This window comes from Desmodus rotundus, chromosome 1, assembly GCF_022682495.2.
Source record: "Desmodus rotundus isolate HL8 chromosome 1, HLdesRot8A.1, whole genome shotgun sequence".
Lineage (NCBI taxonomy): Eukaryota > Metazoa > Chordata > Mammalia > Chiroptera > Phyllostomidae > Desmodus > Desmodus rotundus.
Window position 1 is genome coordinate 129,199,365 of NC_071387.1, and position 72,089 is coordinate 129,271,453.

The window sequence follows — 72,089 nt, forward strand, 5'->3', positions numbered from 1 at the left end:
AGAAGTTCGTGTCATTCGGCTTGAGAGCCTCTGTGAGATTTCTTGGAGTCACTAATACAGGGAAGAAGCAGACATTGGCACTTCAAGCCTTGTTTGGCTTGAGCAGTCACAAAGGACTTTTTGTACTTTGTCTTCTAATAGGCTTTGCGCTGACAATCTTCTACCATTACTCTGCCAAATCCTGGCTCACGCCATATGTCATGCCCAGCAATTATGTTAGGTAATAAACTCCGTGTTCCTGTGATGTATCCTTGCCCCATTTCCAGTCAGTGGCAGTGCCCACAGAGAGTCCCTAGGCTCTCCTACTCGCAGAAAGACCCTCTGTTCAGAAAGAAGATAACTCACTTAATTCCAGCAACTGGCTACTGCAGCGATATAAACACATCTCTTTGGGCTTCCCATATAAGCAGGGCCCGCATTTACCACCTCCTATTCTTTTTCCAGGATAGAAAAGGTTAATTTCTAAAATAGAAAAAAAAAATGGTGACTTTATATGAATGGATAGCTATAGTAGAATATATGTATATATACATACATATTCAAAAATATATGAAAACAGAAATGTTAGCCCTCTCCCTTTAGGTGGTAGGACTATAAAATAAAGAAATGAAACCAGTGAAATTGGCGGGAAAGCTGGAAGGCAGAGACCGTTTATACACGAAGCTGCTGGTCCCAGGTGGCTAGGTGTCCATGGTGCCACAGGCCCCGCACCCTCCGCAGGTGTGGTGAGCTGCTGCCCCGCCCTCTGCGCTGAGCGCAGCCCACCAGGCAGCCCCCCCTGTGGCACGTGCCTGTCTGGCTGCAGGCTGCAGTGGGAAGTGCCTTGTGGGTTTTGTGTTCCCCTGAGTTTACTCAGGTGTAAGTATAAAACTGATGGCAGTTGGAAAAGGTCAGCATTACGTATTCATTTTATTTTAAATAATTGATGATGTTTCCTGTCTCTGCTTACATTAATTGCTCTCGGGTGTTAGAAAATGGCACCGGGAGTTGCCTTTTTAATGTGTTTCTTTGGAAAGACAGTGTGCCTGCTCTTTGGAATACTAAAAGCAGCATGTACTGTGCGGGACTTTCTAACTGGAGGTTAATAAAGGGGAACTGAACATGTTCACTGATGCTGTCTACCATGGGGGGTGGGGAAAGGATGTTTCTAAATCTACAGCTCAGGATGTGAGCAATGACTTTATCCAATCTCAGAGTAAGACTCATGCCTACCCAGATTCTTCTGCTTCGATGTGGCAGTAGAAACCAATTTGATATTTTCTGAGGTAGTGACACTAATAATGGAGCATGAAATACAAAGTCATTTTTCACCATCAGTCCATGGAGAGATATTTTCTCTCAAGTACAACCCAGGAGCATCTTTTCAAAGAATGCAAAGCCTTCCAAAGGAATGAAATGTTATCGTTCTAAAAAATCTGATCATACATATGGAGAAGCCAGTTTCTCAAAACAATGTTGATTCTGCTGCTTTTAAAAATATGAATTGCTTCACTTATAGCCATATATAAAAAGGTCTGTTCTTTTTGTTTCAAACACTATTTTTAAGTTGGGCAAACAACACAGCTGATTCTAAGGCACTGCTCCATTTGTACATTCTGCATTGCTGCTTCTAGGAAGTATATTTATAATGTATGATTATTTAGAGGAGACCAAGAAACTTATTTTTAAAATACTTCCCTGTGATGCAATCCAAATTGAATCAACTGACAGTCAAGCTGAATCTTAGAAGCAGAACAATTGGCTTTGGAGAGTGGGCTGGTGGCTTTGGGAAATATCTTCCGGGGGTAGCAGGCTGTACTTGGGGTGTCTCACCCAATCTTTCTACGTACAACTGGCCGGGTCTGTCCTTAGCCGTCTCAGGTCCCACTGTAAAGGGATCTTGCCTCTTTTCAGATTGTGGTTTACACAAAAGGAAGACCAAGAGAGTCCTCAATAACGTTCCAATTTAGGGTCTATACTTTTTACACTTTCAGTAAAACAGTAATAGCAACTAAAAGAGATTTATTCTCAGTCTAAATTTTGATTGATTAGGAAGAAGATTTTCTAACCACTGTAAGCCATAACCTGATCATTAACCTGATTGTTAACCTAATCACTCCATTAACTTTGCCAAGTAAATATACAGTACTTCATACCATATTGGCCTACACATATGCAAAAAATATGTGTGCGACATTCAAAAATGCAGTTAGGTGTGTGGCTGTGCGTGCGCACACACAGCAAGTCCATACAACAGCTGCTCGGCATTATTTACAATGTTGGCATCACTGCTGACCTAAAGAGCTGGAAAAAATAACAGGCCATATTTTCAGCTTAATAAAACCCTGCAGTAGGGAGCCCTTTATGAACAATTACAAGCATTGCTGGAAATACATTTGCTGATTTAACAAACTGGATAGGACAAATGTTTAACATGCTGTCGTAACGATGTTCAGATGCTTTTCTTAGTATTCGTGGATCTGACATAATGTGTTCTCGCCCAATCGTTCCACAAAGAAGCGGCAGAAATAAATAAATAAATGAATAAATAAATAAATAAATGTGATGTGATGTGATGTGCTCTCACAATAGCAGAGCTGCTGACTGCCCCTGACAGATGGAAAAAAAAAAAGTCAATATGATGTCTGAGACAGCCCAAGCTCAGCACTGCAGAATAAATTACATGATTCGCTGAATGCCTGGGCTTCGCTCAGACATACAAAAAAATTGGAAAGATAAAGGCTTGCATTGGCTTCAGATGATATTTACTGCTTGATGGATTTACTAGCAGCCCCAGTACAGTCATACTGTATTGAATTATTGGCCTCTATTTAGCTGTGTGTCCGTCGGAGCTTGAGTGTCCATTTAAGCGTAAGTGAGCTGGAGGCCCGCCAAGCCTCTCAGAGGCGCTGGGTACAGAGGAAGACACGAGCTAATGGCCACCAGCTTCAAAACGTGGAGCGTGAGGACACTGGGGGAGGCAACAAAGCCCAGCTACAAAGTACTTTCCTATCAATATTAATGCCAAAATAAATATTAATGGAGGCTGGCCAGCACACCATTTTTGAAAGTGCCTTGTTTTCTTTGTATTTTAACACAAATGGCTGGAAATGACTGTGTGATTTTTCTGTCTCTCTTTCTTTCTTGCTCTGAATTGAAGAAGGAAGTGGGAAAAGACCATTAGCTTTACTACTACCCATTGTCACAGCAGCAGGGTTTCTATAAGGCAAAGGAGGCTAATAAAATGCTGGCTTTTAGAGGTATACGACTGCCAATAAAATGTATGATTAGAATAGTAATGTTCAGTTCAACAGCTATTGTTATGTATTCTTTATTGCTTTGTGCTATGGTGGTTCAGTTGAGAAGCAGCATTTCATGTACCAGGAGCCCATGAGGAAAGCTGCATTATCTTAGCTTCAAAAAAAGGTGGTGGTATGTGGGACAAAGGGTATATGGGAAAGCTCTGTACTTTCTGCTCAGTTTTGCAGTGAACCTACAACTACTCTTAAAAAAAGTTTGTTAATTAAATGAACACACGCACACAACAGAGGGTGCAGGTACGTTGCATGAGGGGTGGGGTGGGGTGGGACAAAGAGAGCTAAGTGCATAGCGCATTGGATTGAGCTACCCAGAGTCTAAAATGCAAGGGGACTGAAATTTTGCACAGTTTGTGTACAGTGGGGAAGAGACGGTAACTGCGTGACATGGAGCAATTAAAGACAACGTCCAGGTCTGGTGATTATTCCCAGGTTAATGGCTACTGGTGGGAGACCTCCGAGAAAGGTTACTGAGCAGGGCTCGGGGGTAAAATCCATGGCGAGAACCCTCAGACATCTATGCGTGCCAGATGACTCAGTGTGCAAGGTCAGCTTCAAGAGGATTTTTTCTAAAAGTCCCACATGGTTTGGTGGAGAGTCAAGAACACACCTTAAGAACAAACTGGCTAGAAGGCCAGGCCCAGCTCCACCAAGGACTAACTTTCAGACTGAACACGTTATTAAGCATTCCTTGCCTCACTGTACCCACCTTCAAGTAATGAGAATAACAATACTTTCCTTATAAGGTTGTTGTTAGGAATATTGCAATAATGTATAGAAGCACTTTGCCCATAGGCATCCATACCTGATGTTTGTTATTATTATTATCAATGTAACAACAAACACTAATGACTTCATAGCAGTGTAGCTATAGGGCCCAACCAGCTAGTGTCATGAAATGAGCAGACCAGGACAGAGAAAGTACTTTATTACTCCTAATGGCTACCTGAGATGATACTGCTAGTAGCTGGAATAATCTGCAGACTATATTCAAGTCAGAGCTGCAAACACAGGTGAGACAAGGGTCTCCCGTCTAGAAAGCACTATGTTGCAGAGCCAAGGGCAAGAGTGACTTTGAATTGGGCAGTCACTTTCATTTGCCTGGGGAAGGGAGCCTAACAGACCCTTAGTTTCTCGATCAGGGAGACGCGATTTGTTGGTTTGCACTCACCAAGCAGGAGTCTTTCTGCAGCGGAAACACATGGTGTTGCCATGAGAGGAACCCAACTGTGCTCCCTGGTGACAAAGTAACTTCATGTGATAGCATACATGCATATGTTACCTCTGGAACTGATAAGGAAAACTGCTTTTAAATTTTTTATTAATATGTATATTTGGCCAGTCTATAATTTTTGTTACTAATACTAAGGCATATGGATTCTTAAAAAATGATACATTGAACCACTTTAATGAACACTTTTAAAAAGTGAAGTATGATGTATAAGTCCCACATTCTGACATCTAAAACAACAGCAAGTGCTTTTATTTTATATTCTTGTATCACTATCATTCGTATACATTTAGAACCTTCAACCTTTTATCAGTAGTTGTATGAAAGTTGACTAAGGATTAATCCTCAGTATGTAGGATGTATGCCAAAGGAAATATATTATCATTTACTAATAATCACTTATAGACAGTACAGATCAGTTGAAATCTATCAGTAATTAAAGTTAACACTAGATGTGTTAGCAGGACCTAAGTTAATGGATGTACTCATTATTCTTTTCTGGACAGACCCTGACACTTATTTGGTTTCCGGTTGGGACAAAGATAGATCATAGACTATTAGAGGAAGCAAGTCATCCAGTCCAAACCCCTCATTACACACAGACCTAGGTTCACAAGATCCATGAAACTCACGGAAGTGATGGACAATTGTTGATGAGAAATACTGAGAATATAGTAAAATTAAACTCTTACCGTGTGAATATTTAAAATCTGCACATAAAGAGGAGCTAATGTGTAGAACACAGAAAGTACTAAAAAATAGCTAACCTTAAGACTGAAGTGATTAATAGGAAAGCTCCCTTGGGATCAATCAATACCAGACCACTTTTCTTCAGTGTATTTATTAACAGCCTAGAAGATGGATGAGGTGAGAAGTAGTTGAATTTGTCGATGACAAAATTGAAAGAGGATAGTGAACCACTGTAGAAAAAAAAAAAAACTAAGGAAAACTAAACTAAAATGAACAAGCAAGAAAAGAAGAAGTTGGGATTCATTGGAGACTCTCAGAAAAAAAGAAAAGGAAAAGAGAACCTATGCATTATTCAGGAAGAATCTTTTCTGAATATTCAAGAACAGACTAAATTTGATTAAGGACTCAGGTAATTGCTGTGAGTAACTTTGTTAATAAATACGCCCAAATGGAACTAGTAGACATTCATTCTGGAAAAGCTGAACATAAATCACTCTCAGCCATGTTGCTTCTAGTCTTTGAGAACTCTTCCTTAACTTGCCCACCGTGTCACAATTCCCTGCAACTACAGTACTATTTCACTCCTTTAGCTTCGCTAATTTGTGCCTTAATGTGACACCCGGAACCAAACACAGCTAAAAACCTCCAAAGGGTTACCCCCAGCTATGTCCTTCACATGTAAGACACTTTGAAGAAAATTGGGACCAGGAGAGCCACCCCCTTTGTTCCAAATAATCAAGATAGTTCAGAAAGCACGAAACGTTTGGTGCACCAAATGTACAGCCGCCTTGCATTTTGAAATTTTTCTTAGAGACTTTAAGTTGTGAGTGAATGTGGAGTCTCCTGAAATTCTCATAGTCTCAGCAGTAGAATTTGCTAGCAGGGGTAGAGTTAATTAATACTTCCTTTTTTTTTTTTTTTTTTAACCCTGGCGACTATTGGCTCTGGAAGCTGTCTTTCCCTCTTTGTCCCACTGCTGTTACTGATAACCATGACCCCAGGAACGGCTCCTGACCCAGGACTGTGGGCTCTGACAGCTCCCTTATATTTGAAGAGAATGTGAAAACATCGGAAGAAAGACATAGCATTAAGGGTCGTTCAGGAGTGGGTGAGAATCTCCCCTAGTAACTCATCCTGATTTGTAACGAACTTCTGTGCCTTGTGGGAGACTCATTTGATGTTGTTCCACCTCAATTGCTTCTTCAGGTTCGGTGGGTCAGTGTTCCCTAGTGATGTGTTGATGCCCTGGATAGCCTGCTGAGGTGGGGTTTCCACATTTTTCTGGAGAACACCCATCATTTCTTTGGATGGGAATCCAAAAGATGGAAGTCCATCAGGAAGGAGTCAGAGGATAACAATTTTAATACCCTCAGCTAGTAATATCCTATTACAAATATATGCACATATATATATGCTGTACACATATACACACATACACACACATATATTTCTATAGGAGGTAAGAAGGAAGCTTCTATATATGCAGAGAGATCACATAAACTTGATTCCTCATAAAATATTTATTAAATTTAATTCTACTAAATACCGTCATAGAAAGTAACCAGAGTTAGAGTCCAATTTTTCACAACAATTGAGCTTTGGGGAAAAATAAGGAACCGTGAATGACAATTTGTATTCTCAGCCAAGCTGCAGCACTAAAAACCACGGGCATAAGCCCTGCCGCGCGTGATGTTCAGTTCCGGCACTCCAGTTTTTACCCTTTCACCAAACTGTGTGATATTTCTCAAGAACACCCACAAGCTGGTATGGAGAACAAAATAGACCATAATCATAAAAATGTACACACATACTAGAGAATTCTCAGACTTCATCACATCATGGTACCCACAGCAGTGATATGCATATGTATGTCTGTTATTAAAAAAAGAAATAAAGTGGCCCTGGCTGGTGTGTCACAGTTTGGCAGTCATATGGCAAACCAAAAGGTTGTGGTTCGATTCCTGGTCAGGGCACATGCCTGGGTTGTGGGTTCAGTCCCTGGTGGGGGTGTGTGTAGGAAGCAACCAACTGATGTATCTCTCTAACACCAATGTTTCTCTCCCTCTCTTTCTCCCTCTCTTCCCCTCTCTCTGTCATCAATAAAAGAAAAAAAAAGAAGTGTATGTTTCCTGATATTATAGTTCTAATTGGATGCCTTGTGATAACATTAGATAATGATCATTGTTGAAAATTATCTAGAGTAGCTTCACCACCTCAGAGCTTCTTTAACCTACTGAGTCATCAAATGTAACTGACCTTGGAATTTCCACCTCTGTTACATAGGAATAATTACTTTATGAGGTTATTATGAGAACAAAACGAGGATACACACACATACAAACACTTTATAAATTATAATATCCTATATATACATATAAATACTACTTCTACATCCTTGTTAGAATTCTATGTGCAACAGTGAAAATCCAGTATAATTGCATCCTTCTGAGACAAGTTTATCTGAAGAACTAAAAGGGATTTTGCTAGGCAAGAAAACCCTGAGTGGGAGATCTTACAAGAATCTCAAGAGTAACACTATAATTGTGAGGCTCTGACGTGAGAGGGAGATCTATGATCGTGTGCATGGCACGTATACATCTTAAATGGAATTGTAAAGGGAAAAATCTTCCCCAGTAGAATCATTCATACTTAAGGAACTAATGAGATCATCCGCCAAAGATAATGAATCCATTAGTTGAAAAAGAAATCAAATTGTAAATCTATATCCTATATTTACACTCATATATAAATATTGAATGAAATATGAACAAAAAATACCTCATCTTATCACCCATGTGTCCAACTGAGCCATTTCCAAAGTAAATCAAAAATCTCATTGAAATTGTTTCTAGTTTTCATGATCTCACTGGGAAGAAAAAGGATTTTCTTCAATAGCCTGTTGTAACCCTGTCATTACGCTGTAGTGAGGTAATTTGCTAAAACAGCTGCCTCTAATGAGTAAACCTTTCCATCTGGCACATCCAATACACACACAAACAACCTCATTAGTTACAAAAAAGTGAAGAAGAAGAACTCTATTTCATGAAGAAGAATTCTATTTTAAGAAGTGTCTCTTAGAACTTAGAAAAGCTAAAATGCACTTTGAGGGGTTACCATCTCTGTTTCTCCTGGTGGAGTCATTCTGTCTGTTCACAGGCTAAATGCATACAAATTTGGCCCAAAGTTCTGTCGTGTCGATAACGTGTTGTCTCTGGAAGGGTTACAAAATAACTCATTACATGTTTATAGTGGAAACATCCAACCAAAAAAAAAAAAACCAACTAAACAAATGGAATGCTGTTATAATATGTTAACTCTGGAAACTGGAAAGAATAGATAAACATGTTTTTAATATCCATGGTTTTTTTTTTACTTCCTTTTTATTCTGAGAAATCATTAGTCTCTTAGTGTTGGGTCATGGTCCATTCAGAAATCCTTACACATCACACTGGACTTTTACTAACAGATGCTCAAAGAAAGCCTTGTTATTTGAATAATTTTTGGAAAACTGCAGAATGTTACAATCTTCTTAACTGCTAATTATTTTGATTCAGTTCTTGGAAAATATTAACTCTTTTCCCTTTACTATGTATGTGTTACTATTTTTCAGCAATTATTTAGACTTTATTTGAGTGTCCAACTTGCCTGTTTTACTTCATTTTAACTACAGACATTTTGGCTGGTGAATCAATGAAGCATAGGATACTCAATTTTCTATTTCATAAGTGGACTCGTTTAGTTTTGGAAATCCAGTCATTGCTGTTTCTCAATCTCCTGCTACTGTATACTTCCTACGTTAAAATTAAATCTAGAGATGAGGAATTGTGTAAAAAAAGTCATAGAGTCTAGGATAGATTTTACAGCTCTGACCTTATTGAAACATTTTCTAAACACAGGCGAACTAAATGCTCATTAAAATGGAAGCCAGAGTGGCCGATATGTCTGGGATTTTCAGACAAGTGCTGGCACTGGTGGATAGATCATAACGAGATAAATGAGATAGGCACAGCCTTGGCATGCCTGAGCCTCCTGCCAGAAGGTTATCAGCTCTTTTGGGTAGATAATAACAGAAGCTTTAATTTTCTCCCTGGCTCCTGAGTATAATGTAAAATTAATGTGCATCATGTCAAGGTTATGGCAAGGCATTGTTGTCTGGAATAGAAAACGGTTTGCTCCCCGCCCTCCCGACACTTCCACATACTGTGATAATGTATTATTGAAAGCAAATTTCTTTGTCATTGTCAATAATGGCAAGCTGGTAGAGGATTTTTTTTAGCACTAATTATGCAGGAGGAAGTTAACAAACCTCTAAAACTCAGTCTGAAAGCAAAGAAAGTTGTTGATTCATAAAACAAAAATAGCTCCACCTTATCTAACATTAATGGAATAAAAGGAAATTCAAACAAAAAACATTTGTTCAGCAGCTATCCTGTGCATAGCATTGTTCCCAGTACTGAGAAGTTAGGAACAGTAAAGAAATGGCACCTACCTTCCCAGCATCTGAGTTTCAGGTCAGTGATTCTGGGACTCTTATCTGAACCTGCAGGCTTATGACCAGCCCAGAAATCTGTATTTTTATCACAAACCTCACAGAGGATTCTAAAATAAGTAGTTAATAGACAATTATAGTTATACCTTAAAAAGATGAAGAAAGCTTAACACCAATAACATATCACATATTCTAACATCATCCAGCTCTTCTGGTAGGTCTGACTTTATATACAAACCCACGGGTGGAGAGAAACCCTAGTATTTGTATGGCAAGGTGGTATGTTCTTTGAGGATGAAATATGTGGGTAACATTTTCCTGATGGAAGGGATCTAAAAAGGTATTCTTGCCCTATGCAGGGCAAAAAAAAAAAAAAGGAACCAAAAGGAAATAAATGTTTGTTGAATAAATTTTAAAAGAACAGAATTAAATAAAAGAAAGTGGGTTGTAAAGATAACATGATGGCAAAACAGTTGATATAAGAACCAGTGTCCAAAGTAAAGTTTTGTTAGCAGAGATGATGACGAAAGAACAACATGTCCTGTTACTTGATTTTAAATGTTGCAAGATGAATGTAAATTCCTTTTTCCCTTATATATTAAGTGCAAATCCAAATAGTCCTCCAAAGCTAAATTGATTTTAACTGTGTCCACATTTTCTCTACTTCTCTCTTCAGTAACTAATAATGTGTAATATTACATGTGGATTAGGCATAATACTAGAGCTTTGTGCAGAAGATAGGCCTCTGGGAAATATGACATGTAAGAGCCTCCTTGATGTTTATCTAGATTTCTGAGAAAATCAGAATCAAAGGAGACATAAAATTGAGCTTAAGTAACTAGCACAACGTATTACTAAGGGAATCGGGGTAATTTTAAGAGCAGTCTCAGCATGCTACATTTATATGTGCTAGGTGCTCAGGCTACAGATATTTTAGGGAATCCCTCTGAGCGTCATTCCACCTTGCTTCCATATGGTAGCAAGAGTGTATTAGTCTCCTCTGGCAGCCATAAAAAAAATAGCACAGCCTAGGTAACTTAAAAACAAGCATTTATGTTCCCAGAGCACTGATGCTAGAAATCTATCATCAAGATGCTGGCAAATTAGATTTCTGATGAGAACCCTCTTCCTGACTTGTCGATAACTACATTCTTTCTGTGTCCTCACATGGCCTTTCCTATGTGCCTGCTGAAACAGAGGGGGAAGGAGAGAGAAGGAGAGAAAGGGAGAGAAGGGGAAAGAAGGAGGGATGGAGGGAGAGAGAGAGATTTCTGATGTCTCTTCCCCTGCCTGCAAGGACACCAATTTTTATCATAATAAGGTCAACTTCAGTTATCTCCATAAAGGCCCTATCTACAAATGCAATCACATTTTGGTTGGGGATTCAACATTATGAACTTTGTGGGGGACACAATTCAGTCCATAATAGGGTTAGAAAACCATTGATGCAGGACCACATGTAGACCATGGGCCACGTGTACATGAACTAGAACAAGGCACTCCTTCATCTCAGCAGATACAGTCCTAATGTCATGCATTAGGGTGGGCAACCACAGAATTTGTGGTGTGGGGCATGGACTCAATTCCAGCCCTCAATTACCCTCTTACAAATGAGTTCTCTTCAATTTTTGGTTGAACAACTTATACAACCAAAAATTGAATTGGAGGACTCTAGAAGAGCCTGGGACACCTTGGGACATCAATAATAACAAACAAGCCTTCAGCAATGATAATCAGAAGCCAAGTTTCAAATATTGATACAATGAAAACCAACCTAAAAATATCTAATGTCCATATTTGACAAATACTAGGTAATCTGGCATGCTAAACATGGAGCTCAGATGACACCAGACTCAGGTCCAGATAGAACAGGCCCCCCAAAAGCCTGATGTATGTCTGAAGAAAATGTAGGAGTTCCCATAAGGTAGCCAAGAGCCCAGTTGGGATCTCAGCCAAGAACACACATATCTTTTTTGGATCACTGTAGCACAAAGAGTACCTCCTAGTGAAGATTAATCTAGTCCCCAAGAAGTCCTTTGCCTTGAAAAATACTGAGGGTCAGGCTTGCCTTCGTGGATTGCCCTGGATGGAGACTCTCTGAGGTGGGGGCAGTAATGGACAATGAATAAGACCCCAGATGCTGAAGGCCAAAATGTCTGGATTTGAATCTCAGATCTACCCCTTGCTGTCTGCATGACCTTGAGTAGGTTACTTAACTCCCTACGCTTCATTTGTAAGAATTGTCATAAGTATCTAGTTCAAAGATCAATTGTAAGGATCAAATAAGTTAATGTGTGTGTGTATATATATATAAAATCTCCCATCCCAAACTGTCAAATAAAACAGCTAAAAACCTAAAGAACTGACAAATTCATTTGACAACAAAATGACCTGAAGTGAAATTAGACTAATATATAATCCTTATTTATCCCATTGAGTATTGATATTCATATTTTGCCTCATAAATATGATTACAGAGGGATATTTGATTACACAGGGGTGCCTTAGACTCAGCTTAGTGTATAAATTTATACTTTGTATACTGAACTTTCTAAAATAGGAAAACACAAAATTAACTCCAAGTGCCATAGAAAAGGGACTGTGAACTTAGAACACTAACTAGCACTTAGGAAGTCTAAGTGTTTGTTTTTAAAAATCTGTCCTGTGCCTAGGTATTCCACATATATAGAAAGGGATAGAAATGATACTAGCCACCTCATAGACTTGAACTTCACACTATAGAATTATAGGATAATAGAGCTCAAAGCAGGCTGAGGTGATTTATTCCAGTCACACATTTCACAGGTGTCAAAAACATATATTGAGCTTCTAGCCATAAAGGAGTAATAGGGACTAGATTTACCCTCCCATGTGAAATATGTAAAAGAGCAATTTTTACTGTGACATTAGTCAATCAAAACAAGTGAACCCACAGAAGTGGGTAACATAAAATTAGCTCTATAATTGTTATTGCTCATTGCCTTGCTATGGTGCAAGGAGGAGAAAGCCAGGCAGAGCCCAGCAGAATCCTTGAGTTGTGGATATGGAGCTGAGAGACCAGGGAAAACAAAGCAGCTAGAGTTTGCAAGTCAGAGTACCAGACTGAGGAGAGGAGCATAGAGACAGAGCCTTGGAGATCAACAGAGGGCCCCAGGAGTATTATGCTGCACACCATCTATAATGGATGTGAAGAAGCTGACCAAGGCGGGAGAAAGGAACACCCAAAAGAATAAGAGGAAACAGTACCCAACACTTACACAAGACTGGGAATGGTGCCTGTTCCCATGAGTTAGAATGGAAAAAAATCAAGATTTATGGGGCATTGGGTAGAGTGACACAAAGGGGTCTTTCTTCAATAGTAGGGAATAATTAATCCTAGATTGAACATTGCTCTGGCCCTGCCTAAAATATCTTAAAAGCAAGATCTAAAAGGCTGAAGTTGTTTCCAAGTAACTTAAATGAGTACCAGAACAAAGTTCAAGAATATCTATAAAAATACAAAATGTCCAGCAATCAAAAAAAAAGAAAATCACAAAGTCTGAGATTCAATAAAAAGTATTAAGAAATACTTTTATTAAGTATTATGAAAAGTAGAAAAATATGACTCATAATAATTTTTAAAAAGGAATCAATCAAAACTGACCCAGATTTTTCCCCATACTTTTCCCTTCTGCTAAGTACACCTAAAAAAAAAAAAAGACAACCCCCGCCCCTGCACATTATATATAAAACAAACATAAGAAAACTCTGGAAAGCAGAAAAAAGAAGGAAGACCAGCTAGAGAACTCAAGACCCAAAGAACAATATGGAGATGAGTTCCCTGGGTTTTCTTTTTGCCTCACATAGCTCAGACTTGGTGCTGAAAAACTACACATGCCAAAAGCAGCAACATCTGCAGACAAAAAAAAAGTCTTCAGAAAAAGTCTCTTCTTTCTAGCCAAAGGACCATGAAAAGGAAAAGCACAGCAAGACAGAAAATTTAAGACAACAAACTCTCTACTCCAACCAAGAAAACTGCAGTTTCACCCCATCCATGCTAGTAAATGGCCAGTGAGAGCCTAGGCTTTCACCCTTGTGAGGTCCTAATGGAGCACCATAACACTACTGCTGAGTGTGAGAAATAGAGACAGCCGAGAAAGAAGCCAGGCCCTTCATCCCCATGAACTAGTAACATGTCTCCCCTTCCCTATAGTGTCACCAAAGACCAGGCGGGAAGCTAAAATTCCAATGCCCACCCTAATTAAGCAGCATTGCCCTTTCTCCTACCTGAGTGGTGTCACAGAAAGATACATAAAACCAAAAGTTTAAACATGATCCAAAGTCCAATAACATAATACCAAAAATATCTAGATTTCAATGGAAAATCACTTATTATACCAAGAACCAGGGAAATCTCAAACTGAATTTAAAAAGATAATCAATAAATGCCAACACAGAAATTACAGCAATCTTAAAATTATCTAACAAAAATTTTAAAGCAGCCCTAATAAAAATGCTTTTTCTAAGAAGAATTAAGAACACACCTGAAACAAATGAAGAAAAAAGGCTCACTAAGAATAAAGTTTCAACAGAAGTAGAAGATGTAAAGAATAATTGAATAGAAATTTTAGAAGTCAACAGCAGAATGGACATGGGCATATGAGATAATCAGTGACCTGCAAGATAGAACAGTTGAAATTACCCCGTCTGAATAACAGAAAGAAAATAGGCTGAAAAATAAAAATAAAGAGATCATCAACAACTTATAGGACTATAACAAAAAATATAGCACTCATGTCATTGAGTCCCAGAAAGAGAAGAGTACGTGGGCAAGACTGAAAAAGTGCTCCGAAGAAAGTAAATAATAATGGCTTGAAATAGCTAAACACAGGAACAGATATTCAAGGAAAAGAGTGAACTCCAAACAGAATAAAACTAGTCCTAGAAAATACCTATCATAATTAAACTTCAAAAAACTAAAGAGAAAAGTTCTTGAAAGCAGTCAGAGGAAAATGACATCTCATCTTATAGGGTGAAACCACTCAAGTGACAGCAGATTCCTCATCAGAAACAATGGACTAGAAGGAAGTGGCACAATATTGTCAAGTACTGAAAGAAAATACTTATCAATCTAGAATTCTATACCCAGGACAAATATACTAAAGGAAACAAGGTAAAATCAAGGCATTTTTAGGAGAAAAAAAACTAAGATAATTTGTCACCAGCAGACTGCTCTGACAGTCCTTCATGAGAAATTCACCAAACCAAAAAATAAAATAAATAAAATAAAGAAGGAAACTTGGAACATCAAGAAGGAAGAAAAATCATAAGCAAAACTATAGGTAAATACAAAAAGACTTGCTTCTATTCTTGATTTTGCCAAAATATGCTTCATGATTGAAGCAAAAATTTTAATACTGTCCAATGTGGTCCTAAATGTACAAAGAGGAAATATTTAACACCATTATATTATAAATGGAAAAAGATAGAGGGGCATAGAGGGAGGTAAGATTTCTATACTTTACCCTAAATGATAAAATGACACCACCAGTAAACTGCAACAAAATATAGATATAATAATAGATCTATATAACAATCACCAAAAAAGCCAGGCAAAGAAATGGACTCAAAAACAAAGAAATCAAGGGAAAATCCTAAGAAAGCTACATAAAGTCAAGGAAAAAAAGCAGAATAATAAAACAAAGAATTAATGAAACACAAAATATGGAATGGCAGACTTAAGCCCTAACATGTCAAAAATTACATTAAATGATCTAAATATACCAATTAAAAGAGATACATTGGCAGAGTGGATTTTTTTTTTTAATCACCTAACTATATACTATCTATGGGAAACTCACTACAAATATAACAACATAGGTTGGAAATAAAAGGATATAAAAATATATCATTCAAATATTAATAAAAAGAAAGAATGGTTATATTAATATCAAGTAAAGTTCACTTCAGAGCAAAGAAAATCATCAGCAATGAAGAGGAACAGTATATGATGATAAAAGGGTCAATCTACCAAGAAGACCCAGCAATTTTAAATGTGTATGCACCAAACAACAGGACTGAAAAATATATACAGCAAAATATATAAAACTAATATGAAATATAAACAAATCCACAAAAAATACTTCAACGTACTCTCTCAACAATTACTAAAGTAGCTTCACAGAAAAGCAGCAAGGAAGTAGAAGAATTCAATATCAACCAACAGAATTTAATCAACATTTATAGAACACTACACTGAATAAGAACAGGATTACACATGCTTTTCAAGTGTCCAGGGAATATATAAGGTCTGTCCAGAAGGTATCCAGGCATGTAGTATGAAAAATAGAGACATTTATTGAAGAAGATACAAGATACAAGAAACATTGTACATAGGACAATGATGCCTCAGTCCCCTTCAAAGTAGGCACCTTGGAACCTCACACAGTACTGAATAGCCAACAGCTGCCCTGTCATATTTCCAAAATCTCATCCACGGTCTGAAATTTGTTCCTTTTCTAAGATAATTTTAGTTTTGGGAAAAGCAAAAAGTTGCCAAATCTGGGCTATAGCAGGGCGGACTCAACTGGGTGATTTGATTTCTACTAAAAATTTCTGTACAAGACATGATGCATGAGCACGCACATTGTCATGATGAAGATGCCAATCACTAGTTGCCCAAAACTATGGCCTTCTGAATTATCCATACAGTTTCCGCAAGGAACATTCAAGCTTAACGCAAAATTTGATGCAGATTCATTGCTCTACTTGCTCAGTGATTGTGAATGTAACAGCCACACAGTACACATGCTCAGTCAACTTGTCTACTACCCTCACTGACTAGTACAGTGACGTCATCATTGTTCACACATGCACATTCCAGTCTACTCTTCTTGGCTTCCAGGTTACATCGATGCCACACAAACTTTTCTCATTATATTAACAATGGCTGGACTTTTTCCAGACAGACCTCATATAACAAGATAAACCATAGCCTGGCCCATAAATGTAGAAGAATGGAATCATGCAGCATGTACTCTACAACCGCAATGGACTAAAACTAAAAATCAGTAATAGAAAAACGATAGAAAAATCTTCAAACACTTGGAAACTAAACACCACAGTACTAAATAATCTATGGGTCAAACAGAAAGACTCAAGGATAATTTTAAAAATCTGAATACTTGTAAATTATACCATTTTCTTATTTAAATTTCTAGCTGATAGTTGTTTAAACAAAAATAAAAGTTGTATTGTTGGGTTTATAATATGTAAAAGTAACCCATATGACAAGAATTGCTGAGTAAAAGAAGTCAAATAAAAAAAGAGAATATATTTATCATTGTATTCATATAAAACTTTAGAAAATATAAACTACTGTGTACACACAGAAAGAAGATTAGTGATGGCTTAAGGACAAACAGAGAAGTAGAGGACAAGGAAGAGAGGAAAAGATTACGAAAGGGCACATTGAAATGCTGCATATGTTCATTACTTTAATAGCGGTTGTAATGTCAGAGGTGTATACACATGTCAAAAGGTAAAATTATATATCCTAAATTTGTGCAGTTTATTGTATGTCAATTAGAGCGCAATAAAAAATTTTAAGAATGTAAAAATAAAACACAGAAACCACCTGAGGTCACATCATTTTATAATTTGCTATGTATTTGCTCACTCAGTTGTAACTTTGAAATGTGAGCGATTACATGTTTTGTGCACTTGAGAATAGTTCAGTATTTGCTTGCAGAGATTTTTGTTTTTATACTTCTCTGTAATTAGATTGTAGTCTGTGTGGCACCCCTAAGTATGTCCAAAGGCTGTATACAGACGTGATAATGGGCACAGCCAAGACAGAGCAAAACAAACTGAGTGTCGCCAGGGATCAACATCAGCTGCACATTCTTTAGCTGTTATTTTTAGGTGAATGAAATTAATGTGAATACTGAAGTGTCTCTGCCTTTGAATGTGGATCCCCAATGTGGATGTGAATCTTTAATCCAGTGCCAAATACTGAAGTGGGAACTGGCCTCCCAAAGTTGTTTTTACTTGTAAGACTTCAAATAGATATATTTCCATGGTTGTTAAATATCAGCTTCCGGGCATTCTTCCATAATTTTAAGACAGCTGTGGAAAATGATTCTTAGAGTGTGGTCTACAGCCTATCGGACATCTTCGTACAGCTTTGTATGGTCCATAAAGTCTTTGAAAGGACAAATCACAGGACACTGTGGGCACTTAAGTGTTTTTCTCAAATGCAGATTTAGATACAAATACAGGTCACAAAAGAGAACATTGCTGTTCTCCTACAGCACTAGTGAATGAAACACTCAAACTGAATATAAAGGGGCTGATTAATTATGAGCAGACACTTGCATTTTTTCTTCAAAGTGTTCTGCAAACCAACTGTACCAGAACTATTTGGAATAGTTGTTAAAAATAAAAATGCAGATTCCTACTTGATACCCAAATCCACCATACTATATGCATTAGGATGAGGCTAGAAATCTACATGTTTGACAAACAGCCTAATGACTCTTATGCATATGAAGATTTGAGTGCTCTGGTTTTCCCCATCTGGATCTAGCTCTACCTGAGAAGCAAAATCCATGTCATGACATTAAGAAACTACTATGACATTGTTTGACTCTGGACCGCTTTGTGAGCAACTTCTCTTGTTCTTCTGTTTGTCTTTTCCTGTGTTGAACTGAGCAATGAGCAGAATTGTAAGGTCACATTCAAAGATGACCAAGAAAACCAAGGGACATTTGGGAAGTGTTATGAAGGATGAATGAGAAAGCATCCAGGTGTGTGTTTTGCTAATTCTAAGGAACAAAAATACTATTTTTAGATAGCAATAACAAAATTCACTTCTAGTAAAAAAATAATTTTTATTAAAGCATTACAGTAGAAAAAATGCAATGACTGTAATCCTGAACCCTCCTTATTTTGCTATTGAAATGATTGTTTTTATAATGTAATGTTCATTTATGTGAGAAATTTAATAGCATAATTCTAACAAAACAGATTGTACAGAAAAGTCCCCAAAGAGCCTTTATGGACCTGAAACTGTGAGGATTAATGGCCCAGGGAGGTGGCAACGACCAAAATCAAAGAATACAGCTGCATCTGGCCAACTCTCTAGAAACTATTTCAGTTTTTTATACCCAGAGTTTCTCACTCATCAGAAATTAAATTACACTAGTACCATAATAAACTAATGGGTACTTACAGTTTTAGGTTAGCTCTAGGTTAAATAGAATTGTTGGGCTCCTTGAACTAAGTAAGAGATGATGTAGAGGTCACAACTAGACAAAGGCCATGCTGAAAAACAGCTGAATTAAAATACACTATAAATGCAGGATATCTTCAGCACAAAGAAAAAGTGGATAGGGTCAAAATGAGTCCTTCTTTCAGTGCCAAGTGGATTCCAGCTCCAATACATTTCACCCTCTGACTCACTAGTATACCACAGCCAAATGAGGGAGAAGAGTTGGGAGTTTAAAGGAAATAATCCTGGATTTGGAAACTGGAACTGTATCCACTTCAGGTCTCGAGATGTGAAGAACTCAAGCTTGAGACTCCAATCTGAGCCACTCCCATGGTGCTAACAACTAAACTAAAAGTCACCCCTGCAGTATTGAGTCATGTCGACAAGTAATGGCAAGCCAGCCCTTGGTAGGAGAATAAAGCCGAGACTGTGAGTTAGTAATGGCAGGCTGTTTCTATGATACTAAGTGCTGCACCTTCATTTTTTTAATATCAGAAGAAGAGGCTTAGAGACATTAGTAAGCCAAGTAAAACAAAATCTATTTACTGTGATTTTAAAAAGTCATAGAAAGAAGCCAAATAGTAGATGATGTAAATAACAAGGTCACACAAGTAAAATTTGCTGGTATATGGGCCCCCCTCTATTAGTTCAGACTATTATTAATCTGTACACCGTGTGCCCCCTCATCTCTAGAAGATTTTTGCAGTTCATATGCAAAGATAACACATTCACGAGAAGTCCTCACCACCACCTCTTCCCAGATCAAGATCTTTGTCTACTTCAAATGTTGCTACTTCCCTGAAGGCACCCTGTCTTCCCTCAATCAGAATTACTCTCTCCTTCTTCTTTGTTCCTAATTGACTTTGCACCTCCGTTTGGCACATATACACTTCCTTATTAGGTTTTACCTGTCTGTTCCCTTGATTAAACTCCTAAAAATAAGGTTCATGTCCAATTATCTTTGTATCTTCATAGCACAAAGCACATATCTTACAGAAAATTGGCATTTTACAATGTTTAGTCAACTGCATTTAAAGGAGTGATAAAAATGCATAAAATTTTCAGGATAAATATAGTTAGCCAGATAAAATAACATGTAGTTTGATTTCTTAAAGTTATAAGATATCCCCAAAGTAGAGTTAGAGACACCCCAATTTCAGCATGGATCTACTTAGGTTAAAAATTCAACCAAAGCCAACTATACAGTGCTGTCAGTATATTTAAAGGTATTTGAAATGCATGATTCCAGAGCATTATCTTCTTCTACCTAAGGGTTCAGAATATATTACTTAATATATGTATACAGTGGCTATAATATCTGCTTAAAATCACTATCTTTTTTTTTTTTTGCATTTCTTCCATTTTGAAACGTAACTAAGAATTGTTTGATGGAGTACTTTGAATTTAGATAAACAGTCTTAATTGATGCTTAATCTCCAAACAATCAGAAATCTATTCAAAGGCCTACTGTTCTACCATATCTTAGAGGTTGAAATGCATAATTAAACATCTGTCCCTATATAGATATATTAAGTAAATAAAATAGAAATAGATCAACATTTTTGGAAACTTGATAAAAATCTATTTATATAGGGAAACACTTAATGATGCCATTATTATAATCAACTTTACAAGTGTAAAATCTTTTGACCCCTTCCCTCAATGTTAGCTAAATACATAGACTTATAATCAGATAAATCCATATAAATACAGTGCAGTAACCTTTCATTCTACAGAAATCCATGTCTTAAATGTATGCCCGATTGTATAAAGTATACCTGCTCTGTGTACGAGGGGGAAACAAAAAAACCCAGAATTTATTTATTAAAAAATTGTATATTTACTCTCACGTATTTAAACTTCAGTCAGCTTCAAAGTACTCTCAATTTGATGCAATACACCTATTAAGGCTTTTTTCCACTGCTCAAAACACTTTTTGAACTCTTGGATTTTGATGCCTTTTAGTGCTTCTGCTGTTTTTTGTTTCACCTCTTCCACATCTTTTTGAGGACTTTTTTCATCCAGGGAAACAAAAAGAGTCACCCGAGGGAAAGATCGGGTGATTAGGGACGTGTGGCACAGGGGTCATGCAGTATTTGCTCGAAAACTGCTGAATACTCAGCACAGTGTGGGCCACTGTGCTTGTAAATCACCCATCATGAAATGGGCAAACACACTGAAAGGGTCTTCAAAAAAAAATTCACTGAAGTCAAACAAAGCCCCTTAAAACCACACCAGCTAGTGTATTGATACTGATGGGTACCCAGACCACTCACCTAGTGGTGGGAGCATGTGTTACAAGGGGCCCACCCTCCCGAAGATAATTCATTTTTGGGGAGTCCCTACTCATATAATCTACCTCTGCAGAATTTCTATTTATTATTTTTATCAAATGTAAAGATCAACCAGACAACTCAGAAATCAATGGTGAGCAGTTGGAAATTTAAGAATGACTCACTGTATCTTCAGCTATAATATCAAAACCTGAAAATTGCTAGGATCTAGGGAGTAATTTTATTGGTCATTAAAATGTTCTTAAGCTGTAAAATAACATAGAAAGTCTCTGAAAAGCAGAGCTATTAGTGGTCAGCTTAATTTTAAACAATTTAAATATATTAATTTTTCCTAGTAAATATTTAACTATGTATACTAATGATAGTAAAGTAATTCTGCAGACTGGAGTTACCTGAAGATAACCAAAGCCTCAGGAGGATGGAGGAGTTTTGACTGCGGCTACTTCTTATAACCTGCTGGGCAGTGCAATTTATTTTTCATAACACAAAAGACCTATTTTCTTTCTAGCCAAACCACATGGTAAATTCAACAATTTTAGTTCAGTTCAACAAATATTTAAAAGGTACCTTCTCTAAGAAAAGTCAGCATAACACAATAATTAACAGTGTGGCATAGGAGCTAACCACCTGGGCAAATCTTTGCTTTATCACATAATACCTGGGTAAATGCTAAATTTATTTCACAGCTCTGTGCCTCAGTTTTATCATCTGTAAAATGGAGGTGATAATAATAGTATCCATCTCATAGGCCAAAATTAATTTAAACGAAATAATGTGCATGAAGTTCTTTAATAATTCCTGAATTAGGGAGTGCTTAAGAAATTGTATTAATCAGGTTTTCCAGAGAAACAGAAACAATAGGATATATAGATATAGAACATTTCTCTATATATGGACATATATGTATGTAGATAGATATCTATAGATATATGGAGATTTATTATGAGGATTCTGCTTAATGATTATGGAGGCCGAAAAATCCTATGATATGCCATATGGAAGCTGGAGACTCGGGGAAGCCACTGGTATAATTCAGTACAAGTCCAAAGGCATTTAGAATGAGGGGAGCAGTGGTATAAATCCCAGTCCAAGGGCAGGAGAAGGTGAGATGAGATGAGATGAGATGTCTAGCTCAAGCAGGCATGCAGGGAAAAGGGGGTAAATTCCTCCCTCCACTCCCTTTTGTTCTATTCAGGACCTCAAAAGATTAAATGATACCCACCCAAGGGGCAAGATGGTGGCAGAGTAGGAGGATTTGGCACACACCTTCACCCAGAACCAAATTGGAATTGGAACTGAAGAGAAGACTGGACACTTGAAACAAACTGAGGACTACCTGAAAAAGAGACTTTTGACTGAGGACAGGAAAGAAATAACAACACCATGATCAGTAGGAATGGTGAAGCAGTTGAAAGGGATGACCATTTTACAAGGGCAGCGGGCCCAGGTGGTGGATCAACTGCTGGAGCTTCCCCCTGAGGGTAGAGAGGCTGGGACCACAGGCTGGGCTCTGAAGCACAGAGAGCCAGTGCCAGGATCATCAGACCATGTACCACACAGTGGTGAAAAACCACAAGGTCTGTCTCTGTTGGGAAGACTTGAGGCCTGCTAGAGACAAAGCCACAATTTTTTTCTTTCTTAATTCTTAAAGGGTCCAAAAAACAGATTTTGTGTTCGCAACCCCTTATCCTGGGCACCAGTGAAGGGAGGGTGGTGCAGACTGGAGTTGCGTGAGGAGAGTTTGGAGCAGAAAGCACTGGGGAAAGATGTGGGGGAGCGGTTGTGTGGTTTTCTGTGCCAGGATATACCTGGAGTCCGCAGCACCTATCTTTCTTAAGAAGAGCAAGCTCTTCCCAGGGGAAAAGCAATTGCCTTACCCTGTAGGATACCACTCCCTAGAACTTCTGGAATTCTGTCTACCATATCCTGCATTTTTTCCTTCCTTCTTTCTTTTTAAATATTTAGTTCTGTTCTTTGTCTTGTTTTGTCTTTCTTTTCCTTTCTATTTCTTTTCCCCATCCTGACTTTTAACCCCTGCTGAGGAGACAGCAACAGACACAGACCAGGGGGTGTCATAGACAGGCTGTAGTGTGCCACCATGCCATACACTTTCCCAGGACACAGATTGGTGCTTCCCTCATACAGGAGACCCACAGAAACATTCCCTCCAGTCCCAAATCTGAGCTCTAGAGACTCCACCCATAGCCTACTAGGGGCCCTGCCCTGCTGAGTACAGGGAAAAAAACTCAGACTCACTCAAACTAGTGGCTCAAGGGCAGGGGAACACACCCACCCTCTTCCCTGAATCTTCCCTGAACACCATGGGAGATTCAGCAGTCCCATGCCCCCCAATTCCACCAGTAGCCTCTCAGAAACAGCTGGGTCTGCAACTAGTCTAAAACTGACAGCAGACCAGCAGGCAAAGATAGGCAGAGGTGGATCCTGTGGTGACTTGGGTCATTTGCTGACATACCCCTGAACCCAGTGCAGATAAAACCCAACTTTGCAGAGCAGCAGGGTCCAACCTGGGCACAACCAAACCCAGAGGAAACAGCCACAGACTATGGATCACTTGTAACTTCCAACAGACTGCCAAGGGATAGACATGGAGAGCACCTGACATTGGCTCAAACTAGCCTCAGACAACATCAAAGCCTTATCCAAAGGGAGAACCCAGCAGGCAAACACTAAACCCTACTGAGACAAATTCCACTCTGTTCTCTTTCATTATTTCCTTTATTTTTTCTTTTTCATAACATTTTTATTTTTATTGTATTTTTCTTTTTCTTCTATTTTTATTGCTCTATTTTTTCTTTTATATCTCTTATTTTACTCCCACCTTGGATTGCCCCATTGTTCCCTTCATCTTTCCTTTTCTTATTTTAGTTATTCTTTTTCTTTCTTTGTAGCTTTTTCCTGTTTTCCATTTTCAATTCATTATTTGTATTAGTTCTCTTCCCTTTTCTCCTCCCATAATCATTTTTTCATCCTTTGGCCTGCCCTTATTCTTTTTCCTTTATTTTCCCTTTTTCTTAATATTCCATTTCTCTTCACTTTTATTATTCTCTGATCTTTTATCATTACATTGCTGTTGTTGTTGGGAGGAGGTTTTGCTTGTTTTGGTTTCATTTTTTTGTGTTGTTCTGCTTTGTTCTGACAGCACCTGTAAAACAGTGCACAAGATATTGTGGGGGTTGAGACTCTAAGTCAGCCAACCAGAAGGGAGACCCAACCAACAAAGATGCCAACAACAATCAGGGTCCAAATACAACAGGAGAGCCAATATAAACCACACAGAGGGCATATGTAGAGCATCCAGATCAGAAGAGCAAGGAGTCTACACCACTGGGTCCCATAGGATACCTACCACATACGTGCACCCTCAAATCAGGGAGTCAAAGAAGGTCTATCTAATACATAGAAACAAACAAACAAAAAAAGGACACAGCTAAAGTGGGGAGAGAAAGAAACAAGCTCCAAATGAAAGAAAGGGAGTGATCCCCAGAAAAAGAGTTAAGTGAAATTGAGGCAAACAAATTATCAGACATAAGAATGCTCAAGAAACTTAATGAGAACTACACCAGCATGAAAAAGGGCATGGAGACTATGAAGAAGAAACAGTTGAATATGAAGAATGCATTATCAGAAATGAAGAATACAGTAGAAGGAATTAAAAGCAGGCTAGATGAAGCAGAGGGACAAATCAGCAATTTGGAAGACAAGGTAGAAAAAAAACACCCAGTCAGAGCAACAAAATTCAAAAAAGACTTAGAAGGAATGAGGATAGTCTAAGAGAGCTTTGGAGCAACATGAAACACAACAACATTCACATCATAGGGATACCAGAAGGACAGGAAAGGAAACAAGGGATAGAAAGCCTGTTTGAAGAAACAATGGCAGAAAACTTCCCTAATCTGGTGAAGGAGAGAGTTACAGAGGTTCAGGAAGCACAGAGTCCTAATCAAGATGAACACAAAGAGGCTGACACCAAGACACATCACCATTAAAATGGCAAAGTTTAAAGACAAAGAAAGAATGTTAAAGGCAGCAAGAGAGAAACAATTACTTACCTGTAAGGGAGCTCTGATAAGGCTGTCAGCTGATTTCTCAACAGAAATACTACAGAACAGAAGGGACTGGCATGATATATTCCAAGTAATGAAAAGCAAGGCCCTGCAACCAAAACTACTCTATCCAGCAAGGATCCCATTTAAAATGGAAAGTGAAATAAAGAGCTTACCAGACAAAAATTTTTAAATGCTAAAGGAATACATTTTCACCAAACCAGCATTGCAAGAGAAGTTAAAGGAACTGCTTTAAGAAAAAGAAGAAATAGAGAGAGAGGAATACAGATACAAAAGGGAAAAAATGGCAATGAATAAGTACTTATCAATAATAACCTTAAATGCAAATGTATTAAATGCTCCAATCAAAAGACAGGGTAGCTGAATGGGTAAGAAAAACTGATCCACATATATTCTGTCTACAAGAGATCCACCCCAGAACAAAAGATTTACACAGACTGAATGTGAAGGGCTAGAAAAAAATATTCCATGCAAATGGCGGCGAAAGGAAAGCTCAGGTAGCATTACCTCTATGAGACAAAATAGACTTCAAAACAAAGATTATAACAAGAGACACAAAAGGTCACTACATAATACTAAGGAATCAATCCAACAAGAAGATATAACCCCTATAAACATATATGTGCTAAATAGCAGAGCATCTAAATATATAAACAAATCTTGGAGGACTTTAAAAAAGAGATTGATAGCAATACAGCCATTATAGGTGATTTCAACACCCCATTGTCCACAATGGACAGATCCTCCAGACAAAAAATCAACAGATATGTCAGATTTAAACACCACAGTAGATCAAATGGATTTAATGGATATATACAGAACATTTCATCCCAAAGAAGCAGAATATTCATTCTTCTCAAAAGCACACAAAACATTCTCAAAGATAGAGTGCACAGTAGGACACAAAATAGGCTTTAACAAATTCAAGAAAATTTAACTCCATCAGTCATGTTCTTGGATCACAATTGCTTGTAATTAGAAGTCATCCTCAAGAAAAAAACTCAAAACATTCAAATACATAGAGGTTAAATAACGTGGTATTAAATAAGGCATCAGTAAATAATGAGATCAAGGAAGAAATAAAAAAAATACCTGGAAACAAATAAAATGAACACACAGCAACCCCAAACCCGTAGGACACTGGAAATGCAGTCCTGAGAGGGAACACAGGCCTACCAAAAGAAGATAGAAACATTTCAAATAAACAACCTAACCTTACCCCTAAAAGAACTAGAAAAACAACAACAAACCAAGCCCAGAGTGAGATCAAGGAAGGAAATAATCAAGATTGGAGCAGAAATAAATGACATAGAGACTAAAAAAAGAATTCAAAAGATCAGTGAGTCCAGTAGCTGGTTCTTTGAAAAGATAAACAAAATCAACACACCTTTAACCAGACTCATCGAGAAGAAAAAAGGTAGGCCCAAATAAGTACAATCAGAAATGAAAGCAAAGAAGCAACGGGAGATACCACAGAAATACAAAGGACTGTAAGAAATTATAATACTACAAATGACTATATGCCAAGAAATTGGAAAATCTGGGTGAAATAGATAAATTTCAAGAAACATACAATCTTCCAAAACTGAATCAGAAAACTTGAATACACCTATAACAACTAGTGAAATCAAAACAATAATCAAAAAACTCCCAGCACACAAAAGCCCTGGACCAGATGGCTTCACAGGTGAATTCTACCAATCACTCAAAGAAGAATTAACACCTATGTTTCTCAAACTATTCCAAAAAGTTCAAGAAGAGGGAAGACTTCCAAACTATTTTATGAGGCCAGTATTATCCTAATTCCAAAAATAGGTAAATACACAACAAAGAGAGAAAATTATAAGCCAGTGTGTCTGATGAACGTAGATGCTAGAATCTTCAACAAAATACTAGCAAGCCAGACACAGCAATACATTTAAAAAAGATCAAATACCATGATGAAGTGGAATTTATTCCAGGGATTTAAGGATAGTATAATATCCACAAATCAATAAATGTGGTATATCATATAAACAAAATGAAAGACAATCACATGGTCATATCAATAGATGCACAGAAAGCATTTGATAAAATCCACCACCGATTTATGATAAAAACTCTCAGCAAAGTGAGAATAGATGGAGCATACCTGAACATAATGAAGGCCATATATGACAAACCCACAGCCAACATCATATTCAATGGGGAGAAACGAAAAGTGTTTCCCTTAATAAGATCAGGACCAAGACAGGAGTGTCCACTTTCACAATTCTTATTCAACATAGTACTGGAAGTCCTAGCCATAGCGATCAGCCAAGAAGAAGAAATAAAAGGCATCCAAACTGGAAAAGAAGAAGTAAAACTCATTATTTTCAGACAACAGGTTATTGTACATAGAAACTCTATAAGCTGCATCAAAAAACTACTTGACCTAATAAATGAATTCTGCAAAGTAGCGGGATGCAAAGTCAATATTCAAAAATCAATGGTATATTTACATACCAATAATGAACTATTAGAAAGAGAAACTAGGAAAACAATCTCATTTACTATTGCAACAAAAAAGTAAAGTACCTAGGAATAAATTTAGCCAAGAAGGTAAAAGACCAGTACTTTGAAAACTACAGGACACTGAAGAAAGAGGCTGAGAAAGATACAAATAAGTGGAAGCATAAACCGTGTTCATGGGTTGGAAAAATTAACATCATTAAAATATCCATACTATACAAAGCAATCTATAGATTCAATATAATTCCTATTAAGATACCAATGGCATATTTCACAAACCAAGAACAAATATTCCAAAAATATATATGGAAGAAAAACTGACCCAGAATAGCCTCAGGAATCTTGAGAACGAAGGACAAAGTAGGAGGGATCACAATACCTGATATTAAACTACACTACAAGGCCACTGTAATCAAGACAGTCTGGTACTGGCATAAGAGCAGACACATAGATCAATGGAACAGAATAGAGAGCCCAGAAATAAACCTGTATCTTTATGGTCAATTAGTATTTGACAAAGGGGACATGAATATACAATGAAGTAAAGACTTCAATAAATGGTGTTGGGAATCTGAACTGGTACATGCAAAAAAATGAAAGTAGCCCACCATCTTGTACCATGAACCAGAATAAACTCAAAATGAATAAAAGACTTAAATATAAGTTGGGATACCATAAAAGTCTTAGAGGAACACATAGGCAGTAAAATTTAAGATACCTTGCATAGCAATTTTTTTTGCCAATATATCTCCTAGGGTGAGGGAAATAAAGGATAAAATTAACAAATGGGACTATATCAAATTAAAAGCTTCTACACAGCTAAAGAAACCATCATGAAAATGACAGTATGGGAGAACATACTTGCCAACAATACATCAGATAAGGGTTTGATCTCCAAAATATATAAAGAACTTGTACAACTGAACACCAAATAATCCAATTAAAAATGGGCAAATGACCTGAATAGACATTTCTCCAAGAAGGACATACAGATGGTCCACAGACAGATGAAAAAATGCTCAACATCACTAGCCATCAGAGAGATGCAAATTAAAACCACAATGAGATATCACCTTACACCTGCCAAAATGGCTATCATTAATAAATCAACAAACAACTTCTGGCAAGGATGTAGGGAAAAAGGAACCCTAGTGCACTGTTGGTGGGAATGCAGACTGGTGCAGCCACTATGGAAAACAGTATGGAATTTCCTCAAAAATCTAAAATGGCACTACCTTTTGACCCAGTGATTGGGAATATACCCAAAGAATCCCCAAACACCACTTTGAAAGAACTTATGCATCCCATGGTTCATAGTGGCACTACTTACAATAGCCAAGTGCTGGAAACAGCCTAAGTGCCCGTGGTATATGAGTGGATTAAAAAGCTCAGTACATCTACACAATGGAATAGTATGCAGCAGAAAGAAAGAAGGAACTTCTTCCTTTTGGGACAGCATGGGTGAAACTAGAGAATATGATGCTAAGTGAAAAAAGCCAGTCAGTGAAAGACCCATATCTTATGACCTCACTTATAAGAGGAATCTAATGAAGAAAATAAACTAAGGAGCAAAACAGAACCAGAGGCATAGAATCATGCAACAGGCTGACAGCTATAATAGGGGAGGGAAGGAGGTGGAGACTGATTGAAAGAAGGTGAAGGGATTAGTCAAAAAACATATATGTGAAGGACCCATGACCATGGACAATATGAAGAAACTGATTATGGAAGTGGGGGGCAGGCTGGGTGGAGGGGAGTGAGGGGGGGAAGTGAGACTCTATAACAGCATAAGCAATAAAATAGAAATAAAGAAATAAAGAAATAAATAATAAATAAATCCCACCCACACTGGGGAGGACCATCTTCCTCACTGAGTCCACTAATTCAAATGCTAATCTCCTCCAAAAACACCTTCCCAGACACACCCAGAAATAATATTTAATCTGAGTACCCTGTGGTTAATTGACACCTAAAATTAACCACCACATAAATGTAAGTTGTGGTATGCAAGGGACTGTGATTGATGCTGGAATAAGCATAATTACAATACAATTCCCTCTCATAAAACAAGGGAATTCTGCAAAACTCAGACAAGTTCTCATCATTGTGATCTTCTCCATATCTCCAACTCTGCATTCTGGGTTGGGCACTAAGAGGAAGAAATAGGGAGAGTTTGGTCTTGTGGAAAGAGCTAATTTGAATGAAAGCCCGAGGAGAAATAACTTCCTTCTCTTGGTGTCCACCAGCCGTCCAGAGAAAGACGTTCCCTGGGAATTGCCTTTTCTGGTCTGTTGTAATTGGTTTCCAATTGTCATTGGTCTCTCTCACCAGCAAGTGGATAGGAAACCAATTCATTTCTTGTCCCTTTATACTTGAGATAAAATTAAAATTTAGAAATTCAAATTTAAAAGATCAATACACATTTCCCGGTTAGCATATCTTCTTATTTCAAAAAGGCATTTTGTAAGCATTGAGTGGCTTAGTTGAGTGGACCCTATCATTTTTTGCAGGGCTACTGTGGATTCGAATATGGCTCTGGGGGCTATAGCATGTGTAGGTAGAGGGGGAGCACCCAACATCATTTGGTAATTTTTGGAACTTCTGCTTCTTCCCTCTATCACTCAACAACCTTTCTTCTCTCAGTGAGAGAAATCCAAATGTAGTTGGCTTTAGCAAACAAAGGAAACTTATCAGCTCACATTAAAGCAAAAACCAAAAACACCCTGAGGTAAACTGAATCAGGGATAGCTGTACCAGAGCTCAGTAAATACCTTCAGAGCCCTATCTTTGCACATATAGGCATGATGTCCCCTATCAGTCCAGGTATCAGTCCTGCTGGCTGTGTAACCCCTGCGGGAAGATGCCATGTGCACCTCTCTACCTGAGCCATCTCCCTCTTTTTGGAACACATGCCTGGCCCTGAACCAATCCCTGTGCCCAGGGGTCAGGATAACGTCATCTGCCCACCCTGAGAGCAGCACTAGAAGTGTACTAGATAAGAGCAGAAGTCTGGATTTGGATCTCAGTTCCACCACTTACAAGCTGTGACATTAGGCCAATTGTTTAGCCAAGCGGTGCCTCAGTTTCTTCATCTGGAGAATAGAGGCAATAAACTGTACCTATCTCATCATGTTGTTGCACAAGTAATTGAGTTAAAGCCTGTAAAGCATTTAGAGCAGGGCCTGACACCTAGCAACCACTCAGCAAGCATCAGCGGTGCTACTAACTGGGAGGAAGATGAGGAGAAAGAGGAGAAGGAGGAAGAATCACCTACTGAAGCACCCACTAGAATCACATGGAGTAGAGGGAAGGTAGTCTTAAAATGAATCAGTTCAAGGCCAAAAAATCCCCAAACTATCAGGCACTTATTTCTAGCCCCTTCATCAAGCTGTTATTCTCTGCTTTGCTCCCAATAAATCAACACATGGTTTGGGTGCTGGAAAGATAGTATCTAGACTGTAGTAAGTAAATCTCTGTGACTGTCCTGTCTTTATGGCAGAAATATAAACATGTTGTTTCTATGCTTTTAAAAATGAAGCACTTTAAAAAGATAAAGATATGATTTCAGGCTCCCGCAAGTAATATTCAATTTGTAATTCTTGCCGATATGTATATGACTAAAGCAGTGAAGCTTTGCATGACTGTGTTATAGGGTAAAAAAAAACCCACATCAGACATGTCTTCATTAAAAATAATATTACTCCCTAAAAACTTCTTTCTTATAGAAAATGGACTGCACCTTCACTGGGCAGCCAGGGAGGGGGAAAGTAGGTGGAAGGGGCAAGAGAGCAAGAAAGAGGGGAGGAAACCAAAATAACCCCAGTCCTGTGCAAAGCTCTGGAAATGTGGCACTAACAAAGACTTCCTGTTCCACAGAGAATGAAGTGCTGGCAGAGGCGGCATGCAGGGCTGTGGGTGTACTCAGCTGTGCAGAGCTGATTATAGAAGATGAAAGGGCTTGGCAATTTATTTCATCTCACACTGAAGCACTGCTGACAACTGAAAGTGAGGACAGAAGGATTCATTTGTTCAACTTCTGTTTTAAAAAGCAGACTTCAAATGATACCACAGAGAAAAAGGAGGAAATGCTCTGGTGTAATAAAATGTCTATTTAAAAAAAAAATACACTGGCTGCAGCATTTGTATTCTGTAGATGGGTTTGGAAGGTGAAGGGGTTGGGTTTTTTGTGGTCGTTATAAATTCCAGGGAATGAAATGTATGTATGTACTCAAGATCAATTACTAGTCAGATAGGCCAAGTTCAACTAACCTGACCAAAGCTCCCATGTCCATTCATCCCTGAGTCCCCATATCAGGCAGAATTTAAAAAAAAAAATCTCTCCCTGCAGTGTTTAAATATTTCTTAGGATATTGAAAATAGAAAAAGATTTTATGCATGATTTTTATGTTAAAAGTGAATAAATATATTCTACACGATGGAAAATGTATTTTAAATTTTAAAATCCTGGTTGTTTGAAGTTTTAATTCACAAACCCATATTTTCTTCAATTTAACTATATCATTGTGTTTGCTTTAAATTTTGCTCAAAAATGTTCTACATCTCAACTGTAATTGAACAACAATTAAATAATTTAAAAATAAAAAAATGTTCTACATCCTTTTAAATAAAATGTGATATTAGTTTTCATCAATGTATTTAGTGTTTGAGAATGAGAAATAGTTTTCAGTTCAAAGACTCATATAAATAATTATGAAATCTGATCTACCTAGCAAAGTAGTCTTATCCCAAAAGATTTATAAAGATGGGTAATATCTCCTACTGGTAGCACATTAGTTATTTATGATTAATACACAAATACAGATCCAAATGTTAATGGCAAACATGAAGAAATATATTCTGCTTATAGTTATTAATATTAAAGTATCAGTAACATGTGCACATCATTCTTAAGCAATTTCTTTCTTAAGCAATTCCATTAAGTGACCAATTCTTTTCTTTGTAATTTATATCAAAGAGATCTGGGGGGAAAATTCCATACATAGATTTCTGGTCAAATGGTGGCATAGGCAGACATGGCTCACCTCTTTGCAAAACCACATCAAAATTACAACTAAAATATAGAACACCATTACTCAGAACTGCTAAGAAATTGAGTTGAATGGAAATCTGACAATTACGTAATTAAAGAAACCACATCCATCCAGACTGGTAGAAGGGGCACAGGTGTGGAATGGGCTGGTCCCACACTCACATGTGATGGATAAAATTTCAGGAGGGATATCTCTGGAGCGAGGAGTCCCAGCCCCACACCAGGCCACCCCAACCCAGGGTTCCTGTGCAAGGAAGTAAGTCCCCACAACTTCTGGCTGCAAAAACCAGCAGGGATTGAGTCAATGGAAGAAACTTCTACAGCCCCAAGCAGTTCCTCTTAAAGAACCCATGCACAGACTCACCTACTCAGGCTCACTCCCTCTGAACTCCAGCACCAGGGTAGCAGCTTGCAAGGCACCAGTAGTATACAGAAAGAAACTTAAGTCTCTGGCATCAAGGCAAGCACAGGCCATTGTCCCTTTTCTAAACACTCAAGTAAAGCTGGTGACCTATCTGAGACTCCATTAACCTGGCTAACACTGTTTGACCTACCTTGGATGTCATCAGAAACTCTGCCCCAAACAACTTGCGGGCCCACCCAAGCTGCTTTCCATATGAATGGCTAATCTTGGCTCAAGTTTCATAACTTCCTAAATCTTATCAAACAAGCAATGGCTGGCTTCAGTGAGCCCCAGACCCAGTAGTAGCAGCAGCTAGCCTAGACTTACAACTTGGCTTCCCCTGGGAATCTCCAAATCCAGCATGAGTAGCAGCCATCAAAACACAGGAGGGGGCTGACCTTGGCCTGCACCACCTGGGGAACCCCGGGGCAAGTGCACCCAGTGGGCATCCACAGACTATGTCAGAGCACCACCAACCTGCCCCTGCACAGCTGATCCTCCACAGAGGGTGGAGGGTGGTGGTCAGTGGTCATAGCCAGTACTTGCAGATGGCTACCCTTGGTAAGTCTCTCCCACTGAGCTGCCAACAGCAACCAAGGCTCAACTATGAGAGGAGGGTATACTAAGTGCACATAGAAGGTGCCCCTTGAGTACCCAACTTGGGTGATAGGGGAGTCTGTGCCACTGGACCCTACAGGACACTTACTGCATTAGGCCATACTACTAAGACAGGGAGTCAAAGCAGCTCTGCCTAATACATAGAAACAAACACAGGGAAGCTGCCAAAACAAGGAGACAAACAAACATGGCCTAAATGAAAGAACGAATCAAAACTCTAGAAAAAGAGCTAAATATAAGGGAGATAAGCAATCTATCAGATGCAGACTTCAAACCACTGAACTTAGTGAGGACCTTAGCAGCATAAAAAAGATCCAGTCGGAAATGAAGGAAACACTAATTGAAATAAAGAACAATTTATAGGGAAACAACAATAGAGTGGATGAAGCCAAGAATCAAATCAATGATTTGGAACATAAGGAAGCAAAAAACAACCAATCAGAACAATAAGAAGAAAAATGAATCCCCCAAATGAGGATAGTATAAGCAGCCTCTGGGACAACTTCAAGAGGTCCAGCATTCATATTATAGGGGTATCAGAAGAAGAAGGGAAGGAGTAAGAAATTGGAAATCTATTTGAAAAAATAGTGAAAGAAAATTTCCCTAAGTTGGTGAAGGAAATAGACATGCAAGTCCAGGAAGCAAAGAGTCCCAAACAAGATAGATGCAAAGAGGCCCACTCCAACACACATCATGATTGAAATGCCAAATGTTAAAGATAAAGAGGGAATCTTAAAAACAGCAAGAGAAAAGAAGTTAGTTATCTACAAGGGAGTTCCCACAAGACTGTGGGATGATTTCTCAAAAGAATCTCTGCAGGCTAGAAGGGACTGGCAAGAAATATTCAAAATCATGAAAAACAGGGACCTACAGGCAAGAATGCTCTGCCCAGCAAAGGTATCATTTAGAATTGAAGGGCAGATAAAGAACTTCCCAGACAAGAACAAACTAAAGGTTTCCATCATCACCAAACCATTATTATATGAAATGTTAAAGGGACTTATTTAAGAAGAAGAAAAAGATCAAAACTATGAACAATAAAATGGCAAAAATACATATTTATCAACAACTGAATCTAAAAAATAAACTAAAGCAAACAAGAACAGAGACAGAATCATGGATATGGAGAACATTTTGATGGTTGCCAGATGGGAGCGGGGTGGGGGAGAATGGGTGAAGAGGTGAGGGGATAAAGAAGTACAAATAGGTAGTTACAGAATAGCCATGGGGATGTAAAGTACAGTACAGGAAATGGAGCAGCCAAAGATCTTGTACACATGACTCATGGACATGAACAATGGTGTGGGGATTGCCTGAGGGAGTGGGGGATGCTGGGACGAGGGGGGCAAAGGAGGTAAAGTCAGGACAACTGTAATAGTATAATCAATAAGATATAATTTTCAAAAAAGGAAATTTAGTTATTTTCACTGTGTTTTCAATTTAGGGTTTTGTTGTGCGGGGGTGGGGGGGGTTGCAAGAGATCAGCAGAGCAATAAAAATGGAAAAGATTATAGCTAAAATAAACTCATCAGTTACCTTTGCCTCTCAAAACCATTAAATTCAAGAGTTAATTTTTCAACAAATATTTCTGGAGCACCTGCTATGCCAGGCACTATTTTAGGGACTAGTAATAATGGCATTTATCACGCCTCTGAAATTGTGCAATGCACAGCCCTGCTTCCAATCCAATAAAGGGAGATGGGAAATGTACAAAAAAACGTACAAATTATATAAGAGTTATAGTTTCAATAAATATAATAACACAGGTAGCAATACAAAGACTGGGGGCAGGGAAAGGGAATTGCATAGGGGAATTTCAGGGACTGTCTCGCCCAATCCAAAAGGACGTACTGCCGTCTGCAACAATGTGGATGAACCTGGACGATATTTTGCTAAGTGACACAAGCCAGGCACAGAAAGACAAATACTGCATGATCTCACTTACATGTGGAATCTAAAAAGCCAAACTCATAAAAGCAGAGCGTAGAATGGTGGCAAGGTTGAGAGGTGGGGAAATGAGATGTCAGTAGAAGTACAAACTTCTAGTTATACAGGATGAATAAGGCCTGGGGACCTAATGCACAGCATGGTAAGTGTAGTTAGCATACGGTATTGTAGAGCTGAGATTTGCTACAAGAGCAGATCTTACGTGTTGTTATGACACACAGAGAAAAATTGGGAACCGTACAAGGTAATGGATACATTAATTAGTTTAATTGTTGTGTTTATTTCACAATGTATACATATAACAAAACATGTTGTACCCTTTAAATGTTAATATCATTTGTAATTTTTACTCCAATAAAGCTGCAGAAAAATAAAAAGAAGTAACAATTAAGCTGGATTGAGTGATAATAAAGATCCAAACTTGTGAAGATCTGAGGAAGAATGTTCTTAATACCCAAGTGGCAGAATGACTTCGGCACTCTGCAGGGCCAGAGGGAAGGCCTGATCAACAAACTGGAGTGGTGAGCAAGTGGGGGAGACAGAACACGGTCAGGGTGTATACAGAAAGGGGCCACTCTTCAAAGGGCCTGATGGGCCCAGGAGTTTGAAATTGTCCTGGAGACAAAGATCTTTCCATTAAGGAAATTGATGTTAGAGTTTTCAGTAGCAGGAGACTAGCTTACTCAGATTGAGGTCCCTGGTCCCGTCCTAGGTGATTCAGAGCATCAGATGATGAAATTTCAAAATAAAAAGAGCAAGTATAAAGATAAATTATAATTAAATGATGACTATTGCATCGATGTTCTAAATGTAAAGTCACAGTGTTCAAAACCCTGTAGGGGAAACACTCAGGATGGGATACTATAGATTTGTTTATCTGGTTGGGTAATTATTTTTCAAAGACACTTAAACACTACATTGCACATTTTTGCTCTGCCAAAATTAATGGTATTTAAACCAAATAGAAGACTGAACATAGTTAGGAAAGGGTTTTTTATAGGGGGTGATGCAGGCACCTGAAGGCTCTGATAAATCCAATACCCTTTCCTTAGGTTACACCTAGCTTAATATTGATGCAGTATTAAGTACCGAATATATTCAATATTATTCCAATACTGGGTGTAACGTTATTACATACAGCCGAATATTGAATTTTGTATATCATGCAATCACTTTTTGATATAAGCTAATATTTATTACTGAAAAGACCACAGATATCCAAAAGTAGGTAAAGCACATAAAATCTTACATTTACTCTTACAGAAAGTAGTTAACAAATGGTGAATGAATAAATGAACACCTGCACTGTAATCATTTGTCATCCAATAAAAATATGTTATTTAATTCAAATTATTTGAGTTGCAAGTTAGTTTGAATACTATCTCTTGATTTTTATGACAAAATTTAAGTCTACATGATATCACAATTGTGTGATATTTTATTATACTTTATTGATCCAGAAGAAATTATAAAAATGAGGCTTTAACATTAGCAACTCCATGCTAATATATTTTGGGCATTATTATAGTTACACTTAGTTTGGGGCATAGGTTTTACTTCCCTAAAAACAACTTGGGGGAAGTAATGATTGACTTAGTTAGAGTGTTTTGATAAAGCCTGTCATAAAATACACTTTTCTTAAATCTGCCTTAACAAAAGAGTTAAATCAGAGGGAAATGCTTTAAAAATATGTCTAAAGATGGGACTTCTGAATAATCAGAAACACTATAAGGAAATCACTGACTCAAGCACATGAGACTATCAACAAACTAGGATGGCAGGCGGGCAGATGCCTGACTGTGTTTCATACCTGCCTTTTTTCTCTTCGTAACGTATAAATTACATACACTGAGATGCATATTATCTTAACAATCTATTCCAGTGGGTTTTGACGTATGTGTGCACCCTGCTACCAGCACCATGCCACAGAAAATTCTCTGAAGGCCATTTCCAATACATCTCCTCACCTTTCCATTTAAAGCAATCATTTTTTCTCTTATCATAGCTTACTTTTACCAGGCTTAATAATTCATTAAATAAAATTACATTATTTGGCAATAAAAAGGAATGAACTCTTGATAGACATACAACGTGAATAACCCTCCAAATAATTACTCCAAGTGAAAGAAAAATCAAACAACAAAGAAGTACATACTGCATTATTCCATTTATAAAAAATTCTAGAAAATGTAAACTAACCTTTAGTGACAGAACTTAGATCAGTGGTTGATGGGGAGCCAGGGAGAGGATTAGGAAGAGAAATTACAAATGGGCATAAAATTTTGCAGGTATATTCATATGTCAAAACATCGAATTGTACACTTTAAATTGCCCCACAATGTAAAGGTCAATACAGCTCCTTGTATTTTTGTCTCTCTGAGCTATACGGTTTGGCTTATTTCCACGGAGTTATCTGCAAGTTCACTTATTGTTTCTAATGTCCAATCCGTTGCTGTGACCTCCAGTGAATTTTTTCATCCTGCTTCTCAAATTTCCATTTGACCCTAATTTAGTTTACATTTCTCTACTGTGAACTCCTCTCTGGTCATACATTACATCCATCTTTACTGTAAATATTTGAAAATATTTATATTATCTTAAATTCTTTTTAGGCAAAAGTCTCTAGTTAAATTTTATTTCAGTCCCAAATACAAAACAACTGTGAATGCATGTTTATTTAGTCTGAGTAGATAACTACTTCATTTAATGTTTTATGTAGTTTTGATGTACTACTCAAAGCACAAACACTATTCTTTAAACCAAACCCTTTTTCTTCCCATTTACCCAATAATTTGGACATATGAGATGTGCACTGGACCTAAAATTAAAAGTTCTGTGAAAACCATCATGATTAGAAGAAGAAACTCACTGATCTACTAAATATGTCAATGTGGTTTCAATCACGTATTCAATTATTTGTGAATGGCCCACTAAAATAAGATAGCAAGAAGCGTCACTCTACCTTCAGAATCTGTTTTTTACAAGTTGCATGTACCTAGTATCTTCTGTTATAAAGAAACAAATAAAATAATGTCTTAGTCCAGATTTGTTTTGAAGTGATGCTGTACTTTAAACTTTTGTGGAGGTACAAGTCACATAAAATACTGTGCATACATCTGAAGTGTGCAGCTGCCTGATTTTGACAGTTGTACACCTCCATCTAACAGCCACCCAAATTAGCATCGAGAACACTTTCATTACCCCTGAGATTTCCCTCCTTCCTCTTTTTCAGTTCGTTTGCTTAACAGGGGATAGATTTGCCTGTTCTTGGGACTTACGTGAAATGAAGTGATACATAAGTATTCTTTTGCATCTACATTCATTCACATCATTAATAGTTTTGAGATTTATCCATGCTGTTTTATCAGTCAAAAGTGTATTTTTTTTATTGTTAACTAGTATTCCATTGTTTAAATATACTATGATTGCTTTATCCATTTTTGTGTGAATGAATCTTTGGATTGTTTTCACATTTTGGCTATTCAAATTTTGGCTATTGTAAATGAAGTCTGCCATGAACATTCTAGTATACATGTTTCTATGGACATGCGTTTCCACTTCTCCTGGCTGAATACTTAGAAGTGGAATTGCTACGGCATAGGATAGACTTATGTTTCACTTTATCACCAGCTGACTTATGCTTAGTGTTTCATGGTATATCTTTTTGCACGCTTTTAATATAACTTGTTATTTTAGATATTACAGAATGTAGATGGGTCTTGATTTTTATCTCATCTTATAATTCATTTCTTTCTAATGGAGTATTTAGAGCATTTACATTTAATGTAATTATAGTTTTGTTCAGATTAGTTTAATTCTACTATCTTTTTTTATTTGCTTATTTATCTTTTTCAACTTGTTTTCTATTTGTCCCATCTGTTAGTTGTACCATTGTTCATTTATTCCTATTGTCTTGTGGGTTTAGAGAGTAATTTTTATCATTCAATTTAATCTAATTTATTGGCATTTCAGCAACCCATGTGTGTGTACCTGTTTGCCTGCTTGTGTGTGTTTTAGTGGTTACCCTAAAGACGGAAATACGCACACTTAACTCACCACAGTCTCAATTCGAATACTATAATACTACTTAAGGAACAATTCAAGAACTATATAATGGTATAATTGCATTTACTCCCCACTCAATTTTTGTATCCTCACCATATACAAGTATTTCAATTCAACATATTCCATTATTGTTTTTGCTTTCAGTAGTCAATAGTCTTTTAAAAAACTTTAGCAATTTCATGGTCATGGGAAGATTAAAATTGGAGTTCAAGGGCATCAACACAGCCAAGACCTCAGAGGTCAAGATTCTAGAAAGAAGGGTTCAAAGAATTGAGCCCAAAAGTCTGAGCTTCTTTTCCTCTTGAGGCATTTGCCAATTTGTAAGTAGTGTGGATCAAGAAGTATAGAAGTAGGGCAGAAAGTAGCTGCTGGAGTTTGAAAATCTATGCAGAAGTTTTGTCAGTTTCATCGTTCTGGGAGATTTTTAAAAATGGGATTAAAGGGCCATTAAAAGGATGGAATTCTGATTTAAAAAAAAAAAAAAAAAACCCTGAAGTATTCACTGGACACAGAATAGAAGGGCTACAGTCTAAGAGTGAGGTTAAGCTAGAAAGGGGTCAGGCTTACAAAGACTGAAACCCAGCTGTGAATCAGCTCAGTCTGTGTGGGTTAGAGTAATCCATGCCTATTCTAATTGTGTGCCAGAAGCTAAAGAAATCCTGTCTTGAGAAAGACAGCATTTTCTAGGACCCCTCTAAATTTTATACATAATTCCCATAAGTCAGGCAGTGAAAAAAAATAGCAGCTAAACAAAGTAAAAGATAAAGGGGGAAAAAACAAATAAGCTGATGACATGTGATGTGCGTATTGATTTTCAGACAGACTTTAAAATAGCTGTGATTAATAAAGATAATAGATGACAAGATGAAGTTAACCAGGAAACTGGAATTTATACCAAATGAATAAAAAGGCAATTCTAAAACTAAAGAAAAATAATAATACATTAAATAAAAATGCAACAGGGGCCGCCTCACAGCGGCCAGAATAGGTAAAATTTTAAAAACTACTCACAACAGGTGGTGGTGATGGTAGCTCCTGCTGGGTGCTGAGAGCCGAAGGCGGCTCTGAGGGGCTCGGCGGTAGCAGTGGCAGAGGCTCTGCACTCGCGGCTCTTGGCCTGGCGGCCTAGGCCTCGGTGCCGCGTCTGGCTCCAGTGCTGCAACCGCGGAGCCAGCCTCAGCACGCTCCACGCGGAGGCACCACGAGCGTGGAGGCACCACAGCCCGGAGGCACGAGGGCTCAGCTTAGAGATGCTCACCTTCCTGGACAAGGAGGAGGCTGACCTGCTTGGCGCTGCCGACAAGCAGGGTTCCGAGTTCTCATTCACTGACTTCACCCTCCCCAGCCAGACGCTGACCACCCCCGGTGGTCTGGAGCTGGCAGCACCGGAAGCCCTTTCCACGTGGGCAGAGTGATCCCACAGCTTCAAGTGCAGGTGGGCTGAGTCAGGGAATCCTGCGGAACCCTCCATTGATGATAGCAGGGCCAAGACCAGCTGATTGTTAGCCGAGCTGAACTGTGAAGATGATGAACATACACCTATTACATGAAGGACTTCCCTGCAGGTGCCTGAAGTCACTGAGGAATGCACAAGCCAGCTGGCATGGAGCACTGCATCACCAGCAGGAAGTGGTTCTGCTACCAGTGGGGGTATACTTCGGTCACCCACGTTCTAAATCACCTCATGAGAGCAAAATACATTAGGACGGGCTCCTGGAGGAGACAGCTCTGAAGCATTCCAATGGTGGTTGCCACAAGAGTTTTCCTCCTTAGCTTCATTCCTTTCTAGGCCACTTGGTCGTGGTGCTGCTGTGCAGGCAGCCCTGCTCCAATCAGAGCAGGCTCAAGGCCATCAGCTGGGACAGCTGGTAGTGGCAGCCCCTGATCCAGGATCAGTGCATCCCGTCTGGCTATTCAAGACCCCTTCCAAGTAGGAGTAGTCATGGGCTTGTCAGGTCACCACCCAGCAGATCAACAAGCTGAAGGGGACCCAGAGGAAAATCCTTCCACCTCCTTGGAGGACATGGAGGAGTGGGATGGAATGTGGACAATCAGCCGGAGCACTTCCTTCTGCATTTCCAGGGCTCTTAGCAGTACCAGAACACTATTTGACCCTCTGTTCAAGCTGCAGGCCAATTACAATTAGAAACTGAAAAAAAAAAAATCCCAGATTCAGGAGAACATCATGGTCAGGTGGGGCCTGGACCTTAACAAGACTGGTTTGCCCAAGAGGGATTCTGGCAATGAAAGATCAGTCATAATTTGGCTCAGGGACGTGCGGCTCATGCAGGGAGGTGATCTGTGCTGGTGAAACAAAGCAGACCGGACACCCAAGTAGAAAGAAATAGCCGCATCTTGAAGGTCCCTGATAACTAGGGCAGTGAGCTGGCCATTGAGCTGCAAAGCAGCGTGCGTGCACCTGTGCAGATGACTCATGACTTCCCGGCGGATTTTGTACGGAAGTCAACCTCATTCGACAGGTGCACTGAAAATGTTGGCTGCGGACAACACCTCTGTTTGGGGCCACATCTGCCACGAACTGCTCGGCCATGAAGTGCATGTGATCACCAAGTGCCAGCTGCCTAAGCACTTCACGTTCCAGAGCTCCGGGACCTCAACCACTCTCCAGTTTAAGCTGTGAAAACTGTGCTGCAGAGACTCTAAACCTGATCCAGAGACGACCGGGCACCGGGAAAGCAGTGACCTTGGCCACCATCGTCTACCACCTGGCTCAGCAAGGCAACGGGCCTGGGCTCACATGTGCTTGGAGTAACAGTCATGGATGAGCTGACCGACAAGATCCACCCGAGCTGGCTGAAAATCCCGTGGCCGTGACTCTCCAGTGTCATTCCCGGCCCTGCACAACCCGCCCAGGAACAGGGATAGCCTGCCGGACAGAATTCCAGATGCTGCAGCAGCTGAAGGATGAGACGGGGTTCTGTAATTTGTGCACGAGAGCGGTACCCCGTCCTGAAGCGCACCTCTGAGGGAGCTGCTTGGGAAAGCAGACGTCATTGCGGCTCGTGTGTGGATGCGCCGCAGTAGATCCCTGGGCTCGCCAAGATGCAGTTCTGTTCCATTTTAATCAGTGAAAGCGCCCATGCCTGTGTTCTGAGAGGGCTTTCATTTCTAGAAAATACGTTGTCTGCGGTTTCCGGTTTGTTTTTTAAAGGTTGTTTCAAAGGAGTACTGAGAAATATTCTTTACCCGTCTCTCAAAGCTGAACTGATTGGTGGACCTGGGATAAGGGAGAAGTCTCCTGAACCAAAGTTCAAACGAGCCAACACAACCAAAGATAAGGATCAGCACCTGTGCTGCAACTGCCAGGAGGACTTTTGTTTCCAGTTTTAGGTTCCAGCTGGCTTTCCCTGCACTTTAGAGTGGTGAGGGAGCACCGCTCAGGCAAGGTGGCTCCAGGTCCTTTGCCGGACGCTGAGGATTCGGGTTCTTCCCAGCGCGGTGAACTCAGCCCCTCGACCTCCCAGCCCCTCAGGGGCCACAGGCAGGACTGATCACGAAGCAAGAGGGCAGGAAGGTGGCTGTTCTCAAGGACGTGGTGGAAGGCAGAAGCCAAGAGGGCCAAGGAAGCACTCACAATTCCTGGGGCCCAGTGCAAGCGTAGTCTCTACTGCCCGCGAGTTTGGAGCTCTCTGCCTGTGGGCACTGCTTCAGTGATGTGTGTGCTTCTGCTCCTTAGGGGAAATGAAGTAAAATTCAGGATAAGTTGGTTTTGTGTGGAAGGAGCTTGGAAGAATTTGTCACATCAGGTGGTAGAGGGGCTATCCTCCTGAGTTATTATAGCTGACAGAGCCAGCCCCCAGCTCCTCACGTACTGGCCACCACCTAGTTAGGGACTGTCCCTGCCTAAACAGGCCTCCATGACCCTGAACCCTCATGTGCCTGACAATGGTCCTTACCCCAAAGCCTCCAGATTCCAGGTTGTACACACAGGCCACCTTCTGGGAAGGATTCATTTGTTACCATTGCAATTCCCTTTTGTTTTTCTGGTTTTGGTAGGACCCACAGAGGCATGCCGTGCCTCAGCTTTGTGCTGCTTGCTTTGTTCTCCACCTTTGTAGCAGCACTTACTCTGCCTTTTCCAAATGAGGAGCATCTGTACCAAGGCAATATAACTCTCGATTTTTGGTCAGTTTGTTCTAACTTCTTTTGTCATCGATAATATGATAAATAAAGGAATTGCTTACAACAATGGCAATGTTTAGGTGACAGTGACAAAGTAGAACAACCAAAGTTCTTACACATTGTTAGTGGGTGAACAAAAGGATAAAACCACTTTGGAAAAAAGATCTTACCATTTCTCATAAAATTAAATAATACACTTTCTCTATGATCTAGGAATTTCTCTCCTAAATATGTAACTAACAGAAATGGACATATGATCAAAAAATGGCTTATACAAGGAAATTCATAGCAACTCTGTTCTAGAGCTCAGAACTGGAATGTATTCAGTTGTCCATCAACAGAATAGGTGAAAAATAAACAGAAATACTCATACAATAAGATGTTACTCAGAAATAAAAGGGGTTAAACTACTGATATGGGAAGAATTGTATCCCTCAAAAAAGATGTTGAAGTCCTAAACCCCAGTGCCTCAGACTCTGGCCTTATTGTAAGGGGGACATTTTTTAGAAGTAATCAAGTTAAAATGAAGTCTTTGGGGCAGGTCCTAATCCAATATGACTGGTGTCCTTATGAGAAGGGGAACTTTGGATACAGAGACAGACACAGAGAGGAAAGATGATGTAGAGATACACAGGGAGAAGACAATCATGGATCTGTAGTAAATTGTCCACAAGCAAGGGAATGCCAAAGGTGGTTAGCAAACAGAAAAAGCCAGATGAAACAAGGAAGGATTCTCCCCCAGAGTCATGTGAGAGAGTATGGCTCTGCTAATGCCTTGATTTCCAATTTCCAGTCTCCAAAACTTCAGGACAATCAAATTCTGTTGTTTTAAGCCACTCGATTTTTGGTAATTTTTTATAACCATCCTAGGAAATGGATACAATTACCAATATAGTTAACAATATGGATCAATCTCAAAAGACTTAGATTATATAAAAAAGCCTTACATGAAAGATACATATTGTATGATTTACTTTTTATTAAGTTCTAATCTATGGTGGGAAAAATAAGAACAAAGCTAGCTTTTGGGTGTGGAAGTTGAGAGCGACAGGGAAGAGGTAGAAGGAAACCCTCTGGCGTGATGATAATGGTCTATATCTTGATAGGGGGATTGGTTATAGAAGTATTTGCACTTATCAAAACTCATAAAATAAATATTTATGATTCATACATTTCACTGTATGGGGTCCAGCACAAATAATGCCCCTTGTTTTACAACCAAGTCTTTTATTCAAAATCATAAGCATGTACTTCTGTAACATAATATCACACTCAAGCACACCATATGTAATATTTCAGGTGAAATGTTCAAATTGTTGTCCATCTTGGGAGAGACATTCACATACCCTACCAGCCACACTGAAGCAAGTCTTACTTCTGCCAGACCGGTGCATAAGTTCTACCGCAAACAAAACAAAAACTATATACAAATACTGTACTCTAGCTAACAGTACATATGCTGGAGTATTTAGAAAGAAGTGGGCTTATGTCTGCATTTTAATTTGAAAAGTATTACACAGTAAGATGGATTGATGAATGGATAAAGAGATGGATAAGTAGATATGTAATAGTGCAAGTATAATATAATTTTAAAGGTATAATCTATTTGGTGATATATGGGTGTTCAATGTAAAATACTTTCAACTCTACTGTATGTTTGAATATTTTCATAAGAAAATGTTAAAGGAAATGTAATATGGGGGTTTGCTAGAAATTAAACATACCTGGAGCACAGAATTTTTAAAAGAATTGAAAATATAGAAAGGGGCATTATAGAAAGTGATACTAGACAGTGGTAAAGAATAACATAGGTATAATTGGAGTTCTAGATACAAAGGGGAAAGAATAGTCTAGAAGCAAATTTTTTAATGATAATTTTGAGACTTTTAAAGCAGATGAAAGACTTCAAGCCACATATTCAGTTAATGCAATCAATGCAAGAACTTCCTTTGAATACAAAGGAAAACACAAGTAGGTACATGTAGTTAAATTGTTGAAAGACAAAAACCTCTTAAAGCATGCAGAGGAGCAACAATAATACTGAGAACTGACTTCTCAACAGAATGACACCTTCAAAGTGAATACATGGATAGAGCTAGCATTTATTAGGCTCCTATTATGTGTCAGACTCTAGGCTAAACCCCTTACAATAGTATCCCCTTTAATCCTTACACCCTCCCAATGAGGTGGAATTAATATCCCCTTTTAATAAAAGGAAATTGAGGCATTGAAAAGTTAGCTATTTGCATAAAGTCAGATAGCTCACCAGTGATAAAGATTCCATTTATATGTGACAGACTCTAAATATATTGATCTTATATATTATGCTTTTTCTTGCATTATAAATGTCCTGCTTTTATTTTTCTACAATCCTGTATATCTGTCTAACTCTAGGTCTCAGCATTCCTTCATTTGGCAAATCCCCCTGCCAAGTCTTGTAGTAGTTTTGACTGTCTGCCTGGGGTTAATATTTTAAAAGGAGAGAGAAAGAGAGAAGGGGAAACTAAAGGTGGTGGAACACTGGTATCTAATATTGGACAACAAGGATACAGATCACATTACAGTATGGTACTGGAGCACTGACTGTAGAGAGAGTGCATTTAATTGGCATCTCTTCTTTGAATGCAGTGTATCTAGTCTCCATTTTGACACTATAGTGGATGACTGAAATGCTACCTTGTGTCTTGTTATCACTGTATTGTAAAGTGTATATTATTATAGAAAATGACAAGGTGATGAGCTGTCACTTTAGCTAAAGGAATATCCTCTTTTTAATGAATATTATTTCATAAGGAAACGTGCTGATGACAGCTTATTTCTGTGGAAACTATTGATGCATAACCTTTTTGCTAGACATTATGTCAGTGGTGACTATACCACAAAGACTATATAGAAATGTTTGCAAAAAAATTTTTTTGAGAAATGAGGATATAAGAATTAGCAAAAATATTTTTAATATATTATGTTGTGATATATATTATGAGAGATTTGGGGGGTACATTTTTATAACATAGAAATTTATACTCCAATAATATTTTGTTTTTATATATATTTTTAAGTCTGTGACAAAATGTAAGATTATGTCTTTAGAATAAATTTACATATGTGAATAAATGCACAAATGTGTATAGGTATATACTTATATCCATATAGATAAAAATTCCAAAGTCAGTACTTACATAAATATATCCAGTATGTCATGTAAGCACTGATCTTCCACTAGTTACTAGAATTAGGAGAACTAAATTCAAGTCCTGGTTCTATAACTTTTATTTGACAATGTTGGGAAAGCCACTTAATCACTTACTTAAGATGATTTTACTTCTCAGTTAAAATGAAGAAAATATTAATGCCCTACATACTTTACAGTGTTGTCAGGAGGCCGTTCAAAGAAATAATGTGTGCCCTCACTGGGTTGATCAGTTGGCTGGAGTGTCCTCCCATAAACTGAAAGGTCATGGGTTGGATTCCCAGTCAGGGCACAAAACTAGGTTGTGGGTTTAATCACTGGTCAGGACCTTTACAGGAGGCAACTGATCAACATTTCTCTCTCACATCAATGTTTCCCTCTCTTTCTCCCTTACTTTATCTGTGAAATCAATAAAGGTATTCCCAGGTGAGCATTAAAAAAAAGAAGAAGAAAAGAAATGTGTATGAAAGAAATTTGCTATTGCAAAAAATAATACAAGGAGGTATATAATTTTATCTATTATAAATATAAATTAAATATAAACATATATACACACATATACATATGAGGTCTGTCCAGAATGTATCCAGTCATGTAATATGAAAAATAGAGACATTTATTAAAGAAGATACAAGATACCAGAAACATTGTACATAAGACAATGACACCTCAGTCCCCTTCACAGTAGGCACCTTGGGGCCTCACACAGTTCTCCCAATCATCATCAGCTGTCCAGCCATATTTTCCTGAATCTCATCTATGATCTGAAATCACTTCCCTTTCAAAGGTGATTTTAGTTTTGGGAAAAGCCAGAAGTAGGAGGGTGCCAAATCTGGGCCATATGGAGGCTGCGTTACCTGGGTGATGTTTCGCCACAAAACTCTGCACAAGGTGTGATGCATGAGCAGACACATTGTTGTGATGAAGCTGTCAATCACCAGTTACCTATAGCTGTGACCTTCTGAATCATCCAAATAGCTTCCGCAGAGGAATGTTCAAGCTTAACACAAAATTTGATACATTTGTTGCTCTATTTGCTTGGTCATTTTGAATGCGATGGCCACACAGTACACATGCTCACTCAATGGCATCTACCGCCCCCACTGACTAGTACAGTGAAGTTGTCATTGTTCACACAGGCACATTCCAGTCCACTCTCCTTGGCTGCCAGGTTACATCAATGTTGCTCAAAATGTTCTTGTTATGTTAATGATGGCTGGACTTTTTCTGGACAGACTATGCGTGTGTGCGCATACACACACCTATTATGATATGGCATGAACTTTCTAGAAATCCCCAATGTATGGGTTCAAATATAGTCATGTTAGTAATAAACAAATTTCACCATTCCATTGCCCACATGCTAACGAAATCACCTCAAAATCTGACCCAGCTTGTTCTAGGACAATGAGGGGGTATGGAGTTTTGGGAGTCCATGGAGAAACTTCTCATGCCTGTTCTCTAATACTTCCATGAAGTTAGCCATGGAACTCATACCACCCCTTCGGAGCCCACCTGCTCGTGGCGGGAATGTATCTGGGTGCTGTGCTCCAACACCCAGAAGGAGGTCAAAGTCCACAGAGCCAGAGTGCTGCCCTGACCCTGTTCTGCACTCCAAGTGAGAGAATGCCTGTCCACCTGGCCCAATTTCCGAGTTTCTCTGTGTAACACTGGCAGCAGGCTGTATTTCTAAGTGCCCTCTCTTCCCTTCTGTAACCCTCTCTGACCACAGTACCCTGTCAGGAGTCCAAGTTTATAACCCAAAGTCTGGGACAGACAGTACTCTTTTTTTTTTTTCTGATTTTTTCAGCCTCTTCCTTTGCTTCCTTCCTAAATTACAAACCCCTTGTCTCATTTTCCTTTAACCAAAATGTATTTTTAAATGGCATCATGTTAGCTGTATTTCACCAGTTTCCCAGACTTGACAAAAAATGTCTGAAATCTGGTTGGGAACACTTAGTGTTCCAGTTACTCATTGCTGTGTAACCAACTACGCCAAAATTTAATGACCTAAAACAAAAATAACGTTTTGCTTTTCACAGTTCTGGCTGGGTGGTTCTTTTGCTGGTCTTTCTGAGCTTACTCGTGTAGCTGAATTCAGCTGACTTGATGGGAGGGAGTGGCTCAGTTAGGACACTGGGATGGCTGTGTCTCTGTTTCCACACAGTCTCTCATCATTCAGTACACTAGGCTAGGATCTCTTTAATAGCAGCAACAATATACCAAAAAACAAAGACAGAAGCTGCCAGGCCTCTTAAAGCCCAGGTTCTCAAGGGCACAGCATCATTTCCATAGCATTCTGTTGATCAAAGCAACTCAAAAGGCCATCTGGATTCATCGAGAGATGGACTGTAGTTCTTGACGGAGAAGGCGTGTAAATAAAGAGATGAAGGGAATTGTTGGAGGGTCATCTTTGAATATAAACAACTATAGTTAAGCCTCTGGTCACAGTAATGCATATCCCTTGCATGTGCAAAATACACTATCCCCCTCCTGAGTCTCATTCCCCAAAGTCTCATTCAATTACAATATTAGCTCAATGTCTGTATTTTCATCATTAAATCATTCCAGATGTGGAAAAGTCTCCACAGGCTTGGTTTTTCAGATGCAGCTGCTCAGGCACAGCCCTGCCTGATTTGTGAACTAAAATGACAAGTCACCTCATCTCCCCACCTCACCCCTACACATGCATCCAAAACTCAATAGGGTAATTTTAATAGACTCTCCTGCTCAAGAAAGGGAGAAATGGAAGGTGCATAGAGCCACTGATCCATAGCAATTCTGAAATCTTGTTAGGTAAATATTTCCAGGGCTCCCTACTCTGAGATTAGGGAATGTTATCTGACAAGGGAGCAGCTCTTCCCACTGAGAATGTTCTGATTCCTTATTCTCTTGGCTCTGGGCTCTTTGCTCTGCCTTCTGAGCCCTTACTTGTTTTCATCACATATAAAGAAATAGCCACCATTTCTCAATTAGTGTAACATTTTTGGTTTCAAACAATGCACTCTGCATGTCAACAGCAGACCAGGAGTTATTAAAAGTTAAAAATGAGGTGTGTGACCTTGATGAAGGAGGTATACAAAGGAGAGATGATAGGAATTGTTGGATATATTTCTGTAAATATACCCAAGAGTGTATGTGGAAATGTGCAAGTCATTTGTATAAACTCATCTGTGTAATTATATAATGAATACATGAATAATCTATATAATTTACATACTAAATTAAACTGTCTTCTAATGCAATTATGCTATAAAGAAATATTTTCTATGACCTAAGAAATGAATTATTTTAATGGCTCTTAATTCTGCTCTTTTACTTAGTTCTAGAAAGAGAAGTAGGATATACCTTTATCAAGAGGCCCAAGGGGAGCTAGGTGGTGTTACTGATTTCCCGAAGTGTTTTCAAAAAAAAAAAAGAAAGAAAGAAAGAAAGAAAACAAGAAATATTTGTCAGAACTCTATTATCTCTTTAGATACATGCAGTAGAGTGGAGTGAAGCCTAAATGAACGCAGCGCAGTCCCCATTGAGAACAACACTAACACACTTCAGTTCTCCAGCTCTCCAATACTTCTGAGAAGCGTTCTCATGAAAGTTTTAGCTGGAAAACCAGAATGCTGGTGCGTATCTAAAATATTGCTATGTACCCTTGTAGTGGACCTGCATTAACTGCTTGTCAACTGCTAAATAGGGTTCCAATTTTCCTCTCCCCGTTATTTATTTATAATTTAGATGTTTTTCTTATGTAAATTGGGGTCATTATCAGAGGCAACATTTAGGTCAGGGACAAGGAATATTTTTCAATTTCCTATTGCTTCTGGCCCAGTGATTTATACATGAAAGTTTAACAAATTTGGGGTGATTGTGTGTAATATGAACCAAAATGAGATCTGCAGAAGGTGAAAAGCTTTTCAACCTTTTTTGTATAAAAAGCATAAAAGATATGTTTTAGTTATTATCAAACATGAAAAATATAGAAAAGAAAAATTTGAAAACCTTTAAATATATGTCTGCTCTGACATGTGCTTTTATTACTGTAGACATAAATTTTCTGGGGCAAACAGTTGTCCATTATGAAGTTATTGAACAAAAGTGTAAAACTAGAAAATTTTCTGAAACATATAAAAAATTTGTTTTTCTGATAAAACCAGTTTTCTTAGTTAAAATTTTTTATCCAATTTCTCCAAATCAGGAATAATGTAACTTTATTTTCTTCATAATTCAAGCTGAAGTAAATGTAACTTAAGTTCCCAAATTAAAGTATCAGCAATAAAATGACATTATTAGGGTTTTTTTTTTTTCGCAATCTTGACCAAGACTAAGAGATGAAAACTAACTGGAAAAAAAAGAACAATGTAGGGTGTGGCAAGGGGAAGCAAATAAATACAACACATGGAAATGTATCAAAGTTAAAACAATAGTTCAATATGTGTACCTTCTGAGCCAACAAATACTTAAATGAAGATACATTTTCTATCCAAAAGAAAGAGATCTCAAAGTAATCTAACTGATAGATGTGATTATCTATACTTATAATATTATGTATTCATTATGTAAGTTTCTTATATATATATATATATATATATATATATATATATTTAAGTGTGTTTTATTGAGGATTTTAAAATATTTCCAAGGTTATAACTATATATATAATTCATGCACTGATTTTTAAATTTAATCTTTATTGTATTTTTTCCATTGTCATTTAATCACCTTATACCCTCCTCCCCCCAGCAATCACCACGCTGTTGTCCATGTCCCTGAGTCCTTTTTCCTTTCTGCTGAATCCCTCCATCTCCTAACCCCACCCCCCACTAGCCGTCATCTGCATGTGGAATCTAATGAACAAACTCAACAAGCAAAACAAAGACAGACTCATAGATGGAGAGCAGATGTAAGTTTCTTAACATGGAAAGATATTCATTTTATATTGTTAATGTTTTAAAAAGCAATTAAAACAATGTTTACTGTGCAATTTTACTATGTAGATGATATAGGTCTTTAATTCAGAAAGAAGAGTGTAGTGAATGCTGTAGGTGTCCCTTCTATATCTAACACCTTTACGGAGCCAGTGCATCCACACCGGGGCTGCTGTGAGCATACACAATTGACACCCCACCACTGGCAACTTCTCGGAAGAATTGTCCTTCACCAAGCAGGAAGAGCTTTGCCGGGAGTTCGAACTCCCTCCTCCGAGGGCATCCTGCCATCAATGACTGAATTACACACAGCACAAGTGCCTGTCCCCATTGCCTCAGTTTGTGATCAAAACAGGGGTGCAGTCCATGCTCTGAGTGCCCCGTGAGATCAGCAACTTGAGACTTGAGTTGATTCCACAGCTCTGTCCCCTTGCCTTATCCTATTACTCCTCTGGCTGTGAGAGCACGCTCCCAGTCATGCGCACTTGATTCTATTGCAGACATAGTTTCTGGGGAAGCAGACATCAGAGAAACATAAAACACACTGTTAAAAATAGTTCCACAGGTACTGGGGTTAAATATCATTTAGTTTATTGTCATGCTTTTTTCTAATTAAAATATATTGTTTGTATTGTAAAAAAATGAATTATAAAAAGTTTCAAAATGCTAATATTTCTAAACTGTGTTTTACAGGCTTTTGTTTGGTAGCCGTTGTGAGTTAAAATTAAAACATACAAAATAGAAAGTTTAAAAAACATTTAATATATTTTGCTTTAGTAAAATGTGTTTATTTAAAGAACAGTAAAATTATTTTGTATGCTTCAGGTGACATAATTTTGAATATGGCTCCTCATGAATTTCCAAATTACTAATAATAAATTAATTCCTGATATTAGTTCTGGTATTTTATCAGGCCTAATTATATAATTTTATATTAGATGAAATGTAAATATTAATTGGAATATTATTGACCCTTTCACCATTATTCCCATAATTGCTTAACTAAGCATATATTCATTTCTACATAGACTTGAAAAGGCAGATAATAACATAATGCAAGGATTTCATATTTTTTTGTCATTTTTTTCTGTTTAGTCATATTTAATCACACAACTCTATACAAAGAAAGATTTGAAAATTTGTGGAAATTTTTAGTATTATCTATCTGTGCAATACTTAAAAAATCATTTGTTTACACGAGTTTTTCACTTAATCCTCACAGTACCCCTTCACCATTATTTGTATGCATAAGTGCAGCCAGAGACACTAGGCACCTGGTAAGATCTCATCCCTGCGAGTGCTGATCTGGCATGTGGTACAGCTCTCTCCTGGACCATCCCTTCCTTACCTCACAGTGTTTAGCAGTCAGATTGGCTACTTTCTCCTACAATACATTGTGTATCTTTCTTCACTGTGTCTAATAACAAAAGCTAGTTGCAAAACTGATTGTTTTCCCTAAATAAAATGGCAAGTAACCAAAATTCAACAACTTATAGGGGATAGCAATAAAGGATAACTTAGTTATTTAGATAATAAAGAATAAAGAATAAATTATTTGGATAATTCCTTATCTAAAGTAACCAAAATTCAAAGAATTTGTAGGGAATAACTTAACAAAGGATAATTTATTATTTTAGGGGCATCCATCCAAGCTATAATGATAAATGAAATTGTATTACATTTCTCAATAAAAAGAAAACTATGTTACCCAAAGTGCATAAAATTAGTTCTGGAATTAAAAATTCAGAAGTTAGACTTAAATGAATGGCATCAATTAATTTTTATAAAAGAACTAGAACCATTTTGAAAAGTTCAGTTGTCTTGTAAATGAAAATTAGATAAATAACTTCATTTTATGGAGAAGAATTATGATCTGACAGATAGAAGTAGCGGGATTTTTAGCCTTCAATTAAAAATATCAATCCTCCAGTGCAGCCCCCTAGTCGTTCGCCCACTAAGGATAAGGCAGAGAGGGTTTCACCGAGAGAGCCAAGGAGTAGCAGTTGACAGAGACACTCCTTTTTATTTGTGACTCCATTATTTTCAATGATAATAAGATTTTTAAAAATACCCTAACATGATCAAGTAAATACTTATGTTCTTAAAAGCTCCAGGTACTGTCTTGTAAGTTGTACCCTACAATCTGAGAGAATATTAAAACAAACATATTTTCTGTCTGTTTAGGCTTTTTTTTTTTTTTTAAGATTTCACTGCAATCGTATAGCTGCTTGAAAAATTTCTGCTTGTTCAATTGTTCAGAAAGTGAATAGAGAATGAAAAGAATGTATCTCCTTGTTTTGGGCAAGAGATATATAAAGATAATGTGTGGGTTCTTAGTCACTCGATAAGAATCTGACCAGTAATTTGGAAAGACCCAGAATTTTGGCCTCTTTTTAGTGTTCCGCATTTTCATTGTCACTATTTTTCTTTGAAGTACATTTTAGAAAGAAACAATATTTCTGTGTCTCTGGTCATTCTGTGTGTTGACCCTGTTTTTTTCACTACGAAAAAAGCATTTGACAGTATGTTGAACTAATATGAGGAACTAGAAACACCTATGAACTCTATAAAATTTTATGAGAGTTAAAAGTGACCAACCCATTTGGTACCATCTGCTCAATAGCACAAAAGGCCTAAATCCCAAATAGCACCACCTAACTGAAACAAGACAAAACTGACCATTTTCTGTGTAGGATAAATCAGTCTTTCTCTCTTTCCTTTCCTTTTCTTTCCTTTCCTTTTCTTTTCCTTTTTCTATTTTTTAGGCATGGAAGCATTTGCTGAAATGGGATATCTGTAATAACAAGCCAAAGGGACAGAAAGAAAAGCAGAACATCCTTGCGCCACGATGATATACTCTTACATTTTGCCTACCCACACAAATTGGTCCCAGCAGTTTTCTCTTTAATTCAGGATTTATGGAAACATCTGAGATTATAAAATTAACCAAACAAAAACAGATGCTATAATTGTGAGGGGTCCAATTCTTGGATGAATACCAGAGCTAAACATTAGTATATGGAGTGGAAACATTTTAACTTAAGTTCTTATATATCAGTTTACAAGCTGATGTGGCTTTGCCACATGAAAATAACCCTCTTAAACAGTTTGTAGAAATGAAATTATGTTCACATAAGTGGCTCATTTTTCTCCTTTTCAAAAGGAAGACAAGGACTATTAAAATGATAATTTCCTCAAGTTCTGTAATTAATAATATAAAATCTCCCACCTATATTTACTGTTCCTAGAAAGAATGGAGGGTAGCCATGTCTTAGATATAACTTCCACATTGTGCTTTTATGATACTCTGGGGTGCTACATAATAACTCCATTGTCATTTACTTTGCATATTTATTATGCAAGACCAATTTTGAGCAGTACTTAGCATGCGGTCAGAGGTAACTTCAACCAAAAGGGAAAAGAACATCTTTATATTTGAAGTAAGAGTAACTATTTAAAGGTACTAGAAAATACTCTTCTAGACTAGGCTACACTTAGACTTTATAAAAGACATAAAAATTATCCTTTGGAAAAGGAGACATAAAATATCAAACTTTGCTAGTCATATTTCCATTTAGGGACTGAATGTGGTTGTAAAGCAACTGACTCTTTGTGGCTATGCCTTTGCCCAAACTGTTTTTAAGATAAAAATACAAAGGAAATTAGAGACTTAAAGTCAATCAAACATGTCTTCATTTTAGGAATGAAGGGCCTTTAAGGGATCTAAGATGCTTTTTTGGTAAAGTAGTGGGTTTCAAGAACACATGGAAAAGGCTATGGTTCGAACGCTGGGTAAAAAGGGTTTTGTAAACACAGAGAAATGTCAGGAAAATACCTCCAAGGGACCTTGGCCAAGACTTGTTTATTGGATTTACACAATTGAACCAATCATGATTAAATTGCCTCAGGGCAAAAGTTCAAAGGCATAACAATCAGAATGCATAAAAAGTAGAGCAACAACTGGCATATATTAAACTAAATAAGATGTCAAAGCAAAGAGACGTGCCTTTCAGTGCCTTACAGTTCTGCTTGTAGACGGTCTTTAGACAAGGATCGGACTAAACTATGGTCAACAAAGAATCCCACAATCAAGGGCCTAAAAATCTAATTTCTTCTCGAGTTTTTATGGAGGGAATGTGGTAACTGTTAGCAGGAGCCCTCCAGTGGATTTACAGTCCTACGAGGTTGAGTGAGCAGTTTTCCCACAGTGTATTCCAGGGAACACAAAACTCACAGAATGTTAATAAGTGTTAGCCAAATGCTCTACTTCCTCACCAAAGTGAATCATCCAGGAAGCATGGATGGAAATGCGGTATACCAAATCATCCATTTTCCTAGAATCCAAGTTTCTCGAACTTATTTGGCTTCAGAGTCCCTTTTTCTGAAGCAAATCTTTCAGGAACAGTATTCCTTTGGAATACACTTTGGAAAACTCAAACTCAAGTTAACTAACGTACAAGCTCTGTACATAGTCCTAGGCCCAAAGGGGAAGAAAGCTTGTTGGTTGGTCTATGCTGGCTCCTCAGTCCCAGTCATTCCCATCTTTCTTCCATAATAGACAGCTTTCCTTCCCACTTAATGGCTTTGCCCCTTCCTGTTCTCTATGAAATTTTGATCTGACTCTCCTTAAAATAAGGTAAAAATGGTTGATACTAGCTAGAATGTTTTCCTCCACATATACACCTGAATGCCATAGAATAGAATTGTGATGTGAATGAATATAATTTTTATCCAGATAGGTTAGGCAAGTGAGAGCAATGTTTGGAGAACTCGTGAAGGCATTTATAAGAGTCTTCAGCCCATATGCCATAGATAATTAGTCACACCTGAAAGTGACCCAGCCCAAGCTACTGAGGGTTTGGAAACCTGCAGTTAGCATTTTTAACTGGACAAAGATGTTTCTGAAGCATTTGGTTCTCAATTTCTCTGTATCTGAGGAATCCCACCAGTTATCTGATAACAGCCTCACCTTCACTTCTGTATTTAATCTTCTAAGTGTCCAACCCAGAAGAGAGTACCATGCCTGATATTGAATAATCCCCCTTTACACACAATTAAAACAACATTGAGGTATTACCTCACACTGGTCAGAATGGCCATGATTAATAGATCAACAAACAAGTGCTGGAAAGATGCAGAGAGAAGGGAACCCTAGTGCACTACTGGTGGGAATGCAGACTGGTGCAGCCACTGTGGAAAACAGTATGGAATTTCCTAAAAAAACTAAAAATGGAACTGCCTTTTGACCCAGCAATTCCACTGCTGGGAATATACTCTAAGAAACCTGAGTCACCAATTCAAAAGAACCTAGGCACCCTATGTTCATAGCAGCACTATTTACAATAGCCAAGTGCTGGAACCAGCCTAAGTGCCCATCAGTAAATGAGTAGATAAAAAAGCTATGGTACATTTACACAATGGAATACTATGCAGCAGAAAGAAAGAAGGTACTCCTTTCTCTGGTGACAGCATGGATGGAACTGGAGAGCATTATGCTAAATGAAATAACCCAGTCAGTGAAAGACAAATACCATGTGATCTCACCTATAAGTAGAATCTATTGAACAAAATAAACTGAACAAAATAGACCCACAGGCATGGGAATATGGAGCAGAATGAAAGTGACCAGAGGGGAAGGGGGAGGAGAACAATGGTGGAAAGAAGGGGAAGGGACTAGACAAAAAACATGTATGTATAACCCATGAATATGACAACAGTGTGGGGATTGACTGTGGGAGCGGGGGATGGGATAGGTGAAGGAGGGCAAAGGGGGAAAATTTGCGTAACTGTAACAGAATAAAAATGATTTAAAAATGATTAAAAAATAATAACTTGATAGATATTTCCCCAGAATAACCTTCTGATAGTTTCCCTGTATTTCCCACTTATCAACTCTAGTTCAAAAGTTATTCTGCCCACAGAATAATTGCAAAAAACTAGAGATCATGGCTCATTTCATCTTTTCTTCTCCAAGAACCATATCTCCATCCTGTGTATGGCAAAGTATCAGGCCCCTCACAATTCTGGATATCCTATTTCAGATGTTACATTGGTTGTCAATATAACTCAAACTTGGCACCCGAAAGAGTAAATGTGACATGCAGCGTAGAGTAGAGGAGCTGTGCTATATCGAGTTCCCTATTCCACAGATTCTTTACTCACTTTTTAAATTATTTTTAATTGGGACTTCACATGTCTCTTTTTCATTTTCTGGCACCTTTTCAATTTTGCGTGATTTCAAAAAATTGTTTGGTTTTGAGTTCACACCTACATGATTCTTCCATAACCTTGACTCATGTTCATCTGATCCAGAATAATTTAATTCAGTTAATCATTATCTCCTCAACCAAACTGAACTGGAATTCCTTTCTTAAAATGTTGTTATATCCTTTCACTAAGGAATAGACCTTTATGGAGCAGCGTCTGTGCCTATGGAGCCTACAGGGTTAGGCTCCAGAGAATGATGTCACCCAGACCACTGAAGAGCTACAATCGATATGAGAGAAAAACATGTACACAGCTAATCATAATGCCATGATATGACATTCACAACAGAGTTATGAGAAGAGAAAAAAAGAGTAATTAATGGGAGGATCACTTTGTGTCTCACTTTATCAGTAAAATGGTAGTAATGTCCCTGCTCTGGGAATAAAATATTTTCCAGTACTTACAATGACTGACATGTAATAAAGGCTTAGTAAATATCAGCTCCTGTTATTAGTTAAGACTTGATATTAAAAAGCATCAAAAAACTTTAATAAATTAAGAATTCTATTCTTTGCCATCAAGAAGGCAAAACTAATGTTTCTTATAACATTTCCACATATGGATGGAAAGATTTGGGGCCCAGTGAAGGAGATCTTCCTAAAATTTAGTATTCGTCTAAGTGCTATGAGTAAAAGTGATGTGCTCCTTCCGTAAATATTACTCAGGTAGGTGCTGAATGATCTGTATCACTTCCTGCCTTCAGTATGAGGTTGGATGAGCTCTGGAATGACAAAGAGGCCACTTCAGATCAGTGAGTATTGGGTAACTGAAGTACTGTGACTGTGAAGCTGTGTGCTTGGCTTAGTGGGAACGAGTAATGAACAACTAGTCGTATCATTCTTGGGAACAGGAAGGGAAGTGATGGCATCAGTCGTTTAAGTGCTTACCCTGAACATGATGTTCCCACTAGAAAGGCACCTGGCACCCGAGCCACCAGCTGGCTGAGGCGCGGCTGACAGTGGATGCTCTGAGGTTTGCCTTGGCATCCAATGGTGCTGCACTCTCCAGGCAGTGTTCGCACAAGCTGTTAGCACCACGAGCCCACGAAGTAACCGTTCCCCGAGGCATCCAAAATGGCAATACCCGAAAGTCCAAGCAGAAAGCCAGTGAGCATCTTGACTAGTCTCCCGTTAAAACATTTATTCATTCCCTAAGCTGTTACTGAGCCATGTTGTTCTAGGTACTGGAAATGGGATAAAGAACAAGACCAATAAAACCCAAACATTCTTGGTAGTTACATTTTAGTTAAGAGAAGACAGTCAAGAAAAAAATAAGCAAGGGATTGTTGAGCAATGCTTAAATAAAACAAGTAAAACACAACCCAATGACATGGAATAGAGTGGCGGGGCTATTGGGCCACTGTTCAAAGAGAGGGCTCTGGTATCTAGAGACAAAAATGACAACATACAAGGCAGGACCCTAGAAGGAAGCTGAGACATTTAGTGAGAGAGTGGGGCAAAGGTAGGAATACAGGTAGGATCTTAAATATAGGACCAGAAGCAACCACAAGTGGGTGCAGGAGCAGAAAGTCAGGCACTTAACAGAGTGGGGATGAGAGGGGGTTGCAATGCAATCCTGCTCTCCTGTCGTCACTGAGCGTGGCACTGACTCCGGCACTGGGTTCCTCATTCTTGCTTGAGGGTAACTCACTTTTTACTGTGTCTCAAATTCCTCATCTATGGATAATAGTATTGATTGCTACACACATGGGTTTATATTTGAGAGAAATAAAGCAACAGCTCTTTCCAAATAGAAAGTCCTCTGGAAAGACTAAAAAATGAAAATGTCCTCTCCAGCTTGTATGTATTCGTGAATGCTTTTTGACTCTGCTATTTTTCTTGGGGGGGCTATTCACACAGACTTGTATATATGTGTCATTTTCTATTGCTTCATTTGTCTTTCTCTTTCTACTGTAATAGCCCTGTCTCCAGTTCTCACTTCCACAGATATCAGAAAAATGTCTCCCCATTGCTGGGTCTGCAACTTCCTTTCCGCAGATCTCTCCATCTCTGTTAGTCCATCTTATTTGATTTCATGCTCTCTACGGACCTTCCCTTATTCTGTCATAGCTCTTACTTTGAAAAATCTATTGTGCTTTTCAGGTTCTCTCCTCTACCCTGACTTGTCCACCTCTCTGACGTCTCACTTTCTTTCACTGCTCTCCGTGTACCTCACTATGCCTTTATTTAATACTCCAGAAAGGGTACAAAGTGGGAAAGGGTGAGCTTATAAATTATAGAAAGAACCAATCTCTCTACTACTAAAATGCTGTTCTACTGATCTAATTTGTCAATATATTGTTTAGTACCTCACACAATCAGACATGCACAATTGGTAGTAAAAACTGACCAAATTGGAAGACATAAATTCCCTCCGATCTCAGGACCAGGAAAGGTAAATCCATATGCTGGAGTAGAGGAATATTGATGAAGATGCATTTATTAAGAGCTTAAAATGATATTACTGATATCTCACAGAAGTGTTGGGCCCCGGCTCCCGAGGTACATTTCAGACAAACCAGCAGTGTGATTGTAATAAATGAAACATTTAACTATTCCTCCACCCGCGCTTATCCTCATGAGTGTCTCCTGTGAGGTATGCGAGTGTGAGAGAGATGTACGTACACACTCACAAGGACAATATAAACCACATGTATCACAACTTAACACGATACAGCACTTCCTACTGAAAATGTATTTACCAAAAAGACAGGTGTTTGCCACAAGAGTTGCTATGTGTGTGCTGGTGCCCCTTATTTATGCACCTTTTTAAAATGCAAATAGAAGGTGGGGCACAAGTAGGTTTATAGCTGTTTATAATATAATATAAATTATTATATCATATGGAAAATAATACCATAATTAATAAATAGTAATACAAGAATAAACTCAGTGTTTTGCATACTCATAACTGTAAACATACTTTTGCCCCACCCTTATGGTTCTTTCACATAAGTTATATTTTAGCTAGCCTTTTGAGGCAGTGAATGCCTTTACCATTAAAAAAAAAAAGATATTTAGATATCAATGAGGAGATCTAAAATATTATGATCAGGAAAATTACTACCACTGTAACTTTAAAATAGCTGAATATTCTTGTTTTTAGACTGCGATTACCTACACAGGCTGATTTCACCATTTTAAATGACTTTGCATGCTACAGATTATTTAAAATGTACACAATGACAACAAAAATAAACTATTTAGCAATGGCTTATGAGTGCTGATGTAACCTGGATCTTTCTTCCAGTCTTCACTTCTCTCTTTATTGTTTCCTTTTTATCTCCTTTCCTCTTCCCACCATTTTACATTCTGTTTCTTTGTAAACTTAACTACATTGACTCAATCCAAATTTATATTTGTGATCCAAATTTATAATTCTTAAATCTTTCCTGAAAGGTATTTCGGGGAATTAAATAAAACAATAGCTTGTTTCTCCTATAAAATACGTTAATAGTATCTTCTAACTCTATGTTTATACAAGCTTTCCTCTCATCCATTACAACTAATCAATGACTTATCAGATTCAGCATGCATGTAGCATAAGCTTTCATGTTTCTACTAAATACTAAAATGTATCCTTTAAAATGATGTTATATTGTCCATCCTGTGGCAATCAAATTGCTGAAAATCAGAGAAGGTTTTACTTTTAAAAAAATGTAGGTAAGAAAAATAAAGGAGTGGTTCTTAGAAAAATGAAGAGAGACAAAAATATCATGTAATAAATTATTCTTCCAAGTGCTTATTTTATTTTGTGTAACTTCCCTGAGCTTCTAGGTTCTTGAAGACTGAGAATATAAGAAAAAACTGGACTAGAGTAGACAAAAGATTAAGAGAGGGCACGGTCCATTCATGACTCCTGTGTATAATAAAAGCATTTTCTGGGCAAAATGAGGACTGTTATCAGATGGAGATGCATGTATATATATCTCATAGGGTAATTTTTATACACCCTGACTTTTCCACTACTTGATTAAAAGACTAGACATTGCCCCTTGAGATTTGTTCCTCTGCCTAATGTGTAATAATTGCAACAGAGTGCTTGGCACAGCAGCAATGAGCACTATTCTGTAATAAATCTGGGTCACTGCAGAGTTCATCACGCAGTCCTTGGCAACAGGAGATAAAGCGTGGGTTCGTTCATCTTTAGCTTTTAGCTGCATTGTCACTGGTTCTCCTACCTAATGAAATGAACAGAGCTAAGTGTATGCAAATGGTCCATGTCCTAGGTCTTTCCCTTCACACTGTCTATGCCATATTCCATCTCTAGAAAACACTTCTTATAACAGTAATGCAAACCAGAAGTGTGGAAGTGTGAGTTGCCAAGAAAAAGACAATCCCCCTTTTTCCATCTCGTTCTCTTTATTATCCTATATTTCTTCAAATCAATATTTTAAGAATCTTTCTGTTATTATACATTCTCTCATCTTTTCTTCTGGTGGAAAAACAAATAGAGCTCAGTGTAGGATTTTCTAAAATGCTGACTGCAAGAGCAAAGTTGTGGAATAAGCTTAAATGAGTGCTTTTCTACAGAGAAATGTTTCTTCACTGGCTTCATTACCCCTACACTTCAGAGTTTCTTATTTACAGATGGCTATTCTCAGGAATTAATTTTTGCCACCTCTAAACATATTTTGCAGGACTACCAGCAAGACTTCCCCTCTGTTTTAAAGTCTGCACAACTTCCATCTCATCTCTTTCCAGATCCTTCTAAGACCACACCCACATCACACTCTCTTCCCCCTACCCCACACCATGCATTGAGAAATCAACACTCTTTAATTCTCAAAATTTTCTCTATAAACTTTTAAAAATCATTGTTTTAATAGAAGTGAAGGTAGGGGATTCAATAAAAGGGTTGAAAGCAATGGAGCAGAAAACAGAACTAGAAAAACTGGAGAGACTGAATGGCTTCCTTTCGATTCCAGCATACATATTTCATCAATGAACTCTATGCAGCAGGCTTCAGACCAACGGCTGAGACCTGCATTTTGCTTTTGAAGATCTTTGCCTTAAAACGCTTTTGAAGCATTTAATAAGTGAGTTAGGACGGTGTAAATCTTGTTAAAGCAAGTGAACATGAAGTGCACAGCCGAAAAGGCAGCAGGTTCACACTTGGAGAAAAATAAGTGTCCTTATTCTGCTCTTACATCAACACCATGGGTGAAGCAACAATGTGCACTTACCTTGCTCCATGTTGGCAAAAATGCTCCACCTTTTAAAGAGAGAAAAGATGCTACCATCAACAAACATCCCTGCCTGCCATTTATTTATTTTTACAAGATTTTTTAAAAATTTCTACAGGGCATTACAAGATTTCTTTAGTCCTGTATAAATGCACAGGATAGCCTCTCCCCGCTGTGACCAGTTCCAGAGGAAACCCTCAGGGTTCAGACTTGTCATTTCGATTAAATCCCTCAAAAGAAGGAAGAGGCTCAAACCAGTAACGGACCACCCCAAGTGCTTTGTCATTGAGAGTAAGCACAGGAAAATGTCCCAAAGATGTGAGTGCCCAAAGAAATCAAGAGCCAAATGCCTGAGACATATGGAAGTTTATCAAGGTACTAGAGGACCAAGTTCCCAAAGTCATATGGGTCACCATACAAAAATATTCACTTGGTCCTAATTCCAGTTGGCACCGAATATTCTGAAACGAGCACAAATTAGTAATAATTTTCTATAAGCATATAGCCACAATTATTGATGACTAACCATAGATTTTGAAGACAAAAAACTTACTTAGAGTTGACCTTGAACAGCTACCCCCTAATACACCACAAGTCCCATTCAGGAATGCAAAAATCATGTCTTGTTATATGGACAAAATAAATTTTAATAATATTAGCAATGGACTTGAAATGTGATCAAAACATAGTCCACTTTCAAGCCACTGTAGACTCTTAGAGTACTTATGCAGTGTCTTCTGTTTTTTTTTTCACCAAATGGATTCTGGAGTCATTTATTTCCTAGCAGGAGGACTGTGGATGTCTTTGTAAGTCTGATAGCATTATCTGACAAATAATCAATGTTTGGCTGTAACCCGAAGGCCTCCAAAGCTTGAGGACGTTGCTCAACATGGTATCATGCGGAAGAAGCCAAAGTCAGTATGAACTGTTTTCTACATAGACATTATCATGTGATTTTTGCCCAGGACTCTCCATCATAACACTTCCTATAGGATTACATTTAAAGCTCAGAGTTATTTTGGTTATTCATCATGTCATCCTTTGTATCTCGACAGCTTTTCTTTCACGAACCTACTGCAGTGCAAGCAAGGCTGAATGTTTTTTGACAGGTATCGGCGAAGTGACAGAAAAGTCATATGTCTTTATGCTCTTCATTTTACAGAGAGGTTAAAGTGACCTTTTAACAGACCTACAATAAAATTGGAATCTGAAAAAGAGTGTAGGGCCCAGATATAAAACACTCTCCAACCTAGCTGACATAAATACTAATAGGATGGAATAATTTGAGTGGACACGGGAAAATAAATCAAATTCACTCACACTTAAATATATAAAACTATTGTAGAGATACAGACCATGACTAAAGATGGGATTTATTTCTCCCAAAGCCTAATAAAATTAAAGTACCATATTCCAAACAACCTTCAGAAAAGCATATATGTTTACAAATTTTTCCTTGCTTCTAAAGTATTTTTCCTCTGTTAGCTGATAATGAGGAAGCATAAAGCATATGGGCTGACAAGGAAAATTCCCTGGTATATCCTTTTGAACTGTAAGAAGAGTCAGCATATAATTTACATATAATATAAGGTCTTGTGTTATAAATACATAATCCTCCCTGTCTTAACTACCTGACTTTATATAATGTACCGCAAATAGACAGCTGGAGTTAAGCAGAAAAGTCTTTAAACTTGAATATGAATGGGCATAAATAAGCACTGCATAATGAGTTCTTTTATACCCTGTGTACATAAGCAGATAATTATAAAAATCTGGGGTATTTCGATGACTGCAGCAAGTTTTGTGATTATTTTGAGGGATCTGCAAAATCGGAGCCATTGTTGAAATAAGAATTGAAAAATACAATTAGACATCCCAGCTGAGATGCAATAGTTAGGGAGCAGCAGAAGGGTGGAGAAAGGAAGGTTCAGGGCAGTACTGAGGTCACGGGAGACCCCGGAGAGATCAGCAATTATCAAGAATAACCACACCAGGAATGATGGCTGCACTTACAAGTGTGTTCTAGGCAGTGGACTTAAGAATTTAAGACCTTGACCTAAGGACATAGAGGTCTGTAAAGTGAGTTACACTTGAAATATTAACTTGACAAGTGAGGTTCCGGATTCCTACTCTCTCATTGCTGCAAACCATACAAGAGAGAATGAAGTGCTAAGCACTCCAGAGGCAGACTCCAATCTATGAACTTCCATTTGCAATTCAAAACAAAGATTGTTCTCAGGGCAGCCCATTTCCGCAAATAATCTTGGCATTTTAAGAAGTGTTTAAAAGGTTTTGTACCATTAAAACTCTTCCTGTTTGAACAGAAAAGAGCAGTCTGAAAATATGGCAAGAATGAACCAAGCTGTGCAGCAACGTCTAGGTGATATTAGAGGCTCTTGGAAAACCTTAAATTCAAAAATCCAACATGGAGTGTCCAGTAAAGACTATAGAAAATGAAAAACTTATTATTATTTACATTTTGAAAACAACAAAATTTATAAAAGACATGTCACCTCTCAACTCTGAGAGCAAATTAAAAAAGATAATTATTTAATAAAGAAGATGTAATTGCAGAAGACTTACCTCAAAAAGCCCACCTAATGTAATTAATTCAAGCAAAAAGCATGTATTAAGCACCTACTACAAATGTTTATCGAGCATCTAACATTACACAAGAAGCAAAACCATATGACGTTACTCTTGTGAGGAATGGCTCCATCACAAATGAATGACAGCACTCAAGAGTTTCTTCCTCCTGGCTCTTGATTTAAGGCTCATGTTTGAATTCATTTTTGTTCTTCTCTGTGCACAGCATCTTCACATGTATTCATGTCCTCCCTTAGGCAGTCACACAGGTACACTTCAGTTCAGCCACTCTGAAAATGCACCAATCTATTTGAGACTCTCCCGGAGACTCCCGAAATAAATTGTGTGCAAGCCACAGAGCCTATACTTTAATCGGCCATCCTGAATATACCCTTCAAATTTAGTAAAAATCCACATCATAGTCCCGAGCGTTATACAGTATGAGACTAAGAAACTGAAGATAATATTTTATTATATGGATATCTCCCATAAGGGTGATCATATTTGACGTCTATTCACTACTATGTCATTCTTCCAAATGCAGAACCAAGTGAAGGCAGGAAATCTATAAAAGTGATTTCTGCACCAGACGACCAGTCAGGAAAGTGTGTTGGTTATTGACCCGAATATTAGCATTTCTTGGGCGACTTTGTAAGAGCACAATACCGAGACACCTTCCCTGAAAATGCGGACTCAGTAGGTTTACAGGTGAGGCCAGGATGTTTTATTTTTTTCTACTCTTGTAATATTGGTATTCAGGCTGGGCTGAGAAACACCAAGCTAGGAGAATTCTTAAGTTCCACCGAAAATCACCTTGCATGGTCCCGTGCTACAAGTGTCAGATATCAGAGCTCCCTGGGCAGAGAAGCTCTGATGGAGGGCAGTGAAGAAGGGAAGTGAAAGACACAAAACGTGGAATTTGATCCTAGACAGTTGGTGTCCCCATGGAACCTGCCGGTGGGGTTCCCTGAGTTTCCGGAGGGTAAAAAGGAAGTCCTCAGCTGCTGCGGATGGGGTTAAAAGCACACCAAAATAAATTGGTCCAGAGGTATGAACAATCATTTGCAGATTAATTCTAAACACGCAGTTATTTGGGTTCATGCCTGTCTTGCCCATCTAACACTAGAATGATAGCAGAGGAACGTTAAAGTCTGTGACATGGTTGCCATAAGCTGACTCAGCTCTGAGCAAATACAATTCTGATTTAACTTTTAGAATTTTTCTGGTTCTTACAGAAAAGACTGAGAACTCTGGAAACATCTCTGTAACGACCATTTCTCCAACTAAGAACATTATTATGTTGTTAGTTGGAGAAAGGGCCACCTGGGTTCTGTGGCCTTTAACATGCTACAAATACACGCTCAAAGAATATGGCCCCATCTTTCAGTGACAAAATTAACGTCCAAGAGCAATTGTTCCCGCCAGCACACATGGCCTCCTTGGCAGTGGCTGAAAGGGGCTGCCAATGTCCACTCTCCACCCACTGTGCCCCGGAGCCGACTTCTCCATTGGGCACAGCAGGGCACAGCTCAGGGCCCACGATAGTTTTAGAGCCCATGAAAACAATTTAATTTTTTTTAATCAGAAAAAAAGTCAAATAAAATGCTTAATATATTTATCTTTATACCAGTGCCATTGTAAAATATAATTTTTAATGTTTTTATGAAGGAAGGGAACCATGGAGGCAAAAGCACATAGGAACTGTGAAGGTCACGGCAGACCTATGTAATTATCCTCGAAAGTGGCCAGCTACATAATTTCAGGGCTCTCTGCAAAATGAAAAGACTCAGGGCCCCAAATATTCTCAATTTCAAGGGGTTGATATTAGAGCATTAAATCAAGCATAGGACCCTCAGAAAGTGGACCCTGTGCATCCGACCTGGTCAGCTGGCTGGGGGCACCATGGTATTGTTAGGAACCGGAACTTCCTGACAAGCTAAGACCAGGGTCTTCATTTTGGTTTTCATCCTGTCTTTCTTTATTTCCAATCTTTTTTTTTTCTGCATGCAACTCCTTCAGCCAGAGCTAGCCAAGAAGATAAGCGTAATGAAGAAGAATATGGCTGTTCTTGGCACTGGGTTGAGAAATTTCATTCCCTTTATGATTATCATTACTTTGTTGATACTTTAAATTCCAACCTGTCATTGGGCAGAGGATATTTTTTTAGCTCTTCACCCACACATACAATCTTTAGTGACCTTGAAATATGAGCATTAAAGCCACCATACCTTATCTTAGCACATGTCCCTGTCATCAGGTCAGCTCCCCCCGCCCCATTCAGTGCTGCTTTGAAACACACTACAGTTGGTGAAAGAGCCTCCACTGTTAAACCTACCTCGACACAAAGTTGGCGTTATTTATTTATGATGTTACATGAATCATCTGCACTTTCCCTGATAAGCCCTGGGCGGTGTGTCTTTCATTTCAGCTGACATTTTGCTGCCATTTTCCAGGCTAAGTAACTACTGTGCAATCACTCTGAGCTGATGCATGGTCATTGTTTTGCACAAAATGGATTTTTAAGTCAGCTGAAAGGCTTTCTGAAGAATATAATTTGACAAAGTAAATTTTTGCCCATATAACAGAAATCAGCCAGGGCTGCATCAAATGTATTTTTTAAGATAGCTAAAAGGATTTCTGCAGAGAGTTTGACAAAGTATTTTACTTTTGTGCACAAAACAAAAATTGATTAGTTTTGAACAAAAAGGATTTCTCAGGGCGCTGAAAGGCTTTTCTCTGGAATTAAATATATTCCTCGGCTTGCGGGATAAGATATTTGAAAGCAGTGTCTTTGAGAAGACAAATAGTTGTCAGTGACATTTTTTTTTTCAGGAACAAGTGAAAAGAATCTACTTAAATGACATTTTCAACCACCTAAAGCTGGTTTGGCTGCAGATGTCTTACGGCTCACAGAAAGATGACCCATTTTCCTGTGTATAAGGCTTATTGCGTGATTCATTCCTTTGCTTGATCCTGCTCCTAAACTGATAGAATCGCTGACTAGACATTTCACTGAACACTTTCCCCTTCAGTTTAATATAGAAGACAAGAAATCTGAACAAATTGGAAGGCACAGAGTTTTAACTTAAATTGTTTTGATTCAGGGAAATTTTGCTGACAATTTTCCTGGTATCCACAGTGCCTCTCTCTGAGGAGAGGAGGTAATTTGAAAACTTGCAACTTATTCAAAAACTGAATCAGTTTTTCCAAAAGCATCAGTGCTTTTTTCCATGCTGCCATTGAAAGTTTTTAAGTTAGAAGATAAAGACCACGACCTGCTTATCCAAAGTGCTCTAAGAGCTCTATATACATGTTGGGGGTGTGAGAGGGAATATAAGTGAGTATGTAGGGTGGCCACGGCACCGAGAAATTTTTAAGTAGTGGTCCTCTCTTAAATAAAAATAATTTTTTGGAGTACACATAAAAGTAACAATTTACAAGAACTATATTTGTTGGTATATACCGGCATCTTAAATCTATTTTTTGAGCTTTTATAGTTCACTGGTATACATTTGGAATTTCCTTTTCCAGCTCAGTGTGTCTCTGCATAAAATCCTAACAGGGCAGAGTCCGACTATTCCTGTCCCTCATTCTGTCATCATGCCATTAAATTACATAGAAAGCCCAGGCCCAAGTGTTCTTTATTAAGAATACATTGCTGATGCTTAGAAATTAGGTGTATTATTACCTATTTAACATCTAGAAATTAAAGGTAGTTTGTTTCTTAGCAGTTTCATTATTTAACAAGACTGTATTCATATTTATGAAAAAGTCTGTGATTTGTTTAATTGACACAGATGATTGATTGCAAGACATTATCTTATTTTGGTCCTGTTTTTTTTTTTTTTGATCTGAAATCAAGGTAATTTAAAGTAAATACAATCCTCTTATCTATAAGATGTTCCTTATCATGTTATTTTAAAGCAAAGATATTTCAGTGAAGGAAACCAGAATCAGTGGGTCCACCCCTTTCCACTCCATCATTCACCAGAGGTAGGAAGAACGCACGCCTACCTCTACGTTCTCATACATGCCATTGTTACAACACTACCTCCCTGACTTCACAGTGGACAGCAAAAACAATTTCTTTGTTGATCAAGTTCTCTAGTTTCCTATCAAACATTTAAAAAACAAAGTATTTAAAACCTGTGGGACTTCGATCACCAACCCGGTTTTATGAAGAGGCTAACACAACATAACATTTCATTTAGTATCTTCACTAATTTCATACAATGTCTTAGCCCCACTGTAGCACAAGCAAGCTTGAGGAGGTATGCTTGCTGTCTGTGGCTGATCTAAGTAAGACCATTCACCGTGGATGTCAAATCCAGAGGACCACAGATGACTAAATCACTCTGGAGTGCCACTCTCGGCATGTGTCTTCCTGGTGTGTGTGGGTACTTCACCCTGGAGACAACAGCAGAATGATGGCGACACACCACAGGCATCACCAGCTCCCTGAACTCTCTGAGAAGTACTGGGGTAGAGTCTTGCAAAGCAGCACCAAGTTGTTAGGTTCAAAAGAACGATGCTGTACTAATTGCGAGAGTGACTGGTAAACACCAGCCCTTCAAACTGAAATGGTAGAAAAGGAGGCCTAAATCTTTAAATGTGTCAGAAACTGAGCAACTTAACAGCAGTGTGAAAGCAAGAGAGTTTACAAGAGCCAAAAAGGAGCTGAACACTGATAGAACCACAGGAAAATGTAACTGTCCATGAGGGACTACTTCATGATGACAAATCATAGCATTTCTTGGGAAATGGGAAAATATAAAGTGTATAAGTTGCTGAGGAATAAATAGTCATGGAAATGCTAAATCATAACTATTGCTCACTCAGAAGTTGACACTACTGTTAAGAAGATCACCACGTGAAAGTCAGGACTTCCTGCACTGAAATCACAACTGTAAATGTATTTAAAAGCGGCAGCTACTTTTAGAGGTGCTAGTGGTAAGTTAGTTTTTTTTAAAAAATAATTTGTGTGACTTTCTTTCAGTGATGGTTCATTGCCACCTTTCAACAAACCCGACCCTCTAGAAACAGTGACATTAACTCACATTTGCTCAAATAATCTGCCTTGATATCTCTACAAACCTGAGAAAAAGGAGAGAACACTCTCAATGATGAGTGATAGTGAAGTTTCTGTGAAGTCTTCAAAATATGGGCTAGAATCAGATTTAGCTTGATTTTGGAAAAAATAGCTAATTGGATATTTTGCACCTGAGCATGGTTTTTGCAAATTCATACCCATTCTACCTATATCATTGGGTTCAGGCACTTACTAGGCCCCATGGTAATAAAACTAAGACTCAGCAAAATTAAGTATTACACTTTGGCAGAGCCAGGTCTCAAATCCAGTTCTATCTGAAGCCAAAGCCTCTGCTTCTCATTTTGACAATATGTTACGGCGATCCCCCCACTGACACATGTTAGCTATGTGCCCTTAGAGGAGTTATTCACTCCTTCTCTATTATATACCCACTGTAATTTACTCACTTAGATAATGGTAACAGTAATGCTTCTCTCAGGGGATTGTTATTCTGAGGATTAAATAAGAAAATGCATGTAACCTACTTAGTACACAGGAATGATGGCCACCTCCCATTTGCTCATGGTTTCGGGCCAGGCCAGGGGTTACTGACCTGCGTGTTCCTGGAGGAGCTCTAGGATGACAAAAACAAAACAAAACAAAACAAAAAAACCCCTAAAACAAAACAAAGCAAAACCAAAAACCAAAAACTTGTGTCAAAGAGGTTAAATTGTGTAGATGCATACACGTGCATATTTACAGAACATAGCTAGAGAGCTAGAACGTGGGAGACAAGGAGCTGATTGAGAAAATATGAACCCCACTCTTTAGAAAATTATGTAGCAAGATTTCACTCAGG

At 38.2% G+C, this 72,089-nt stretch overlaps 1 pseudogene; it reads left to right on the plus strand.

The window, feature by feature from the left end:
• The first annotated feature begins 24,802 nt into the window (after positions 1-24,802).
• Positions 24,803-42,953, plus strand: LOC112314726 (regulator of nonsense transcripts 1 pseudogene; annotated as a pseudogene).
• The last annotated feature ends 29,136 nt before the right edge of the window (positions 42,954-72,089 follow it).